At 44.4% G+C, this 70,612-nt stretch overlaps 4 protein-coding genes across 10 annotated transcripts; 2 read left to right on the top strand and 2 right to left on the bottom strand.

The window, feature by feature from the left end:
- Positions 1-10,873: 10,873 nt before the first annotated feature.
- On the top strand, positions 10,874-30,490 carry rc3h1b (ring finger and CCCH-type domains 1b). Of its 2 annotated transcripts, none has more exons than XM_056292594.1 (20): positions 10,874-10,976; positions 12,372-12,792; positions 14,741-14,861; positions 15,537-15,776; positions 15,918-16,093; positions 18,145-18,345; positions 18,606-18,738; positions 19,485-19,603; positions 21,041-21,153; positions 21,349-21,594; positions 21,874-22,094; positions 22,260-22,672; positions 22,998-23,156; positions 23,348-23,503; positions 23,950-24,172; positions 24,367-24,460; positions 25,000-25,096; positions 25,569-25,775; positions 26,079-26,182; positions 26,334-30,490. In XM_056292594.1, exons 2-20 carry the CDS (start codon positions 12,562-12,564, stop codon positions 26,488-26,490), a joined length of 3,411 nt encoding a protein of 1,136 aa, XP_056148569.1. In that variant the 5' UTR covers positions 10,874-10,976; positions 12,372-12,561; the 3' UTR covers positions 26,491-30,490. The 2 variants fall into 2 exon arrangements, with proteins under 2 accessions (XP_056148569.1, XP_056148568.1); XM_056292593.1 differs by having other exon boundaries at positions 10,884-10,995.
- A 2,035-nt stretch (positions 30,491-32,525) lies between these two features.
- On the bottom strand, positions 32,526-42,465 carry zgc:110366 (uncharacterized protein LOC550476 homolog). Of its 6 annotated transcripts, none has more exons than XR_008811322.1 (8): positions 41,933-42,464; positions 40,549-40,797; positions 40,094-40,195; positions 38,190-38,281; positions 35,611-35,793; positions 35,465-35,524; positions 33,651-33,807; positions 32,788-32,925 (listed from the first exon to the last, which is right to left on the bottom strand). XR_008811322.1 is itself a non-coding variant. In XM_056292602.1 (8 exons), the coding sequence occupies exons 1-7, from the start codon at positions 42,006-42,008 to the stop codon at positions 35,135-35,137; spliced, it is 861 nt and encodes a 286-aa protein (XP_056148577.1). In that variant the 5' UTR covers positions 42,009-42,465; the 3' UTR covers positions 32,789-32,925; positions 35,129-35,134. The 6 variants fall into 6 exon arrangements, 4 of the variants coding, with proteins under 4 accessions (XP_056148575.1, XP_056148577.1, XP_056148578.1 ...); XR_008811323.1 differs by having other exon boundaries at positions 33,651-33,804; positions 41,933-42,463; XM_056292602.1 differs by lacking the exon at positions 33,651-33,807 and adding an exon at positions 35,129-35,233 and having other exon boundaries at positions 32,789-32,925; positions 41,933-42,465.
- A 3,648-nt stretch (positions 42,466-46,113) lies between these two features.
- Positions 46,114-48,183, top strand: extl2 (exostosin-like glycosyltransferase 2). Its single transcript, XM_056292604.1, has 4 exons — positions 46,114-46,294; positions 46,445-46,515; positions 46,728-46,843; positions 47,000-48,183. The coding sequence occupies exons 1-4, from the start codon at positions 46,252-46,254 to the stop codon at positions 47,421-47,423; spliced, it is 654 nt and encodes a 217-aa protein (XP_056148579.1). The 5' UTR covers positions 46,114-46,251; the 3' UTR covers positions 47,424-48,183.
- A 7,071-nt stretch (positions 48,184-55,254) lies between these two features.
- Positions 55,255-66,179, bottom strand: parla (presenilin associated, rhomboid-like a). Its single transcript, XM_056292595.1, has 10 exons — positions 65,469-66,179; positions 63,940-64,153; positions 63,655-63,756; positions 63,398-63,530; positions 60,702-60,797; positions 59,694-59,843; positions 58,084-58,154; positions 57,868-57,969; positions 57,401-57,498; positions 55,255-56,368 (listed from the first exon to the last, which is right to left on the bottom strand). Exons 1-10 carry the CDS (start codon positions 65,546-65,548, stop codon positions 56,218-56,220), a joined length of 1,197 nt encoding a protein of 398 aa, XP_056148570.1. The 5' UTR covers positions 65,549-66,179; the 3' UTR covers positions 55,255-56,217.
- Between the last annotated feature and the right edge of the window lie 4,433 nt (positions 66,180-70,612).

The following is a 70,612-nucleotide window of genomic DNA, read 5'->3' as shown; positions in this document are numbered from 1 at the left end:
AAAGGGTAACAGGACTTTTTTTCTCTAATTACATCTGTTTCACAAGTGTCCTTTATTGTATTTTAATAAGAGATCTCGCTCCCGTTTGCATTGTTCAAAGTTACTGCATAACAATTCTGTTGTTACATATATCTGAAAGTTACTGAATACATATTCTGTTTTGTTACATATATCTGAAAGTTACTGAATACATATTCTGTTTTGTTACATATATCTGAAAGTTACTGAATACATATTCTGTGTTGTTACATATATCTGAAAGTTACTGAATACATATTCTGTTTTGTTACATATATCTGAAAGTTACTGAATACATATTCTGTGTTGTTACATATATCTGAAAGTTACTGCATAAGAATTCTGTTTTGTTACATATATCTGAAAGTTACTGAATACATATTCTGTTTTGTTACATATATCTGAAAGTTACTGAATACATATTCTGTGTTGTTACATATATCTGAAAGTTACTGAATACATATTCTGTTTTGTTACATATATCTGAAAGTTACTGCATAAGAACTCTGTTTTGTTAACTATATCTAAGTTACAACTGAAAGCTCTTATTTTTGCCCCAAAGAGTGAATAAATGCTATAATGCAATTTAAAACGCAGTTTCTACTGATTCTATCAAATTGCAACCCCCCTCCCCCAAGATCAGGTGGAGGGGTCCTCAGGGTAGATCAAAAATACGCAGGGGGTCCAGGACCCCAAAAAGGTTGAGAACCACTGGTCTATTCTATTGCCTACCAACACGGGGATCGCCTGTTTGAATCCCCATGGGAAGCCGGATGTAGGTATGTGTCCTGGTTGTTGCACTAGCGCCTCCTCCGGTCGGTCGGGGCGCCTGTCCGGGGGGAGGGGGAACTGGGGGGAATAGCGTGGTCCTTCCACGCGCTGCGTCTCCCTGGCGAAACTCCTCACTGTCAGGTGAAAAGAAGCGGCTGGCGACGCCACATGTATGGGAGGAGGCGTGTGGTAGTCTGCAGCCCTCCCCGGATCGGCAGAGGGGGTGGAGCAGCGACCAGGATGGCTCAGAAGAGTGGGGTAACTGGACAGGTACAACTGGTTAGAAAAAGCAGGGGGGGGAGGAGGAGGATGTACTGATAATACGTCATCCACAGGATGAGTAAACAGCAGCAGTTTTGAAGTAGTATTTCGTACAACGTGGCTGGTGCTGAGTGTAAGCCGGTGCTGGCGGACATGTAAGGGGGTCGGGGATGGTGGACGAGTTACAGTCCAGACTTCTTGGAAGCAGAGGGGAGAGAGTTCAGCGTCCTGACAGCCTGATGGATGAAGCCGTTACCCAGTCTGGTGGAGCAGGCTTGGAGGCTCCGGTATCTTCTCCCAGATGGCAGGAGACTGAAGAGGCTATGCGAGGGATGGGAGGGGTCGCTCGCAAGGCTGGTTGCTTCGCGGGCTAGGCAGGTGTTGTAAATATTCAGGAGGGAGGGGAGGGAGGCACCGATGATCTTCCCATCTGCGTTCATTATGTGCTGCAGGGTCTCGAGGTTGGAGGCAGTGCAGCTCCCAAACCACACAGTGATGCAGCTGGTCAGACTCAGAAAGCTCTCAACGGTGCCTCGGTAGAGGCAGCACATGAGCCCTTCTGCTCTCTTCAGCTTCCGGAGGAGGTGAAGGTGCTGTTGGGTTTTCTTGGCCAGTGATGCAGTGTTATTAGTCCAAGCGAGGTCCTCGGTGATGTACACACCTAGAAACGGAGAGAAGCTGCTGCATCCGTACGTGCCCCCATCTCTGTCGAATCAAGGCTAAAGACTTTTCTGTTTGCCACCGCCTCTTCTTAAATCAGATTTTAAGCTCTTACACTGCACTCTAACTTTTACTCTAGTGTTATACCTCAGCTTATTTTTTCACATCTTTTTAATTGTATTCAAACGTCCTTTTTATTGCCTTACGTGTTGCGAAAAGCCCTTTGAATTGCCTTGCTGCTGAAATGTGCTATACAAATAAATTTGCCTTGCCTCGTCAAAAAAAGGGAAAACGCCCCCATCACGCCAAACGACTATTCTACTTTATTTTATTCTAAACTATTCACTTTTGTTTCAGCATGGGAAGCTTTGCGACTAATTATGTGAATGCCGGAGAAAAGACATCTATTTCTAAAGCAGCAACGAGGAGTTTGGGATTTTTTTATTAACTTTGCGCGGTGCTGTTGACAAAGGCGGCAGTGTTTCGTAGGAGAACGGCTTCATTGTCACAAAGCGCTACACCCACAAGAGAGGACGGAGAGATGTGGTGGTGCTTTAAAAGAACAAGTGGTGCAAGATATACATCAGAGAGGTAATGCATCTGTAACTGTGGTTATGCATCCCATCTGTGCGCCATAAATTGTTCAGATTTCACGGGATCCCAGACGAGCATTTGGAGTCATTATATAGCAATATCTTCTCACTGATGGGCTCATTTGCCTACGTCAGTCAAATGGAGGCATTAAATTTAGACTCATAATCAGTAAAAAAGTTCCCCGTAGCAGCTTGAAACTAATTTTGCAAAGAGCACAACTCCTCCCCCACATTGCTATGGTTCTATGGCATCAAATGAAAAGGTATTGCTCTGCAACATGAAAACAGCAGGTCCTCAAGTTTTTAGACTTTCCTGTGAAGCTACTCACCCTTTCCATCTGGAGCAACATCCCAGAGTTCAGCAGATGGCAGATCAGGCAGGAGTCTGGCTTGGGAGTACCTAAGAGTGGAGGGCCTGATACAGGGCACTAGGCCGGTTTGTGTGGAGGTACCCTGGCTTAAGGCCAAAGGGTTCTCCCTTCTCGGCTCTGTGGAATCCAGGAGAGCCGAATGCTGAGAGTCCCCCTCACCTCCCACCTGATTTGAGGTCATCTGGGACTGGCCCGCTGACTGACCCGCTGCACCGCCGTACTTGGAACTCGACTTCAGGGCTGACTTTATGGGCATTGGTGGGGTTGGTGTTTCCCGGAGGTCTCCTGAGGCCTCCAGCAAATGGGGCTCCAAAGCTATGGGACTACCGGGAGCAAAGGAAACAGCTCTACTTGTGTTTACTCTGTTTCTGGGATTGGAGTTGCGTCTCTGAGCCCACGATGGACCATATGGGCCGTGACCGGATTCCAACCGGCTCTCACCTTTCCTGCTCCTTCTCCTTAGTTTCCCAAAACCCGAGGTCCTCCATCCTGTGCTGCTTTCTTTATTCTCCCCCAGCACAAAAGCCCCTGCAAAGGTGACAGTTAATGGAGCTTTAGAACGGGTGCTTACTTCTGGTTTGTTTGGAGACATCCAGCGAGGAACCACCTTTCCTCGTACGTCCTCAGGGTTGCCAGACTGCAGCTGGTCAGCAATCTGTGGTTCTGCAACAACTGATGGAGGTTCCTTGACTACGGAACCGCATGCCTCGCATTTCTTCACCACTACTATAATCTCTTTGATCACTGTTGTACATTCACCGCTGATGGCCACATCCTCATGCTTCTGTGGAGGAGGCATGGAGACACTTCTTTGAGATCTGCTTCTCTCTGAGCCACTGCTGCTAGAATCAGAACTTTTTTCAGTCTTAATCCGGGACTTTGGGGCCCCGGGTCGCCCGCGCTCCCTTAACCTGTTCAAGTATCGCGACTCGGCCTCTTTCTCCGACTCATCCTCAAAGCGGACCCGTGTGGGCGAACAGCCGTACCGTCTACCAGAACGACCTCCCTGGTCAGAAGCAGAACTGTCTCTGTCATCAGGTACGAGGAGTGGACCAGATGTAGGCGGGGCTGTCAGTTCTTCTTTTGTTTCAACTGCCACCTGCTGCAATGGTGCTGGATTGGTAGGGCCAATTTGCTGCCGCTTACTGCAAACCAAACCAGACCACAAAAAAAAAAAGAATTTCACATAACGGGTAATCAAAAAGCACTACAAAATAGGTATGCTAAGGTTCTTTGCAAGAGAAAGTGAAACTGGGGGTTGAGTTGAATATTTCAGTGACCCCGCAGGTGTTAGAACTAGTGTGTTGATAAACCACAACCAGGTCTTCAGAATACATTTATATGCATCCACTTCTCAAAGTAAGATGGTTTTGTGCTAAGAAGGCCATAATAAGACACAGCAGCAGGCACAACTACCTCTCTGTTGCAATCATGAATGTATGATCTCATCATGTGTGCGAGGGTTCTTAATGCTATCTGGTGTGGATGCTTCCTACTGCCATCACGGGGATTACGGGAATAAAATAACCGTAACAGGGAAACTGTGTGTGACGTAAATATAATTACATAAGCAAAATGACACCAAACATTTCCACGTAATATCTGTTGGCTTTTTGTAATTACAAAGAATGATAATGGCTTTGAAGCCATAACGCATTGTCAGTTATGTAACATTGGCTTTGTTAAACTAAAGACCAAGAGGAGGGGAGGGAGTGAAGAAGAAGAGGAGGGAGAAGACAGACGAACAGACAAAAGAGTGGGAGCAGAGGCTGAAATGGCATTGAAAGAGGGTTAGTTTTAACAGACTCGTTTAAATGCGGTGAAAAATGATTAAGTGGGAATACAAATTAAAAGTTTATTGCATCATTTATTAGCATGCCCATTCCTTCACACACACACATAAACATATATAGCCACAAAAGCAAATTCCTGAGCTTGCATGCCCACACATATTCACACAACACGCAACATATGCATTGCCCCAAGCTGACAGTGAAGATGGATGCAGTAATCATGGCAAAAGTAGCAGGACGTAGGTAGATAACTTGCGTATTGCATCTTTGATCAGAATGTGAGCGTCTCGGAGGGTGATCAGCTTTAATATGGTTAGAACGAGCCTTGAGTCTGGCTCGCTCGAGAACACGTTTGGCTTGCTCGTGTCTTGGGCTCAGAGGAAGCTCATCAGAGATTGAAAAAGTGGACCTGAAATGGGGGGAGAGAGAGTGAGAGAGAGTGAGAGAGAGAGAGAGAGAGAGAGAGAGAGAGAGAGAGAGAGAGAGAGAGAGAGAGAGAGAGAGAGAGAGAGAGAGATATCAGTAAGAGCGGATACATGACTGGAGAGGTTGTTGAAGGTATGGCCTGTTTGGGCGCCAAGTGAAACATTATGTTCTTTTGAGAAAAAACAGTGGTACAATTCTGATTATGTATTTCCATGTTCAATGCCTAGTTGGACATCACATGAAGTAGTTAACCATGTGGCGCTGGCTCTGCCCGGTGATATATCCAGAGACATCATATGCCCAACGGATAGACTTAGATTGAACTGAGATGTATCTTCTTAAGCCGTCTTATATAATATCAGATAGACAGACAGGGGAGTGGCACTGGTGGTGAGCAACAGAGAGGAACGTCATCCATCCACCCATCTATCCTTACGCCCAGCAGCTAAGCTGCTCTGCATTGTGCCTCGCTGACTATACTCATCTTTATCCCTCGGCCCAGTGATAAAGATAGCAAGATATAACAGTCGTGTGGATTATCCTTGTAATGGACGGGGTGTGATTCATTCTCTCCTGTGTCTCAGTAGAAGAACACACGTTTCTATTGCTTATATGTGTTGTTTTACCCCAACACTGTGGTACGGATGTGATAACATAGCTACTTTGGCCTCGAAACTCAAACAGCTGAAGCAACAGGAATCGACTCTTTCAAAGGGAGATAGAAACGGGGTGACAAGTTGGCATTTTACTTTCCCACACAAGACACGTGACGAGTTTCTCACCTTGGGCAGGGTTCCAGCTCTTGCGAAAGAATGGTTGAGTCAGAATCATTGTCTGAAAACCCAAAGGCACCTGGGAGCAATTAAAAATATGTGATGAGCAAATAGACGGACTGGTTACAGCTTGAAGGTTTCTGTGCCAGCTCAATATATTGAAATACATGAAATAATGAGAGACAATAAATAAATACTGCTTACTGTTAACGCATTTTATAAAAGCTCTGTGTTAAAACGCGATAGGATACCAGACTGTTAAAGGGAGTTTGGTTTGTCCCACCTACATGGAGTCAGAACAACTCGTAGGTACCTTTTTATGTCTGTGGGGTGTAGTTTAATATGGTACGCGGAACAGTGCGCTTAGCCTAGCTTGGTTCAACTGCTAGATAGTGTAAACCAGTGTTTCTCAACCCAGTCCTCAAGGACCCCCTATCCTGCAGATTTTCATTGTAACCCTGCATAGGCAGCCCTGCTTGTACTTACTCGACCAATCATCTCGCAGCACTTAATTACGCAAGGTGTGCACCGTCTGACAAACTTCATTGCTGATTGGTTGAATAACTACAAACAGGTACCTATGCAGGGTTGCAAAGAAAATATGCAGGATAGGGGGTCCTTGAGGACTGGGCTGAGAACCACTGGTGTAAACTACTAATAAGACACTGACCCTTTAGCCGAGCGGTTAGCGACGTCGCCTTGTGGTGCAGTACACCCCGTATCGAATCCCGCACCGGGCAAGAAAATAACCGCTTACATTGTCTCATTAGTAGTTTACACTAACGAGTAAAAGGTATAAACGATCGGCGCAGAAAGCTTGCTGTTCAAGGTACATGCAGACATAAAATAGGTATCCGTGAGGCTGTCTGACTCTTTAAAAGTAGAACATATGGTAAAAAAAAAACAACCCCAGAATCCAAACTATGCGGATAAATGTGGATACATATCATTTGTTTATTTTATCGACTATTGCCAGAAACTGAGCTCCCTCTTACCCTAAAGTACAAAATGAACATTGAGAGTGGATTGATGAAAGCTGGGCAGGATGACTAATAGAGCAAGGCCTGGGGTTATTTGGGCAAACCCCACTGCAAATACAGTAATCTGCTACAGTGTGATTTTTATGTACATGCAAGGATTAAATTGGTTCTTTCTATGATCATAAGGGTTTTCATAAATCTCCGTGATACACCCATACGTTATCCCTGACTGATCCTCAATGTCCATCAAAATCGCAGGGTTTATGCAACCAGTGTCAGGGGGGGAGGGGTGGGGGGGCTGGAGGCACTGCCATTTGATCATAGAATCTGATCATGGTGGATTTACCATGATTCACTGTTATGCCTGGAATTTACCCTCTGTATCGCATAGACTCAAAACAGATACGCTGAGCACAGATGGCATATAATTCAGGGCAACAATACGTAAACATGCGTCATTTTGTTTCTCAACATGTGTATAAAAACATGCATAGGCGTGAAGATGGAGCTACAAATGCAGAGACACTTCCCCCACCCTCAGACTAATAATAGCAACATCCTCATGCACATCTGTTCATCCGACATCTGTTCATCACAGGGAGCCAGCCAGGTTCTATACATAGTGTTATGTTTTACACCCTTTATACATAAAGGACAGACAAGCAAATGCTTGCACGAGGCAGCCATGAAGACACTGCAGCTGAAAAAATAATGTAAGCACACGTTCTCATTTTAAACTTTAACTAAAAAAAAAAAAAAAAAAGCTTTATTAGTTTCTCTGCAATGTGGGACACAGCAATTACTGAACCACTCATTTCCATTTTCTGTTCCTCCACCGATCCTGCAAACGTCTTTGCTAAGGACATGGCAGGTGATGTAAAACTAGGGCCAATACACTCCTGTTGAAAAATACATTTGCAAAGCCTTCACTGGCCTTTAGTGAGGGCCAGTCAGCTGAAAAATATTCTTTCATTATGACAGACGACACACAAACATGTATGTTTCATTATATATGTATGAAAATATGTATGTATGTATGTCTGTCTATCTATCTATCTATCTATCTATCTATCTATCTATCTATCTATCTATCTATCTATCTATCTATCTATCTATCTATCTATCTATCTATCTATCTATCTATCATTACTTAATGCCTCAGTTAAGGACACTTCATCAGTTGCTCAAAAACTGTATATGTAATACCAGCCAGCCTCCATTCATCAGCCAATTAAAAATAGTACCTCCTGTTGGAGAAACCATCTTGACTTTTTTTTTGTTGCTACCACTTGACTTGTCTGACATCAAGCCTAACTACTACCCCAACATAAAAATATCTTCACTCTTTAATTACAAGGTTCTTACACAGATCTACAAATAAAATATGATCAACTTCACCATAGAGGCCTACCTTTACAGTCCGTCCTACTTGATTCGTGTCTATAGCAAACGGAGCTATCTCCTCCACTCGGTTCCCTCTCTTCTCTGCTGTTGTGTCTTCGTCTTTCTTTTGCCCTCCCGTAGACCCTCTGCTTTACTTCTGTTTTTTCATCGGCAGAGCATGTCCCACTTTGTGAGGAAACGCTCTCCCAGCTGCCCGATCTCCACAACTCCTTGACTGGGTCACTTGCTTCTGCCTCCTTTTGCTCACACCTGTCCAAATAACAAACTAGGCTGTCCGAGTGTTTGAATTCCAAAAGGGCATCACTGCAACCCACCGTGTTGCCTCCATCACTCCTGGTCCCTCTTTCTGTCGTCTTGGGCCTTCTCCGAGGCACTGCTGCTGCTGAAAGCTGTGTGTAGTCCTTCAGAGGTAACGAGGCAGGTATGTGGTGTGGTCTCACCCCATTGAGAAGCAACGTTTCTGGGCGTGCAACTCTCCAGAATCCCTTCGGCGGTGCCCAGTGTCGGGATGATGATGAGGAAGATGTAGAGGAAGATGTGGAAGAAGAAAAGGAGGCAGAGGTGACGGGAGAGGAGGAAGGAGGCGCAGCGGGTGGAGGAGGGGATGGCTCATCCTTGCGACTACCTGAGCTGTCAGAGAGGAGGCTTTCCAGACTGGCCCCCTCCCCGAGCCCACGAGGCTGGCCGGACAGAAAACTGACCTCTGCCCCTTTCTCTGTCACTTTTCCCATTGCCGCCTGGCTTGCCTGTTCCTCCTGTGTTTCAGGCGGGGGGCTGTGGATCTCCAACCTTACCTGCAACTCCACTTCCTCCTCTTCCTCACTGCTACTTGAAGTCCTCCCAGAGCCTGATCGCCAAGAGGGGACACGCAAGGACACCTTCCCACTCACACGTGCCCTCTGTCTGGACAGGCCTTCAAATGAAATCTGCCCAGCTAGCTGATTCACTGGGACTTCCGTGTCCACCCTGTCTCTGTCTTTCTCTCTTTCTTTCTCCTTTCCTCTTTGCCTGCTCTGGGTGAGAGCCTTCACCTTAGTTTGCAGTGCATGCACAGCTGAACTTTGGGGAGGGAGCGATGAGGAGCACAGAGAGAGTGAGGGTGAAACTGGCTCAGGACTGGAGAAGAGACCCAAATTACTGGTAACCTCAGTACCCGAACTGATGGTAAGAGATTCTCCTTCGATATTATGCACCAGCTGGTCCTCCTCCATTTGCTAGTCAAGCACAGACTAATAATCTGGATGGATCCTGCATGAAAAATGAGGAGACAACGTTTACTTTCACAAACAGCAACCAATTACAGATATATGTTACTGACTACTTGTCTATTCAAAACCGTTTTCTATCTGATAGGCCTGGTGAGGAGACATCTAAAGTGGACTCAAGTCACATTGCCTTATCCCATGATTACTTCACAGTGCACAGGATAATCCTCTGAAATGAGAATCAACTGCTGCCGGCAATTGAACCGCTAGAGATGACCAACTGGAGTAAACAATATCGCATTGTTTTTGTTATGTAAAAGAACATAAACAATGTATACTGGATAAAAGTTATTGCACGGTTTAAAGTATAAATGTGTCATCAATTAAATTGGAAATAACCTTTTAAAAAAAAAGAGAAGCAGAAAAATGTATTTCATCTAGCCTCGAGAGGTTGATGTAAGTTCAACTGAAGATTTTCAGTATGAATTAGATCATTACAGCAGGCCACAGTCTAACAGTGGATGAATGGAGAAAAAAAACAATCATCTTGACTGAAACGATTATGGCAGACTGCACAATTAATGCTCAAACAATGTAGAATCAGTATAGATAGATAGATAGATAGATAGATAGATAGATAGATAGATAGATAGATAGATAGATAGATAGATAGATAGATAGATAGATAGATAGACATACACACATGCACTATTCACATACCTGAACATCCAGTATTGGTAGCATCCTCCTCTGAAACACTATTTCGTTCAGCAGCTGCATTTACTCAATTGTGTGCGGGCAGAGTCCATTAAAACCTGCAGCGCATAAATGTTGCAGCACACACACCACCCGAAATGTTTGCAGAAAATTGAGCAACTTTCACCTTTGGAAAAGCACACAAAAAGATCTGCCCCTTGTTTCCCCTGACTGTACAGCCACCAGTCCTGGAAGCCCTGCACAGCTATCAGCAGCAGCAGCAGCAGCAGCAGCAGCAGTGGTGGTGGTGGTGTCGAGCTGGCCGGCGGTCTCTCAATCGCGATTGGTCCGGTAATCCCTTCAGAATTCCGAGGGATTAGACAAAAAAAAAAAAAAAATGGAAATGCAAAAATGCGTGCTTTAACTTCGTCCTTGCCTCGCAAACTCAATGCTGACTGGAGCTGTCAGTTGCGTAAGTAAAGGCAGAGCACACACACAGCGACCGCCTCATCCCAACAACGAGCCTACTTTAAAATTTAAAAAAAACTGAGGCAAAAAAAATAAAAAATTAAAGGGTCGCGATTGCCTTCAACCCAAACGTTCCTCTTGTCCATTGAGGATGACGTATACAGCTGTGATAACGTGTAGAAAATACACCGTCGTAACGCTGAAAAACTGCCGATTGACAGGTCTCGCGAACGTAATGCGCGCGCGCGCACCCACGCACGCACGCGGACTTCTTAATTGGGGCGACGTTTTGCGCTGTGTGTGTGTGTGTGCCGTTTTATGTCGGTAGATGGCGCCATCGGGGCGACGTGCGCTTGCGCTCGCGCGCACGCGCACATACATGTACACACGCACGCACACCCACCCAGTTCGCAGAGCTAGCTGTAACCGGCTATCGATTCCGTTGACACCTCCCCAAACCTCGGCAGCGGCGAAGCTGCACAGTCGACATGGCGACCGAGAAAATATCGCATCATTTCCCGAAAGAAAGATGAAGGTCTTCCAAGTGTTTTGGATGAGTGAGTAACGCTAATAACGGTATGTTAGATGTAGTGGGCTAAAACGGCCGGTAAACGATGGGGTGGGGGGGATCGCCTCGGTCACATTATCGACGCATAATTGCGAACACGCAGGTTAGTTGGCTAACAGGCTAACGGTTAGTTGGCTAACAGGCTAGCGGTTAGCTTAGATTTGCGAGTGGTGGTACGGGGAGGAGAGCACGGGTTTGGCTCGTAGCGGGTTAGCCGTGTGTGAACGAGTACCGCACGGCAGCGAAAAGTCTCTCATCCCGCAGCTGCACCCCAAAACTTCGTCGCCGCCTTATGCCGGGCTTTTAATCACCACCGCCATTACCTAATGTTTTCATGTAAAGGGAGGGGAAAAGATGTTCTCTCCCGTTTGTTCGCTCGGCGGTCTGCTGAGTTACATAATCTCTGTTACCAGTCAAGATGGCTATGCTTCATTTCCTTGACGAAGTCTCGCCTACAAAGGGTCGTATTCTCGGTCAAGTAAACTGACTTGTCATAAAAAAAGATTGCTGTATAAAAGATTACTGTGTAACATTGGGTCAGATCCGGGTTGTGTGAAACAGCGACTGTTCCACGAACGCTACGCTGTCGAGTTAAGTTGCTAGTTAGCCACCCATAGCTTAGTCCGCTAACAGTGAGCTATACAATAATAACGTTTTTGGCTAGCGCTAGCAGTGATCGTTTTCAACGATTGATTATGCGGAAGTAAGTCAACGTTAACGGGGCCGAAGAAGCGGCGATTAGTCGCCGCTGTTCGCGTGTTAACGCGCAGATACGCCAAACGACGCGTAAAGCTGCGCATTTGCAAAATATTGCCCCAGATCGTTTAACTTAAATTGCTAGCTAACTTTAGCCGCATAACGAGTTAGCGGAGAGGTTGCAGGCTAACGCTAGCTGTTAGCCTCGCTGAGACCCTTTGTCCGTAATCGCAGCGACAACAAGCCCGTCTAAGTAGGCCACACAGCAGTTGTTTTGATCGCTCTCGGTCGGCTCCGATCACCGATTCTCACCAGTGGTATTTGCAGTATTGGGAATATTTGCTTTTTACTTACTGTCCTGCAGTTCTCGTCATCGAAAATGGCCCACTGGCCCACAGCCAAAGCCATTTTGAATTTCTATTATGCAAAGACACCCTCAAAGACTCCCATTTTTGACAACACTGTTTTTTACCTTTATACGTCGCCAGGGATTTAAATGTTCATCACATTGAATATTTTAGGTAAACGTTTGCTGTTATTATTGTCGCTGTTGGAAAATCCAGCGTTGTTTCCCTGCATGTCAAAGTGTTTACATTTTCATGCAGTATATATGGTGCCACAGTTTATGTAAAAATACACACGTTTAAACCTGTCTTAATTTGTTTTCCGTGTGTCTTTTTTTTTACAGTTTTCGTCACGTGATGTGATCCCAAATCCACAATGTGTGAGGACATTTGAGAACGATTGAGTTCGGAAGAAAATTTTCTTGATTCCAGTGGAATCTTTCATATGTATATTTTTTCCTCTGTGTGAAAGCATATATATATTTACACACAGTCCCCATACCCTTGACACATACGTCCCATCACCATTTAACCATGCCAGTTCAAGCCCCGCAGTGGACAGAGTTCCTGCTGTGCCCGATCTGCACACAGACTTTTGAAGAGACCGTTCGTCGGCCCATTAGTTTGGGCTGTGGGCATACTGTCTGCAAGATGTGCCTGAACAAGTTGCACCGCAAGGCCTGCCCCTTTGACCAGACAGCCATCAGCACAGACATTGAGCAGCTACCTGTCAACACAGCCCTGCTGCAGTTGGTGGGAGGACAGGTGAGATGTATGCATGTGTTTGTTTGTAAGAGAGATGACAGGTGATACCTATTAGGATTGAACAATACATCGTTTCAGAATCAACATCGCAGTACGTGTGTGACAGTCACACTGCAAAGGATGCAATGTAACACAAATCTGGCCCGTTAGTTATGTTAGGCTAAAGTTCTTGTTGCTTGATAGATTTAGCAAGGTCCATTTTTATGACTACTCTTAAACAAAAATATCCTTGTACATCTGACAAATAATACAGTCTGATTTAATTACTTTTTGGACAACTGCTTTATTTCCCCTCTAAAGTCACCCCAATCATTGCTAGTGATAACATTTTTGCAGATAAAGTTCCAAGTTAAAAGCTGCATATATATGGTGAAATTATGTAATTTCTTTTTATTCTTTAAGACAACACAATTTATTTGTAATACAACGCAAAAATATCAAAAATATCTTGATGTGGATTTTTTTTTTCAATATTGTTCAGGTCTAATGCCTATTTTACAGAACCTTTTTTTGCCAGTTTGGAGAATGATGCAGCTATGGATATGTTATGTATGGGAGAAATTTGAGTTTTTCCTGACAGTATGAATTTGCAGTAATTATTGTTTAGGCATTTGGTTTGAGTGCTATCCCTATTTTTGCTTTTGCCTGATGTACATAATCCTGAGGTAGCCTTTGATGACTCACACAGCAGTTGTCAGGCAGTAACTTAGCTTAGTTTAATTCTGCTGGGTGTTGGCACAATGGCACCATGGATAGTTGTGGTGCACTACATTTCTGTTCAAAAGTGTGTGTAATGGCTAACAAGGATTGGGAAGAGCCAATGGACTTTTGGCTTTGTTGGATAAGCTGCCAGACACATGCAGGCAGCAAGGTTGATGGTGGGTGGGATAACAACCTGATAAAGACATCCCCCATGTGTGATTATGGTGATGACTGTATTGTCCCTTCTCTCAACCTAGTGCCTACTATGGCTCAGAAAGATTAACAGAGTAGAATTGACAACCATATTAATCTATCTCACTGGACGTGAGAGCCATATTACTGGTATTTGCCATTGTCTGGAACCTGAGCTGTACCTGAGCAGTGCCTGTCATCGAAAGAGAAAGCTCATGTAAATTCTTGAAGATTTAGGTTGCTCTTTTTGACAATGTTTGGTGTCCTGTCAAATATATACAGGCAAATTTTGAAGACCAAAGCACTTGCTTCCAATATGTTCTACTGCTTTTTAAAGATAAAGCGTTGTTTCCTTTAATACATTTGCATTTACTCATTTACCAGCAAAATAATAGCCACACTTTATTTGTATTGAGTTAGCAATGATAATCAGTTGAAATAGTAACTTGAACTTTGTTTCTCAGGTAGTCACCACATGGACATCAGTAAAATCTAGCCCCTGGTAGTGATAGGAGGACATGGTACATTTTCCGTAATACTTGGTCTGACCACTGTGATCACTAGAGCTCCTACACCAATATCATGTGGTTGTCTGTGCAGCTGCTATGTGTGTTTCTGTTTAGCATGAGCTTGAATTTTGTATGTACATATTTCTCAAGGCTTTTCTCAGGTTTAAAAACCACTGAAATGTCACACAATAATGGAAATAATCTAAATATACAATGGTTTTCCCTGAACAAGGTCCCGTTTTTTTATTATATTTTCAGCTGTATGATTTGAGTTCATCACTGAGATTATCAAAAATAGGATACATTTTTTTATAGTAGGTGGTTTTTACCCTATCAGTACACACACTCCCTCACTGTTGCCACTCTTGCACAAGACCATCTGCTCCTGCAACTACATTGGGCAATCCTGGAAAATCTATTGTAAAAGTGTACTGCTGCAGGCAGTACAGAGCTGCTTAGGGATTAGTGGATAAAAGGGCCTCAATGATAGTCGTTGTAAATGTCCATTCCAAGTCTGTCCTAAAGCCTTTTGCCTTGTGGTCCAGGTTCCTAAGGCCCAGCCGGTTGCCTTGATTACGAGTCCAGAGGACTCGCAGCATTATGAGGAGGCCAGGCAGTGTGTGGAGGAGCTGGCCCTGTACCTCAAACCTCTTAGCAACACCAGAGGTAAACATATATAACTGTTTGTATGTACTTTGCTCTTTCTTTAATTTTTATCTATTTACACTGTGCTGCACACATCGCAAATGAGTCAGGTCACTGAGCTGACAGTTTTGTCTTGCTAAACGTTTACCCCTCTGAAGATAGTCACTCAACCTTGTTCCATATTTGACTTCATATTATCAATTATCTTTACTTTAGGGGCATCTAAGATAATTGAATGATGAGAGAGTTGATTCTTTTGGTTGATGCTTACATTTATTTTTATTTTGAGAACAAATACATAGCCATGTACCTCATCAATGAGGCAATTATTGTCATTGCTTGCAATTATTGTCATTGCTTTCAGTTTAACAGTCATTGCTTTCAGTTTAACAGTCATTGCTTTCAGTTTATCAAATCTGTCACCAAAATATCTGAAGATCGTTTTTTTTCCCCCTCTGCATTCATTTATCAAGAATCATCCGATACTCAAACAACCTGCAAAAAAAAAAAAAAAATGCCCCCACTCCCACCATTAGAAAAGTTAAAGATGAAAATCTCACCATTCTTCCGTGGCCACCCATAACAAAGCAGTATTGAGCATTCGACTTAAAATGTAAAATGAAAGTCTGAAGAATATTTGCCTTCCTATGTATGTTTACTGGTTCACTAAAACTCTCCAATGTCCACTGTCACCAGGTGTCGGTCTAAGCAGCACAGCACAGAGCGTCCTGAGTAGACCCATGCAGAGGAAGCTGGTGACCTTGGTCCACTGCCAACTGGTTGAGGAGGAGGGCCGTGTTAGAGCCATGAGAGCGGCCCGTTCTTTGGGGGAACGCACTGTCACTGAGCTCATCCTACAGCACCAGAACCCACAGCAACTTTCCTCTAATCTGTGGGCTGCTGTCCGTGCACGAGGCTGCCAGTTTCTTGGTCCAGGTACCCAGCTCTCCATTAGCTGTTGAGGATAGGCAATTTTGAAGCGTTCCACACCACAGCTGCTTAGAAAATTACATTTGCTGTTTTTGTTAAATGAATACTCGCCCAGAATTTTTTTGTGTGTGTGTATTTCTCTCACAGCCATGCAGGAAGAGGCCTTGAAATTGGTTCTTCTTGCTCTGGAGGATGGCTCAGCCCTGTCCAGGAAGGTTTTGGTTCTCTTTGTGGTCCAAAGGCTGGAGCCACGCTTTCCACAAGCCTCAAAGACTAGCATTGGCCATGTGGTGCAGCTCCTATACAGGGCCTCTTGCTTCAAGGTAGGTCTCTGGCTAAATCAAGCAATACACATTTTTATCAGGTCACATATTACAACTGTACTTCAGTGCCTAGTCCCTCACTGTTGGTTTTGACACTTTATATTTTGAGATATTTCAAGTCTATATACTCTACCGGTCAAAAGTTTTAGAACACCCCCATTTTCCCAGTTTTTATTGATAGCAGTTCAAGTGCAGTGAATAACCTGAAAAAGGTACACGATAAACTACCAGAGTTTAAAAAAAAATAAGTTTAGGTTACCGTTTTCCATCCATCCATTATCCAAACCGCTTATCCTGCTCTCAGGGTTGCGGGGATGCTGGAGCCTATCCCAGCAGTCATTGGGCGGCAGGCAGGGAGACACCCTGGACAAGCCGCCAGGCCATCACAGGGCCTTTAGGTTACCAAAAACTGAAAAATAATGTACATTTCAGATTTATAAAAAAAAACGCCTTTTCAGGGAACAAGTAATAGGATAACAGTATACAGCTGTTCTGCAGCAATGGAAGTAAATTAAGCCTTGAATGTTGACGCAAACAACTCCGACATGTGTCCCAACCTTTGTTGATTATTTACAAACCTTCTTTCTGTATAAAACCAGTGTTTGAACAGGCTGTCACTACACCCTCTGAAGCATTATTTGGACAATATTGCACTGCAGGAAGTAGCATATTGCAATCATAATGGCAAGAAAAACACAGCTAAGGAAGACACTTAGACCATTCTAACCTGTAAGTGTAGGACTTTTCTTAAGAGAAATTGCAAAGAAAACAAGGTGTTGGTGAGTACAGCTTCCTACACCCTCAAAAGGCACTTGGAAGCTGGAGGAAACTCTTGACAGGAAGAGGTCTCGCAGACCGAAAACCACAACAGAATCAGAAGACTAGTTTCCGAGAGTCAACAGCTTGCGTGATAGGCAACTCACAGGACAACAGCTTCAAGCACTGCTTAACACTGGTTGAAGTTAGCAAGTCGCAGTTTCAGCTGTGAAGAGAAGACTTCAAGCTGCAGGTGTGACAGGTTGAGTGGCAGTAAAAAAGCCATTGCTAGGATGACAAAAGAAGAAAAAGAGGCTTGCCTGGGCCATGAAGCACCAGCAGTGGACTACTGAAGACTGGAAGATGGTCTTACGGACCGGAGAATCAAAATTTGAAATCTTCGGCTCATCATGCAAGGCTTTTGTATACCATCGAGTAGGCGAAAGGATGGTTCCTCGGTGTGTGACACCAACTGTCAAACATTGAGGAGAAAGTGTGATGGTCTGGGGCTCTTGCTGGATTCAGAGTCGGCAACATGCGCAAAGTGACTAGCACTCTGAAGTAAGGCGCTACCACAGCATTTTGCTACCACAGCAAGATAATGCCCCAAAACATACCTCTGGGCTATGTCAGAACTACCTTAAAAGAAAAGAACAAGACAGTAAGCTTCAAATCATAGAATGGCCAGCACAGTTTCCAGACTTAAACTCCATCTAGCTGGTTTGGGATGAACTGGACAGAAGGGTGAAAGCAAAGAAACCTACAAGTGCAACACATTTGTAGGATCTTTTGCAACAGTGTTGGGGGGAAAAAAATCCGAGCAATATTTGATTTCCATTGTAGAAAGAATGCCACGTGTGTGTTCGGCTGTTATGTCTGCAAAAGGTTACTACTTTGATGAGTCAAAATTTTTGATTAAATTTTGTTAGAACGTTTCCATGATGTCTTTTTCTTATCTCCAATTTTTTATTTGTTTTATGCTTTAATTTCAGAATACACTTGAGACATTAAGCTGCGTAAATTTAAATAAAACTGAGAAAAATGGAGGTGTTCTAAAACTTTTTTGACTGGTAGTGTATATATAATTTTTGAATATCCAGCCTTGATATGAGTATAAAATTAAGTGGTATTATTCTCCTATGGAGATCCTGAATTGCCCAGTCGTCATTAAAAAAGTTCTGAAGCTCCTAAAGATAGTTATAAAACCCTCTCTCTTTGGGTAGCAAATTGCCGGAACCAAATGCACACAAACACAGTCAAACTTCCTCTTTCCTCCTTCCTCCCCGGTTGCTTAGGTGACCAAACGTGACGAAGATTCATCCCTAATGCAGTTGAAAGAGGAATTCCGTACCTACGAGGCCCTGCGACGCGAGCATGACTCTCAGATAGTTCAGATTGCCATGGAGGGAGGACTGCGTATTGCTCCAGACCAGTGGTCTTCTCTGCTCTATGGAGATCAGTCTCACAAGTCACACATGCAGTCTATCATAGATAAGGTTGGTATACATTTGTTTTTCCTCCCATTCAAATCCTTTTTAACATACCTAAATATTTCATTTTTCTTCATCTCTTTAAGTCTATGCAAAAAACAAAGCCTCCTTGTCATTAGAAAATCTAATTTCAGTGTTAGAAAGCATAACTGTAAAACATTGTATTGCACTTGATTCAAAATCAAGAGAAATAAACAGAAGCAAGGGTAGTCAGAAGAAGTGTGGCAAAAGCAAAGAATAACTCTGCTTCCCTGCTTTTGCTGTAGCTCCAGACCCCGGCCTCTTTTGCTCAGAGCGTCCAGGAACTCACCATCGCACTCCAGAGGACAGGAGACCCAGCCAACCTTAATAGACTGCGACCCCATCTGGAGCTACTGGCTAACATTGACCCCAGCCCTGGTGAGAAGCTTGCTATTCCTGGCCTTCCTCGGTGTATCAGTTTCCTATAATGCATGTTATGTAGTGGTGGGTTTCACCAGAATCTTAACTTGAGACGTCTAGATTGCACTAATCTCTTAACCTATTTCAATTTACTTTTCATTACATCTTGTCCTATCAAAAGAAATGCCTTAAAAACTGGTAGTGATGATACCATGGTAAGAGCTTATTCACCCAGTGAGAATCAGCCATTGCACTCTGTTTATGCGTACTCCCACCATTTCCAAATGAAAGAATCTCAACTGTGTAATTTCCGGTGGAGAAGTTGGAGACAGCTGAGAGACATAAAAGTAAGGGGACTGTTCTTCAGCTAGATGGCCACGGGCTCAAGATCTCAGCTAACAGCAAGCTTCAGCCCTGTTTAAGTGCCCTGGGGTGCTGTTCTCTACCTGAATCTGCATGCTGTGGTAGGAGACAATTGGAGAAGAAAAAAAAATCTTGTGATCGTCAAAGGAGTGTTTAAGAAAAAGTAGAAATGGTTGGCCTTGAAAACAAGATGAGCCAAACAAATTTTAATTTGATGGAAAGAGTTTTGAGATACTAGAGATGTTCTTTATTTGTCAAGTTAGAGGCTCTGATTTCCTCAAGTTGAGCTCTGGCAAGGTCAGTGAAGTATCTGCATTTTCCCTAGGTTATAAAAACATACTAAGTTGAATGTTTACCTAAATTGCCTATTTTTCTCATTCCCAATTATTTCTTTTTAACAGATGCTCCCCCTCCTACATGGGAGCAGCTAGAGAAGGGATTGGTTGCTGTGAAGACAGTGGTACACGGTCTGGTGGATTTCATCCAAAACCACAGCAAGAAAGGAGCTGACCCACAGCAGGTCTGTTTAGCTGCCTGGCCAAACAAAAGCTAGTGTTAATTCAGTTAATCCCTGACTTTTTTCTTCCAAACAGAAGTATTAAATTTTGCCTTGAAATGCTTTCTAACCTGTACACTAACAAATAGAATTTAACCATAAGCGTTCCTTAGTTTTTCTACAGTCTTAAGACATTTTGAACTGAGAGTAGCCCTGGGAAATATGCTCTTCAACTTGGACAGTTGTCTTGTAGATCAGTGCCAAATTTAATGTAATGTAAACCTCAGATAACTGATCGTGATTGTTGTAATGAACAGTAAAATTAGCTAAATTATGTTTGATGGATTGTAGTTATTGCTTTTTTGATAGGTGCAAATGAAATTATTTTACTGTATGACTGCCAGGTTATATATAGAAAGGATGTTTGGGTGTGTGTGCAAACTAAGCATATTTTCTTTGCGCTAAGCTATGGCGGTTATCTAACTTAAGTTTTATGAGGTTACTGTACAAGACAATTATGAAAATTACCTGTTCATTAAAATTCAAAACTCAAGAGCAGTTTCAGATACTTGAACTGGAAGACCTTATGTACAAACCAAGATGATAACGCAGGGCTCCAGGTGGTTGCACGTGCAACCAAAAATCTGTCAGATGCGACTGAACATTTTCATTGGTCGCACCAGTGCACCTGAAATTTAGCAGGTATTTGCAGTTTTTTACCCCCCACCTGCATTCTGCGAAGACATCCTACTGCATCCTGCTATCCTACTATCCAATGAGGCAGAGTAGGGCGGATCTTCGCAGAATGCGGTGGGGGGGGGGGGGTAATGCGTATGAATGAGACCGCGCCCTATACTCCTCCTCGAGCGACATCACAACCTTAAAACATGCGTGTAATTCAAAATGAAGAGAACTATTGATTATTTTTTTGTCAAGAAAAATGCTGCGGTGCCTGTTACACCTGTCCCTGGCCCTGAAAGGCCCAGCCCAGACCCGACATCATTGGCGGAGGTAACCATACCATAAAAATGAGTTACTGCGGTGCCAAAAGGTGCGGTGAAAAATTTGGGTGCACCTAAATGAAAAAATTCAGTGCATTAGTGCAACCAATGTAAAAAGTTAGTCTGGAGCCCTGATGATAGCTCCCATACAAGTTTGTGATTATAATTTTTATTTGGGGAGTTGGATGTATCTTTTTTTTTCATATTAATGCTGCTCGTGTAAAATACTCTGCTGAAATGACCATGAATTTTAATATTTCAGAACCCTTGGTACCACAGATACTGTAAAATCTAAATAGTTTCACCGTCTTTGTCATTTTGTCTTATTACATAACTGTTCTTTGTCATTGACCCAAATGCGCTCCATACGTTTTTTTTTTTAGAAACTACTCAAATGTCACTTGGAAAAAAAATAGCCTCTCTTGTTCCCTTACTCCTCTCCTCCAATGTCTCTCTTTAGCCTCCTCAGCACAGTAAATACAAGACGTACATGTGTCGTGACATGAAGCAGAAGGGAGGCTGTCCTCGCGGAGCCAGCTGTACCTTTGCTCACTCTCAGGAAGAACTGGAGAAGTGAGTCACAGTTGCCAATATAAACATTGTTTACGTCCCATCTATTTAAATTTCCCCTTATCACAATAGTAAAGATAATGCAAAATGTGCAAACGTTACACACAGACGGATTATATGATTTAATCATAGTTTTGTATTCTTGTGTATGGTCGAAATTAAGGCGTCTCTGTTGGGTAACCTTTGTGTATTCCCCAGGTATCGTAAAATGAATAAGCGTCTGGCTGCTCGCCTTCCTGGTTCAGGAGGCCTCATGCCTGATGAGGGCCTTCCCATGGATACAGGGGTGACCCGTAAGCCCTCACCTCTCACAAACGGCAGTGGTGCGCCGTCTCTTCCCCAGCTCATTGCCCGTGGAACAGATACAGGAGCATATGATCTGCTACGTAAGCCTATCAAGTTGGATGGAGGGAGTTCCAGCACCTCAGGATCACCCCCTGACTCGTGAGTCTGTACCCTTTAATGCCATGCCTGGCTGGCTTTAGAAGTGGTATTTTATTTATTTTGTTTTATTTGGCGTTTGGTAACCCTTGCTGCTGACTTTGTTACAATGGTAGGAAAGCTAAAAAGGACAAATATGAGTACCAAGTTGTTCAGTACCAAAATGATCTGGACTGGTTCTCTTTCCAGCTAATACTGATCTGTTGTATCTGCATTTATTTGTCGGCCTTTTTTGTTACCTATCTGTCTGTAAATCTAATCTCATTCAATCTATTCATGTAGTCTGGATTCAGTGCCCAAACCTGGCATGCCCATGCCAACCCACGCCATGGGCCACTCCAGGTTGCCAACAGACCACCTTTCTGGTATGAAGCAGATGCCCATGGTACCCAGAGGTTCACCAATGTACCCTCAGCAGCAGCAGCAGCTACCTGAGATGTACTACTCTGACACCCGCCCGCCACCCTCAGCTTCACAATATGAGCACTCACAGTACCCCACAGGTAAGGATTGACTGGAGCAGATAGGTTTTCTCTATCCTTGTTTTAGACAAACTTAATTGTGTTTTACATCAAACATATATGTGGACTCACAACATTTATTATTTTCTACTTAATAGAAAAAAGGTGATGGTTTGGTATTAATTAGACTGTCTCTTTGTTTCAAAGGTTACCCTTACCAACAACCACCGCAGTATTCTCGGGGCTACATCCGTAACCCTCCACCCCCAAGTGAGCCAGCAGGACCCCCTTACCAAGACCCCTACCCTGGCTATGGTCCTCCAGATCGCTCCTACCAAGCCCCACACTCTGGCCCTCCCTTTTCATATCCTCCTCCTCAACATTATGACACCCGAGGCCGCCATGGCCCCTACCATGGCCCACCTCCTCCCCCCCAGCCATACCCCTCACAGAGGGATGACCTAGTCAGGATGAGCCCAGCGCCCTTGGATGGGCCTCCTCCATCAGCAGGGCAGGGTGGCTCACTCTACCACCCTGAGCCTACTGCGCGGGACAGGTACCCTCCAGAGGGCTACTACCCAGCTGGTGCCCAACCTCCACCTATGAGGGCTTATGCCAGAGTGAGTTTGGTGTAGTTTTCCTCTCCCTGTTCACTGGTTGTCCCTAACAGTCGACTAGTGGTGTAGTAATCAATAATAACTTATTGCCGCTCCACTCCATCATAATTCTCCAAAGGCCTTAGTTGGAGGTGAACAACAGTCAACATAATCAAATTTTAAAGTCTGAATCATAAAAGATAGGATCTTGGGAAATCTTCTTGATTAAATAGGCAAATAATTTAATGTTAGATGCATAGATGATAAAGAGGTGACTCTCAACCATTGAACATGCAGAATAGAATACATAGGTGAGACGAATTTAATTTTGTGTATGTGTGTGGGTTAGGAGCCACCGTATGGTCGTTCTCAGCCCAGCCTGGACTACTTGCACCGTCGCCGGCAGGAGCTGATCTCCCAGCTAGAGGAGAGGAAAGTCATATCACCACCACCCTTCGCCGCCTCCCCCACCCTCTCTCACCCCTTCCCCAGCGACTACCCTCCAGAGGTTAGCACTACCTGGACTAATGGAAATTTGTCTAAGGCTGATCCAAATTGTGCCTGAGGCTTTATGTGAAAAATGGGATATTTTCATTGTCAGGACTTTTAATAAAAGTTCAGCAGCTGAAAAGAAGCCTTTGCTTGGCATCCATGGATTAGTGAAAATGGTTTCTGTTTGTGTATATTCTGTTTCCACAGTATGGTGAAGAGAGCTCCAAAGCCTTTGGGAAGTGCAGGGAGCCTGACTATGCAGGGCAGTACTCCCCTTGGTCTTGCGACACCATTGGCTCCTACATTGGCACCAAGGATGCCAAACCCAAAGACGTCATGGCTCCTGGTACCATGGAGATGATGGTGAGTTTAGCCGGAGTGCTCTGAACAGACACTGATACACATGTTCTCTTTAACTGCAGTGTTTCAGGTGTGATAAGTGAAGAGGAAGCCATTTAAATTCTGCTCTCAACCCCCAAATATCATGTCTCCTACTAGTGTTAACTCAATTGAGTCCACAATTGCTACTTCAGTGCACATAAGTTATATTGTTCAACTTCCCTATACTGAAGGTAAACAATTGTCACGATCCGGGTGATATTGATAAACAATTAAAACATTAACTGGGTCTCATACCTCATAGGGATTTAAGTCCAGCTGTTATTGTCCTCTCTTTTTAGTTAGTTTCTCAATTTAGCTGGTACTATTATTTTACTGAATCTCTCTCTCGCTCTCTCTCTCTCTCTCTCTCTCTCTCTCTCTCTCTCTCTCTCTCTCTCTCTCTCTCTCTCTCTCTCTCTCTCTCTCAGAATGTGGAGGCTAAGGGTCTGAGGGAGCCTTCTCTGGAAGCCCCTCGGAGGGGTGCAGAAGTAAAGGATGACGACCCCATTATCCCATTTGGCCCCCAGCCCACTGTTTCACGCTTTGGTGCAATCTCCCGCACCTCTAAAACAGGCTACCAGACCACTGGCCCTGTCCAGGCCATGGCCTCCACGCCACAGAACCCAACTTCTAAACACTTGGCCATGGCTGGTAAGAAACACACGTGGAAGAGCCTGCCATTTTGCACATTTCATTCACCTATCTACAGTAAATTTGCAGGCAGTGTTCATAATTTTCTCCTGACATTTAGCATTTTCTTACCTGGCTGAATAACAGTGTTCCTTGGCCAATCACAAGTTCATCATGGAACCTTTTGTAACACTACTTTGCCTCTTCATTCATAGCGGAATACTCGTATGGAAACCACGGGGGGTGGGGTGGGGGCTCTTACCCCTCCCACCAGGCTTGCTCCTCCTCTCAGGGACATTTCAGTGAGCGGTGAGAGCTTTGTGTATTTTGCCTAGTACTATTTTTATTCAATAATTTTATGATATTGTCTCATTGATAAGGCTTTGAGTGGACTTGTGTATGGTTTTAATATCAGAGGTAAACATTTCATGTTGCACTCTTAAGCTGGCAACATAAAAGCGATTTGTGCTGTTATGCTAGATAGCGCCATAGTAAGACACAGCCTAGGAGACACAGGTTTGTTGATTTATCATATCAGAAGTGTGCAGTGATGAGCCGAGTCACTTGTTGGGTTAGTTGGCTAAAGACAAGTCATCCCTACTGAAGAGCCACTCCAGGTTTATCATATATGAGTGAGCCTCATACAGCATCAAGGTGGAAATGTTGAGCAGTGCTAAGGTAGTGCTGCCTTGTAAGTTGGGTGTCACTACTCTCTCCATTGGCAAAACAACATCTTGGCCTGGTGCAAAGTGCTTTTGCCTGTGATCATGTGTTGCCTGCTTTAGTGAAAAATTAGGATAGTTTGAGCAGTTTGATCAGTTTCTCATGAAGTGCCCATCTCTCATCAGCCTGCCCATGGCAGCCCCAGACAGAGAGCAGTTGAAGATCGAGCTGCAACAGGTCAACCAACAGATAAACCAACAAACCCAGATGCACAACATGGAGGTTTGAATGCTCTCTTACCTAACCAAGCTTGAAAACAAATTTGATTTCCATGTCTTAAAGGGGAATTAATCAAGTCCCTTGAAAAGACTTGCTAAACCGTTGGTGAGTTACTAAACTGACCTCCGGTGTATATGACAGTACATATATTCTATACTTGTAGACCCACTGTCACTTCCCATTTGATATTTTTTGCAGTGAAAAACAATCATAGGTCAGTAATGTGTTGGCTATGACATAAAGACTATCAGAAATGGGTGCAGAAGTACTATCATCATCATCACTGACTAAAACCTTCAAATTAATTATATAATTAAAGGATTTTTAAATTGTAAAATGTATGAGCCCGGACCAGCTTAATCCAGTTAGGTTGCACAACATTGTTTTTTTTTTGTTATGTCCACATTGATTTACATCATCCTTTCCTTCCTGTACTCGTCCTCCCCTTTCTTGTTCTCCTTTCTCCCCTCGTCAGGCTGCCAGTAACTCTCTGCTGCTCCAAAGGGAGGCCAGTGCATTAGCTGGCCAACCTGTCCAGTCTAGCCAGACGGCAGCGCAGCAGCAGCAGCCTAAGTGGCCAGCAGGGGGCGCAAGCACGACGGCGATCTCTAGCGAACAGCTCAGCCTTGAGCTCCACCACGTGGAGAGAGAGATTGGCCTGAGGACCCGTGAGATGGCCATGGTGAGGCAGAGTGCTTAGTGGGTTCTGATGGGCATTGTGAGAGGTGGTAAAATAAAAAAAGCTATTGTTTACGAGAGAAGCATTAGCTTGTATGGTGATTCCATGAAATTCCCTGTTTGTAGAGACAGTGTGTAATGGCGCCATACATCACAGTTATACTCTTTACACAGTGACTGAAGCCTGAATGTATGAATATTAGAAAATCAGGAGTCCTGACATGGATAAGCAGTCGGGTCAAATGACTATATAAAATTCATGATAATTAAAGATTTGCATTAAGTGAGTTGTTGATTACTTTAACAGGAGAGCCAGGCAGCCCATGAAGTTCAGCAGTACAAGATGAAGGCTGCAGAGAATGGACAACCGGAGCACAAGACCCAGCTGGAGGAGATCTCGCTGGCTCTTGGGTGGGTGCGCGCGCGCACACATACACACACGCACACACACACACAGAATCACGTATCTGAACAGTTAAAACACATTCCTTTTCATACATCTGTGCAAAGTGTTCTCATGCTCACTACCCCCCTCATTTCTTTCCTCCCGTTGTCTCTTCAGCGAGGTTTCCAATGGCTCCAGTGGTCTGCAGGAAAGCGGGGTGGGCGGATCCATGCTGTCACTTACCAATAAGACATCTTCCCTGAGCCTCTGTTCTGATCCAGGAACCGGGAGTTCAGAGATGCAGAAGAATGGTGTGGTCCATTCCTGCTCGTAGTGTGCACATACATACACACACACACACACACACACACATACACACACAAACAAACGCTCGAATGAAAAGCATGCACAGGCACACATACACATTTTATTTAGAAGATGAGCAGTATCTGCCGTGATATGAATTTTCTTTCTTTTTGTTCTGTGAATGAGCTTTTTTAAAATGACTTTCATTGCCTGGAAACCAGGGCATTTGATAACATTTCTCATTTTTGCTTTTTCTCGTTTTCTCGTTTGTTGTTGTTTTCTTTGTTTTTGTTTGTTTTTTCTTACTGGGACTACAGGTTAACAAGGCTCACAAAAAATGTATCGGTAAAGCAAATGGTGGTGGTGATGATAGTAACAGTGATGCAACTTAATTCAAGACGGCTAGACTCACTTCTGCTGCATAAATACCGTAGAAATGTAAAGTAGCGGCTACCCCCTCCCCCCCCACACACACACACACACACAAGAGCAGTTCTTTTTGTCTGACAGCATGAGTATGCAGATCTATATGCACCTTTAGGAACTGTTACATATTTCGTGTTTGCGTTCGATGCCAGCCTGATGACATGCGAAGACGTTTCGAGACAAGTCGTATTTGACGGAGCATAGACATTATTTTGCTGGTTACTCAGGAACTCTCACCCCCCGAATCGTAGATGGTGGTTGGCCAGATGACGACGCTCCGGGGAGGAGGAAACTTTGATTTTCCTACCGATGTTCAGCCTCGGTTCAAATGCATATCGGCAAGTTGTTCATAAGTCACATTAAGACCACATGCACTTCCTTCGCCGTGAGAAGTATTTTATTAGTGCATTTTATGAATATATCATATGTCTGTTTCATACTTGAAAAAGCAGTATATTATATATTTAACCGAAGCATTCTGTTTTAAAGATTGCAAAAAGTGAGTCTTTTTGATAATGAGCTTTGCTTGTGTTTTCTATCAGGGAACCTACTGTTTGCTTCTCTCAGTTGTGGTGTGACTTTTAATGTCTTCTGCCTGTGCTATGACAGGGCTGTCATTTGGTCTCGGTTTTTCCCGCTGTGCACTCCTTCACAGTGCCATTGACGCTATGAAAAAGCATGCATGTCAACACGAAACGCGCCTGCGGGACATCCGAGAGGGTACATTTTGTTTTTTTCACATCAGTAGACTGGTGAACCTCCACCCTCTTCATAAATTTGACTATCTACTGTTTGGTGGAAGGAGCGAGTCCCCTCCTCCCCTGTCGCATCTGGTCACACTAAAGGCCTCCCCATTGGGATTATCTCGTCATTTTTCTCCTTAACTTCTATGAAGTTGCATTCCCTTGTGTTGTTGTTCTTGTTTTTTTTTCTCTCTCTCTCTCTTCCATGCTTTATGTTGTCACGATCCAGGGGGTGTGACTCACCTGAAATTATCTGTGCACACCAAAACCTTGACACCTAGCGTGAATATTACATATTTAGTAGGAGAGACCTTACTCGTCAAGCATTTAAATAGCTTATCACAAAAAAAACAAAACATGAAGTACTTTAAAAAGGCATCGCGTTATGGCATGTTAGCTGCAAGATGAATTCATGGTAGTTGTCTTGGTTATGATCTCGCCATAATGGATGTTCTCTGGCGAGATTGGACAAGTTCATCTATTTAAGCACTGAGTCTATTTAAGCCTCTGGAGTTAGTAGTTGACAAGTTTTCAGTTTACTTTCTCACAATGTTTTGATTCACGACTTGCTGTTATCATCACCACCAGCTGGATTATTTCTCTTGCTCTTTGACCACCGCGTGCATTGTTTGTTGCTACTGCTCGGTTAGCAGCTCTCTGCCTTTTGTAAACCGTCGACATGATTGGCAACATTTAATAGAGCTGGGCTGAGACGCAAAGAGTGAGTCCTCTTGCTCAAACGGTTAAGGGACATGGATAGAGGTGACACTGGTGACGCTAGTCATTTTGGTGCGACGTTCGGTCTTCGTTCGGCTCAGACAAGGTGTGTGAAAGAACTGACAAAATTCTGTTGGACAGATCCACAAGTACCAGTAAGTCAGCTGGACGAAGACTTGTGGATTCGGTAAGCATCCGTGAGCATATGTCTGAAGTCCCATTCGGTCATTTTGACCAGGCATCGCTTCTTCCCGATTTGTCAGAGCCTTGGAAAATGAATGTTTTGGGGTTTCCACTTGTTCTCGTATTTCAGCCACACTTCGAGCCCCTTGAGGCTGCTCCTCGCTACATTTATTGTTTAGGTACACAACTCACTTATACATGAGTATGTATACATACATTAATATACTAAAGCACTATTAACGTGCCACCTCTTATTCTACTCGCTCAGCATTTATATTAAATGATCTCTATTTAGAATCAGCCATTTTTTTTTCTGTCCACTGGTTGCCAACACAGACTTTATCCTTTCCCAGACGAAGGACTTCTCTGTGTGCATTGATGTGTTCTCACTTAATCTTTTTGTGTTCAAACAAAGAAAATGTTTTCGACTATGCTTCCGAAGAAGATAAATTTCTGTAACTTTGGAAAATTTATGATTTTTTTTTTGTGTGTGTGTGATTGTATTGTAGAATATGTACCCTGACCGTGGCTTCTTTTTTTTTCCCCCCTCAAAGTGTGCTGTACTGGGTGATGGTGTCGAGGTCTTAGCTAAGTGCAGGTGGATTCTCCGCCCTCCCGCCCCCTCAAGAGGCAATTCCTTAAGTCTCTAATGAAAGGTTGGCCTTATTTCCTTTGTGAAGTCTCCTCTCTTCCCAAAAAGAGCAGGCGATGATTCCCGACAAATCGATTAACACTTAATTGGCATGATTCGGAGTCGAACAGACTCTGAGACAATACCTACCCCCCCCCCCCCCCGTGAAAAACTGCCCCTAAAAATCACTTTGTTCATGCAACGATGCCAAATCCCAAGATTGGAAAGCAAGACTTTGTTTGAGGAAAGGTTATTGTTGGGGTTCGTAGTTTATATTTGGCGATGTCTTTTGTCTGCGGTAGCCGGGTGGAATCACCGACCTCCGAGTCTTAGTGAGCGCCGTTCCTTTTACCTCACTTGGTTTCATTCTTACTCTGTCTACAGCAAGACGTTCGCACACAGACTATTGTTGTTATGTTTTTTTTTCATTTAGGCGTAGTCACAGGACATTGGCCTACCTGTCAGATTCTGCTCTGGGACCGGTAGTAATTGACCCAAAAGAAATACGTGGCGAGCTCATCAAAAAGACGGGCCGGGTTTTCGACCGTACATCCACAACATTTGATGGTGTTAAGCATCGTATTGTCTCTCACTGTAGAAATAGCTCGACCCGCGTCACACCCCCGATCTTACCAAAAGGGTCCCTGTAGCCACACACACAACACACACACACACACACAGACACACATACACAGACACATTTTCAAAGGCTTGTGGCGCAGCAGAATTGACACATGGCAAGTGTATGGAATGGTTTTCTATTTAGTAAATAGCGATGATGTTCATTTCAATTTCCTGTTGTTTTTTTTTTTTTTCTTCTTCTTTGTTTCTGAGTGAAACTGCCGCCTACCCCTTCTTTACATAGCCGATTAACCCCTCCACTCCTTTGACCACTGAACTCTGTTAGTGCTGTTTGAGACTCACATCTTATTCCCTGACTTTCCGGGGAAATACGCAAATGGCTTTTTTTATATTACTCCCGTGTAAAATATCTCTTAAATTAAGGTACAGGTTTGATTTCAGCAAGAAAAAAAAAAGTTTTTTATATGTATATTATACTCCATTAAGGAATGACTAGAATTACCTTCCTACAATGTGGATGTAGCCATTATTACGCCATTTTGACTTTGTAAGAGAATTCACTGTGTGAAAATTGGTTTGCATTTTTGTATAATACAATCTGCTTTTTTGTTTGATACAAGAGGGAGGTCAAACTGGAAGTTTGAAGAGGGGGAAAAAAAGAACCTGTGAATTTGCGAAAACTAAATTGTAAGTTATGTGCAACAGTGATTCTGAGCTAAGGGGGAAGGATTAAATGATATTGCTAACTCTTCAATTCTGTGTCGTTGTTTTGTCTTAAGTTCATCCACCGAGTGTTAACAATTACCACGTCCGATGAGTTACCATGGCAACGAGCAATAACATCAAAACTTTTTTCAGGGGGGGGGGGTCTCCCTTTTTCCGCCCCAATTGTACCCGGCCAATTACCCCACTCTTCCGACCCGTCCCAGTCGCTGCTCCGCCCCATCTGCCGATCCGGGGAGGGCTGCAGACCACCACACGCCTCCTCCCATACATGTGGAGTCACCAGCTGCTTCTTTTCACCTGACAGTGAGGAGTTTCACCAGGGGGACGTAGCGCATGGGAGGATCACACTATCCCACCCCCCAGTTCCCCCCATCCCCCTGAACAGGAACCCAAACCGACCAGAGGAGGCGCTAGTGCAGCGACCAGGCTTCCCACCCGCAGACACGGCCAATTGTGTCTGTAGGGACGCCCGACCAAGCCGGAGGTAACGGGGATTCGATCCGGCGATCCCCGTGTTGATAAGCAACGGAATAGACCGCCACGCCACGTCACTTCATAATCGACCCCAGATTTCATGATATTGATTTCAAGGGTCCGAGTAGTGATTGCTCTCGTGCAGCGCTGCTGAATGTGACAAGAAAAACGGACACGTGTTTTCATTGTGGTATTCATTTGAGGAGGTTTTTAATTTTAGAGGGTATTTAAAAAAACATATTTTGTAGTTGGAGCAAAGCAAAGAAAAAAAGCACAGATCTGTGTCTTGCCTCTCCTTGGGACCAGTATTAATACACCCTGTTTACCCTGGGAAGCGAGATCTGTTAGAGCCCCAGTCTCGAACCAGCGATGTCTCACGCTCGAACCAGCGACGTCTCACGCTCGAACCAGCGACGTCTCACGCTCGAACCAGCGATGTCTCACGCTCGAACCAGCGACGTCTCACGTCGTCTGCCGTCCTGTGTTACCAGCTTGGGTCTGAGTGTCCCCACTTCGCGCTGGGGTTTTGTTGGCGCACCCTAATGACGTGAGCACGGTTCGCCCTGTCATAATTGGGTGGACGCTGGTGCACGTACAGGTCTGTTGTGAGACTTCTTTCCATGCCCGCGAGTTCCCGGCAGGTCTCTTCCGAAACCGAGGCGCGAATCTCGGCGCCCCGGCGCCGACGCAGCGGTATGTCGGCGACTCGCCGTGCGCCGCCGAAGCGGGCGGAGGTGTGCGTCGGAGCCTTGCCCCGGTGACGCGCTGTGACTGACAGCCCCGCCCGCCGGCGGCGTTGTGCGTTCGCGCGCAATCTTCGCCACTTTGGCTGGCGGAGGCGCGCACCCAAACAGCTGCGCCCCCCCACGCACGCACGCACGCGCAGGAGTTACGAACGCTTGTAAGTGGACCACACGTCACGTCTGTCATGCTGCGGCCTGAAACCTCCCCGCCCCGCCGTCGATCTAATCAGCTTATAAACAGCGGCCAGCGGCCTGCATTTTAGACCATCCATCCATCCGTTATCCCTACCACTGATCCGGCTCTCAGGGGGGCTGGCTGGAGCCTATCCCAGCAGTCACTGCGCGGCAGGCGGGGAGACACCCTGGTCACAGGCCGCCAGACCGTCTCACTCACACACACACACACACACACACACACACACACACACACACACACACGCACACACACGCACGCACGCACACACACACACGCACGCGTTCATAACTAGGTGCAATTCAGTACGGCCGAGTCACCTGACCTGCATGTCTTTGGACTGTGGGAGGAAACCGGAGCCCCCGGGGGAAACCCACGCAGACACGGGGAGAACATGCAAACTCCACACAGAGGACGACCCGGGACGACCCCCAAGGGTGGACTACTCCGGGCCTCGAACCCAGGACCACCTTGCTGTGGGGCGACCGCGCTGACCACTGCGCCACGGCGCCGTCGCGTTTTCGAATGTTAAATAGAATTCTCTATTTTTCCCCAAGTACAGAAATTATAGTGCACTTACTTTTTTGAGAGAGAGACAGAGAGAGAGTGTGAGAGAGAGACAGAGAGAGAGAGCCAATGAATGAAATAATGTGGGGCGTTAGTTTATTGGCCAGTGATGCGGTTGTGGTTATTGCACTCTGAAATAACGGCAAGATTCGGCTTAAAAATCAAATAAATCAAAATGTAAAAAAAAAAAAGTTGTTTGATAAGACGGTTTTGCAACGACAACATATTTGCAGATTGTATCCTGATGTTTCTGGCTGATAATTTATTGAAATAATTCATATTTTCCAGGTGAACAATGGGAAGATTTGATTGGTTAATGCAGCATCAGCCCCGCCCACACCTGCTGGTCATGGCGATTCCTCCCCGTTCCCAGATCTGCCGTTGTTGCGCAGATCCTTCTTGTTCTTTGTTGTTGTCGTCGTACGGCAAAGGTGGCAGATGCGTACAGATGTGTACGGCCCCCGTATGTAAAATGGAGCTGTAGGTAGATAAAGGTCTCAGTCACATTTGAGTAAAACAATCCTATTTCTATAAACGTCATAGGATCTTTTTTTTAAAGATATTTCATTTTCACGGATCCCTTGCAATTACACCACGGACCACTAGGGGTCCGCGGACCCCCGGTTGAGAAACACTGGTTTAGGTAGATAAAGGTCTCAGTCACATTTGAGTAAAACAATCCTATTTCTATAAACGTCATAGGATCTTTTTTTAAAGATATTTCATTTTCACGGACCCCTTGCAATTACACCACGGACCACTAGGGGTCCGCGGACCCCCCGGTTGAGAAACACTGGTTTAGGCAGATAAAGGTCTCAGTCACATTTGAGTAAAACAATCCTATTTCTATAAACGTCATAGGATCTTTGTTTTTAAAGATATTTCATTTTCACGGACCCCTTGCAATTACACCACGGACCACTAGGGGTCCGCGGACCCCCCCGGTTGAGAAACACTAGAGGAGCAGCCGAAGGATCAGAGACGGTGCCGCTTGCAAGACGCTTTATTGCTGCCAACAGAAGTTCATCTGGGACACGTGCTATCAGGTGACACCCGGAAATACCGACGTCACAACGTAATTCACAACAGCAGCACGTCCATCCAAGTCTCATCCCACTTTATCTCCACTAGGTGGCTCACTTTACTGACAAGGCACCTCGCGGTAGCGGCAACAAACCCACTGCTACGAGCGACTCGACTTACGTCCCTCTTGCGCCCCCTGGCCGGGGGCACCGCGTCCGGAGCGTGGGTGGAGTCATCCTTTCCACAGCGGCTGGCTGAGATGGACTAGCTTCACGTCACAGTGAAGTTCCCCGATGGCGTCCACGTCCTCTCGACACAGAGTGAAACCGAACACCTGCTGAAACGCGAAGCCGGTGAGCAAATCGCTGGTTCGAATCCCGAAGGTCAGACGGCGGACGGCGGTAAGTCGAGAAAATCGCCACGTGACTGTGGTCAGGATGGAGAGGGAACGGAGAAGGAAACGACTCATGCGCGGTGTTGGCCACACGTTTTTCTTCATGCAAACATTTAAAGCTACAATCCTGACGATTTGCATGCTAATAGAAGTCCTACTTCCGGTCACTGGCTTTCTAGATAGCTGCTAACCCCACGAATATATCTGAGTGCTATTCGCTGATGCTCTTTGCAGTAGTAACTGCGGGGCAGGTCTTCCCCCAAGAAATAAAAAATATGGCACATTGGAGCATTTTATGTCTCGACGCATGCTCAGTAATCCAGGTAATGACGTCACAGACAGCTGAATCAGTTCATCTGGACACAACGTTTAAACAATCCAACTGTCTGTGATATGGAACGCTATGTTCCCACCGTAGCAGCCGGAAGAGGAAGAGGAAGATGAGGCAGGCAGTGGTGAGTATGAAGAAGGAAAGCTGCAGCTAACAAGCTGATATGGCAGACTAAGCTAATAGCAGGCCTTTACCAACAGATGCTGCCACATCAATAGCTTCAGATGAGTTTTTTTTGGGGGGGGGGCGGGGTTACACAAAACCGCTGTTAACTCTTTCATTTTAAAAGGATGTCAATTTTTTTTGGGACCCCCCCCCCCTTCTCCCCAATTGTACCCGTCCAATTACCCCACTCCTCCGAGCCGTCCCGGTCGCTGCTCCACCCCCTCTGCCGATCCGGGGAGGGCTGCAGACTACCACATGCCTCCTCCCATACATGTGGAGTCGCCAGCCGCTGCTTTTCACCTGACAGTGAGGAGTTTCGCCAGGGGGACGTAGCGCGTGGGAGGATCACGCTGTTCCCCCCAGTACCCACCCCACCCCGAACAGGTGCCCCGACTGACCAGAGGAGGCGCTAGTGCAGTGACCAGGACACATACCCACATCCGGCTTCCCACCCGCAGACACGGCCAATTGTGTCTGTAGGGACGCCCGACCGAGCCGGAGGCAACACGGGGATTCGAACCGGGATCCCCGTGTTGGTAGGCGACGGAATAGACCGCTATGCTACCCGGATGCTCCAGATGTCTAAGATTTAGACTGATCAAACACTAACGCGGTTACCAGTGTGACCTAACGCGTCTAAATTAAACTCAGGATTGTAGCCTTAAGTGAAGAGACAGCTGTGTTCACACACTGCAAGGTTTGCAATGAGATAGGCACGCATTAGTCACAATGCTAGACAAGAATATAATGTCTCGTGTTATTCCACACCTTGTGTCACTCCACATGGGTCGGGTCCCAGCTAACATGTCTCCCTCGCACATGCAACTTGCCCAAAGCGGCAATGTCCACCTCCTCCAGCTTAAACTCAAACACCTAGCAGTGGAAGGAGGAGGAGGAGGAGGGGGAAAGTCAGGGGTTGGAACAGTAAAATGAAACTGACGGTAATAGTTGCCAATTAGAGAAAGTCCAACTGGAATGTGTGACGATCAACACTTTTATTCACTTTCTACATCTTCACATTTTATTCCTAGGTGCGGGTGGGGTTAATGCGTAAACATGCTCAATTTGTTTAATGCGGGGGAGGAGGGGGGGGTTTCAACTCACTTGACAGTTTTCCTGCACCCTCTCTTTTTTAGTTGTCTTGGGGATTGTGACAACGCCGTTCTGAGAGGAACAAAACAACCACGTGTTAACAGAAATGCAAACGATCATTTACAGCTTGTGAATATTGTGAACGTGGCGAGTCGTACCTGTACGCTCCAGCGGATGCAGATTTGTGCAGGTGTGCGGCCGTACTTTTGCGCAAGCTGGAGAACAGTGGGGTGGCTGAGGACTTGACCCTTGGCCAAGGGGCTGTACCCTTCAAACACGATGCCCTCCTGGCGGCAGTACTCCATCAGCTCACTGGGTTGCTGGAACGGATGGTACTCCACCTAAAAGGTGACAATAGCAGTCCGGGTTACGAAAGTGTACGGTGGTGTTTGATGCTTCAGCTCAACACACGCTCAAATCTTCCCACATTTTCTGTTACCGAAGTACGGGAGCTGTAATACAGGACTGTTACCGAAGTACTGGAGCTGTAATACAGGACTGTTACCGAAGTACTGGAACTGTAATACAGGACTGTTACCGAAGTACTGGAACTGTAATACAGGACTGTTACCGAAGTACTGGAGCTGTAATACAGGACTGTTACCGAAGTACTGGAACTGTAATACAGGACTGTTACCGAAGTACTGGAGCTGTAATACAGGACTGTTACCGAAGTACTGGAGCTGTAATACAGGACTGTTACCGAAGTACTGGAGCTGTAATACAGGACTGTTACCGAAGTACGGGAGCTGTAATACAGGACTGCTACCGAAGTACTGGAGCTGTAATACAGGACTGTTACCGAAGTACTGGAGCTGTAATACAGGACTGTTACCGAAGTACGGGAGCTGTAATACAGGACTGTTACCGAAGTACGGGAGCTGTAATACAGGACTGTTACCCAAGTACTGGAGCTGTAATACAGGACTGTTACCGAAGTACGGGAGCTGTAATACAGGACTGTTACCGAAGTACGGGAGCTGTAATACAGGACTGTTACCGAAGTACGGGAGCTGTAATACAGGACTGTTACCGAAGTACTGGAGCTGTAATACAGGACTGTTACCGAAGTACGGGAGCTGTAATACAGGACTGTTACCGAAGTACGGGAGCTGTAATACAGGACTGTTACCGAAGTACTGGAGCTGTAATACAGGACTGTTACCGAAGTACGGGAGCTGTAATACAGGACTGTTACCGAAGTACGGGAGCTGTAATACAGGACTGTTACCGAAGTACTGGAGCTGTAATACAGGACTGTTACCGAAGTACGGGAGCTGTAATACAGGACTGTTACCGAAGTACGGGAGCTGTAATACAGGACTGTTACCGAAGTACTGGAGCTGTAATACAGGACTGTTACCGAAGTACTGGAGCTGTAATACAGGACTGTTACCGAAGTACTGGAGCTGTAATACAGGACTGTTACCGAAGTACGGGAGCTGTAATACAGGACTGTTACCGAAGTACTGGAGCTGTAATACAGGACTGTTACCGAAGTACTGGAGCTGTAATACAGGACTGTTACCGAAGTACTGGAGCTGTAATACAGGACTGTTACAAACACTGATTTAAATTCTCAATTCAACGGAAGTCAAGAAATAGCCACAGTAAGTATATGTAAGATTGCTCCCTTTAAAGGAATTTGTATTTAAATATTCTTACACATTTGTTTTACAATTCACCATATCTTGTTTGACATATTATTATTACTTTTTATTTATTTCTGAATTTTTCTCCCTTTTTCTCCTCAGTTGTATCCAGCCAATTACCTCAATCTTCCGAGCCATCCCAGTTGCTGCCCCACCCCCTCTGCCGATCCGGGGAGGGCTGCAGACTACCACATGCCTCCTCCCATACATGTGGAGTCACCAGCCGCTTCTTTTCACCTGACGGTGAGGAGTTTCGCCAGGGGGACGTAGCGCGTGGGAGGATCACGCTATTCCCCCCAGTTCCCCCTCACCCCGAACAGGCACCTCGACTGACCAGAGGAGGCGCTTGTGCAGCGACCAGGACACATACCCACATCCAGCTTCCCACCCGCAGACACGGCCAGTTGCGTCTGTAGGGACGCCCGACCAGGCCGGAGGCAACACGGGGATTCGAACCGGGATCCCCGTGTTGGTAGGCGACGGAATAAACCACTACACTACCTGGCCGCCCCTTGTTTGACATATTATACATACAGATGAAACTAGCTCATCGCCTCATTCATTACCTATGACCACCAACAACTAGATTTGGTCATGAGGCCCAATTGCATATCCATAGCCTGAAAATGAGATTTTTTTTGGGGGGGGGGGTGTTAACTTATAACCCATGATTCCAAGTATTACAGCAATAGCAGCATGGTGACGCAAATGACACTGTAAATTATGCTGTGAGAGAAGCCAAGAAGTAATTATGGAAAAATGCATTAACTTGCACTTCGGCAGGAAATGAGGTGCTGTATTATTTTGTGAAGAGTTTTTTTGTGATAACAGATGTTCAGTAACCGTGCTTGAATGTCAACTTTAATGAAATCCACTTTCCATTCACAGTGAGGTTAATAGTGTTCTAATTTTTTCCTCAGTCACGAGATTAGCCGAAATAATTAGATTGACAGATGTGACGCTGCATTAGCTGTACTACTTTTCCACGAGTTCGTGTATTGTGTTATTGCAACAGAAATGTTGCCGTGTTTGAAAAGCCAATTATGGTCCGAGAGGCATAAATATAAGCTTATTAGTAAACTCACTTGATTAACATGTGGCACAATGCTACAGTCTTCCTTTAACCCCTGCAGATGGTGGACCATAAAGTTGCTCACCCCAATAGCGCGGCACACTCCTATAGAGACAGAGAGAGAAAGCAGGAGGGACGATGTGCGTGAAACACAAGCTAAACCGACTATAATCACCATGTTATTTAATATCACATCCACCCACTTCCCTTTCTGACCACTTCCTAGAAATTAAATCCTGGTTTTCATACCACTTCCTCAAACTTAACAGTGATAAAACCGAGGTTCTCCTAGTAGGAACTAAATCTACTTTGGCTAAACCTGATAGTTTTTCTCGGACTTGACAACTCTACAGTTCCTCCATCGCCTCAGGTTAAGAGTCTGGGTGTCATCCTGGACAGCATATCATCTTTTGAAGCTCACATCAACAATGTTACTCGGTCTGCACACTCCCATCTACGCAATATTACATACTCATTCACACCCTGATTACATCCCGTACTGTCTGCTGCAATCCTCTCCTCCTTGGTCCTCCCCTCAAGCGTCTTCATAAACTTCAGTTGGCCCAGAATTCAGCTGCCCGTATCATTACCAGAACTCCTTCCATAGATCACATCACTCCTGTTCTTCAGCAACTCCATTGGCTCCCTGTTAAATACCGTATTGACTTCAAGATCCTGCTCCGCACTTTTAAGGCCCTTAATAACCTAGCTCCTTCTGAACTAGTTCATATCCACACGCCCTCCCGTACTCTCAGATTCTCTTCTGCTCTCCAGCTCACTACACCACTGGCCCGCTTGACTACCACGGGGACTAGAGCCTTCAGTCGTTCTGCCCCCCGCCTACGGGACTCTCTCCCACAAGACATTCACAACACAGACTCTCTTTCAACCTTCAGATTCCGTCTCAAAACGCACCTTTTCAAACTGGCACATTCCGTCTGATCCACGCTTCATCGAGTTTTGTGCCGATGATGATTTTATACTTATCTGTTGTGTTAACTTTTTATCGTCTACCCTGCTTTGTTTTGATTTTATGCTGTCTGATACAGTGCTGCTTGTTTTTTTACTGTCTTCTGTAAGGTGTCCTTGAGCGCTCTGAAAGGCGCCCACAAATAAAATGTGTTATTATGCATCCATACATCCATTATCCAAACCGCTTATCCTGCTCTCAAGGTCACGGGATGCTGGAGCCTATCCCAGTAGTCATAGGGCGGCAGGCGGGGGGACACCCTGGACAGGCCGCCAGACCATCACAGGGCCGACACACACACACACACACACACACCCACACAGTCACACCTAGGGACAATTTAGTATGGCCGAGTCACCTGACATACATGTCTTTGGATATGTATGTCTACATGTCCTTGCAGAAATACATGGCTTTGGACAAGACAAGACATGTTTATTATTATTATTACTCCTTTCTACATGTCCATGTAGACCTACATGTCTTTGGACAAGACATGTATCATCATTATTATTATTATTATTATTATTATTACTCCTCTAATGTTGTTTTTCCTCTGATACAGCTTTAAGAATGACCAATCAATCAATCAAGTTGCGTTTTTTATAGCGCTTTTCTAGCTGCAACAGACACTCAAATGCTTAAAGGGGGATGGGAAGAATGCAATGAGAGTGGAACAAAAAGTTGCTTGTCAATGATGTTTAAAGGCCTGGGGACCTGTTGTGGCCCACAAAAGTCTCCTCTCGCCTTTAGGGAGCAGACAAGTGGTTTCCTTTGCGGCCCTCAAGTACATGTTTTCCAGAGGTAAATTTTCCAAGTATGACTTAAACCAATTAAGTTTGAGGTGGTTGTGATTTAAAGATCAGTCAGAAGGTTTTGTGTCTCGTGAAATCCAACCAATTCAATTTGCTTTTGCATGAAAATACACATTTTGTATTGTTCCTTACCCTCTTTATAGAGCTCCTCAAGTGCTCTCCAGGTCTCTGCTCTCACCTCTCTATTAGAGCGACCAGGCTGCATGCAGTCTGGCCAGTGCATCAGGTACAGGTCTGAAAATCAGGTACGTTTATTAAATTAGTGGTGAAGAGAAAGCAGGAAGAAAACAGTGGGTGTATAAAGGGATGCCAAATAGGACAAAAATGGTAATAGTGATGGGAAGGTAGAATTTGGTGGAAGGTTCTGCACTGCTGATCACGATGCACAAGATATTTGTAACGGGATTTACTTTAACTGGTCTTTTTCAGATGAAAAAGAGACTCATGTTGCATTCAGTCTCATCTCAACCCAACCACGGTATTCTGTCCCCATATGAGAGCGCGGGGGTTGTCAAAAAATATGGAAAAAAAGTTGACGATGATAGTAAGGAAGTCTTAGTCTAGCTCAACCTTATCTAAAGTCATACCGAGATACTCCACGCCCATCCGGGAGCAGGATTCGAGGCAGGCCTTCTTTGCCGACTCATGTCCATAGTCCCCTGGCCAGAGTTTACTGGTGAGCCACAGCTCACTTCGGGGTACAGTACTTTCTTTGATGGCTTGTGCCAGTTTTGTCTCACAGCCATATCGCTTTGCCGTGTCAATGTGGCGCACACCGCAGTCACGCAGTGCATGCACAATGGCATCGTGAGAGTATCCCCCCGTGTGTGACGTGCCTTAGGAGAAAGAAGACGGACAAAAACTCACGTCAGTCAGAAATAAAAGTTACTGATGCTTCTCTCAATTCTGAAAGGTTACCAGACGCCAGATACAACTTTTTACACTGCACAGCTATCTTCACCGAAGGAGGTCTGCTGACCCTGCCCGTTCCACATAAGCTTTTGAAGTTTTCATGCTTTACATGGGACATTTCTTTACATGGAGACCAACCCCTTTTTTTTTATTTTGAAGGCAACATTAATTAGTGATAGTGAGTAATAATGTAATACAGGGGTCATTTTGACAATTGTTACCAACCATCCTTTTGTACTTACTATATTACTCTCATTAGTTTTGTATCACTGGCCGATCCACATTGTCTAAAACTATTGTCTCATGTGTGACTCTATGTATAGAGCAGGCTCTTTTGGCTTCAGCATGCCTTGCGGAGCTTTATGGAGGGATGAATTTGGTGCAGGCCTACTGTACGTGCGAAGAACAGAACTGCATTCTTTAGGTTTGATAAACCCTCGTTTGATTGACTATTCCATCGCACGGGGCTTTATATGAAGGGCATATACAGTGGCGCCCCCAAGGGATACTATCCCTAGCCCCCCCCCCGCTGCCCCCCCCAGCCACGAGTCGCATATGCAGAATATGCTTCTGATTATGCAGAATATGCTTCTATCTGATATTTTGCATTAGGTGCTGTTCATTTAAAATCAATAACGTATATTTTTCTTAACTCTCATATTGACAGTTTTCAACCAGCCTATACAGTATACTGACAACAGCAGCATAGAATTCCCGAAATTCAGTCATGGCTTTTGGTTTTGGTGTGCCACCCCAAGATTTTCAGTGGCCCCCATTTGCCCCCCCCCCTATGAAAAATTTCTGGGGGCGCCACTGGGCATACACAACCCTCGCTTTACTTGCATTTGAGTGTCATCCAATCAAAGAAAAACACTTCCGCTCTGTCGAGATCTGTTGCGCAATACACAGATTTAAGATGGCAACGAGTCTGGGACGCAATCCATCTGGATTTGGGAAGTCTGCTGAAGAGAAACTGAGCTTGGCATGCATTTCTTGTTGTATGTCCGTGCCGGTTGAGGTTAGTAGTGTTGGTTTGAAAACACACAAAAAACCCCCCACCTAATCCAAGAATGGGAATGTGCAGGCCGTTGGAAAGTGGGACGGTCGGACAACTCGAGGCGGACGCGGAACACATCTTCTCTGGTCACGTGCGCCGCACAGCGACGCGACTTCACGTTATGTGGATCCCGAGACGGCGCCACCACATCGGATTCCGCGAATGACGTTTCGGTATGTCCGAAGACCACCTCGCTACCTCCACGAATAATAATAAAGTAAAAATGAAATTAAAAAAAAAAGAAGATAGAAACACCCCCGCGACCCTGAGAGCAGGATACGCGGTTCACATTAATGGACGGACGGATAAAAACACGCTACGATCGCGTTGCGATTTGCGTTCTGCTTGCTCATTGGCTCGGTAAATTACGCCACTTCCGCTTCCTTTCGCGCAACCGCGTTTGCAGGGATGCTAAAAACGCGAGATTAGACGCCAGCAGAAAACCAAACCGGGGAAACGTGACGACGACGTTGACGGAGGCCGGCAGAGAAAATATGGAGTCCCGTCTTGCCCACACACTAAACCAGTGTTTCTCAACCGGTGGGGTCCGCGGACCCCTAGTGGTCCGTGGTGTAATTGCAAGGGGTCCGTGAAAATAAAATATCTTTAAAAAAAAGATCCTATGACATTTATAGAAATAGGATTATTTTACTCAAATGTGACTGAGACCTTTATCTACCTAAACTGTAAAGGGTAACAGGACTTTTTTCTCTAATTACATCTGTTTCACAAGTGTAATTTATTGTATTTTAATAAGAGACTTGGCTCCCGTTTGCATTGTTAAAAGTTACTGCATAAAAATTCTGTTGTTACATATATCTGAAAGTTACTGAATACATATTCTGTTTTGTTACATATATCTGAAAGTTACTGAATACATATTCTGTTTTGTTACATATATCTGAAAGTTACTGAATACATATTCTGTGTTGTTACATACACTACCGTTCAAAAGTTTGGGATCACCCAAACAATTTTGTGTTTTCCATGAAAAGTCACACTTATTCACCACCATATGTTGTGAAATGAATAGAAAATAGAGTCAAGACATTGACAAGGTTAGAAATAATGATTTGTATTTGAAATAAGATTTTTTTTACATCAAACTTTGCTTTCGTCAAAGAATCCTCCATTTGCAGCAATTACAGCATTGCAGACCTTTGGCATTCTAGCTGTTAATTTGTTGAGGTAATCTGGAGAAATTGCACCCCACGCTTCCAGAAGCAGCTCCCACAAGTTGGATTGGTTGGATGGGCACTTCTTTGAGGAGATTGAGTTTCTGGAGCATCACATTTGTGGGGTCAATTAAACGCTCAAAATGGCCAGAAAAAGAGAACTTTCATCTGAAACTCGACAGTCTATTCTTGTTCTTAGAAATGAAGGCTATTCCATGCGAGAAATTGCTAAGAAATTGAAGATTTCCTACACCGGTGTGTACTACTCCCTTCAGAGGACAGCACAAACAGGCTCTAACAGGTACTATTTAATGAAGATGCCAGTTGGGGACCTGTGAGGCGTCTGTTTCTCAAACTAGAGACTCTAATGTACTTATCTTCTTGCTCAGTTGTGCAACGCGGCCTCCCACTTCTTTTTCTACTCTGGTTAGAGCCTGTTTGTGCTGTCCTCTGAAGGGAGTAGTACACACCGGTGTAGGAAATCTTCAATTTCTTAGCAATTTCTCGCATGGAATAGCCTTCATTTCTAAGAACAAGAATAGACTGTCGAGTTTCAGATGAAAGTTCTCTTTTTCTGGCCATTTTGAGCGTTTAATTGACCCCACAAATGTGATGCTCCAGAAACTCAATCTGCTCAAAGAAGTGCCCATCCAACCAATCCAACTTGTGGGAGCTGCTTCTGGAAGCGTGGGGTGCAATTTCTCCAGATTACCTCAACAAATTAACAGCTAGAATGCCAAAGGTCTGCAATGCTGTAATTGCTGCAAATGGAGGATTCTTTGACGAAAGCAAAGTTTGATGTAAAAAAAATCTTATTTCAAATACAAATCATTATTTCTAACCTTGTCAATGTCTTGACTCTATTTTCTATTCATTTCACAACATATGGTGGTGAATAAGTGTGACTTTTCATGGAAAACACAAAATTGTTTGGGTGATCCCAAACTTTTGAACGGTAGTGTATATCTGAAAGTTACTGAATACATATTCTGTTGTTACATATATCTGAAAGTTACTGAATACATATTCTGTTTTGTTACATATATCTGAAAGTTACTGAATACATATTCTGTTTTGTTACATATATCTGAAAGTTACTGAATACATATTCTGTTTCGTTACATATATCTGAAAGTTACTGAATACATATTCTGTTTCGTTACATATATCTGAAAGTTACTGCATAAGAATTCTGTTTTGTTAACTATATCTAAGTTACAACTGAAAGCTCTTATTTTTGCCCCAAAGAGTGAATAAATGCTACAATGCAATTTAAAATCCAGTTTCTACTGTTTCTATCAAATTGCAACCCCCCTCCCCCAAGATCAGGTGGAGGGGTCCTCAGGGTAGATCAAAAATACGCAGGGGGTCCAGGACCCCAAAAAGGTTGAGAACCACTGCACTAAACAACCGTGGAGTAGGTTGTCCCGTTTGATTATTGATCATATTTACCCTCATTTCACCCTGAGATGGAAAACTGTATCGTTTGGATATACTGAATTTGATAGGAACCTCGATTCTCGGTATTATTTAATCAATTTGCTAATTATCTTAACATTTTATATTCACAGATCTAAATTCTCTAGCAAGAAACCCAATTTTCCCGAGCCGTCTGCGTATATCAAACAATATATGTCATCAATATCTGATAGTGAAAATAAAAAAGCTGTAAAAACACATAAGCACTTTATGATATACAAAATATTTAGTTAAGTGTGTAATTTATTTGTTTTACTTTATACACCCCCCTGGCGTATTTATGTTAATGTTTATGATAACATATGTGTTAATGTTGTATACATTTAATAATGTGACTATTGTTGATTGACATTGCTGTATACTATTTTTGTTCACTTTTTGTTAATAAAGTTCTTTAAAAAAAAAATGGAGTCCCTTCTACGTACGGAGGTAGGCTGGCAGCGCGTCACGTATCTTCCCTGTGATGCTCTCTGGTGTCAGGCAGCATGGCGGGCGGCGTAAATGAGCGGACCTGCTTGCCGCTCCGGACAGCATGAGGACAAGATGAGGTGCGTTGCGTTGCGTTGCGTTGTGGCTGCGCGTTGAGTAACAGCTGGAAGTCACGCGCAGTGCTGTTTCAGTAGATAGATGACTCGGGCATCTGCGCATTTTCCTTAAAGTTGTGAGGATGTTTTATGTCCATGGTAAAATCTTGAAGTATATACTGGGGGGGGGGGGGTCATTTGACTTTGGACTAAAAGTGACGACGTAATAATTCGGAGGTTAATTTAGTTGTGGAATTTGAAAACGTGGCACTTTATTGCAGAGGGGGGAGGGGTCAGTTAATTAGTACAGTTAGCGCTCATATGTTCCTATGTATTGGGCACGCAATGCCCCTTTGGTTTCAGATTCGAACGTGCTAAAGTAACGAAACAAAATGCACAGGCGGGAATACAAGAACGAATGGAAATAATAGTGAACATTTTCTTGCAAACTGTGCAACAACAGAATAGATGAACAAAGAGGTGGACTGGAATAACATGCATCTATTCTTGCTTTATATTCCCAAATCCCTTTTTTGCAAACTCTGTAACAACACACGTAATAACTGGACCATGTTCGAAAAGGGCGTAGGATGAAGTCATGACTTGCTGCTTTATGTATGTATGCATGTATGTGCACAGATATTCAGAGTTACTGACAACCAAAGACACATTTCCATGTTTAAAGCGTACTTGGTCTTCAAAGCCTGATTCTGATCCAGGTCACTGTCCCTTAACAGAATCCCCCGTGGCTGGATGGGTCTGCGGCGGACCTACTTGCTTTGGCCTTTACTGCTGCTCCTCCTGGTTGGTGCGGCCTTGACGGCTCTGTTGCCCGAGGATCGAGGCGGAGCGAGCATCGTGGGAGTGCTTGGCAGAGCAACGTCTAACAGGGACGACCCCTCACCCAGCCGTAGGGATGATGGAGCAGAGGGTGACGGGGGGGAGAGATTTACTATAGTCATCCAAACGTATAATCGTACAGACATTCTGCTTAAACTCCTGAACCATTACCAAGCAGTGCCTCGTGTCCAGCGGATCATCATAGTCTGGAACAATGTTGGGGAGCAAACACCCCAAAAACTATGGAACTCCCTTGGCCCACATCCGGTTCCTGTGGTCTTTAAGGAGCAGAGTGTCAATCGAATGCGCAATAGACTGCAGCCATTCCCAGAGATTGATACAGATGGTCAGTACGTCCACCACGATGCTATGTTGTGCGTGTATGCGTGTTTTGTGCGCCGGCATGAATTCCCTCTGTTTTCTGTTTTATCTTTCTCGACCTGTTTTTCCATGGGTTTTATTTCTGGTAAGAGTTTGTCCTTGTTATGATTCTTAGCTGTATTGATGCTGGACGATGACACTCTGGCCAGTGTTCCTGACATCAGTTTCGCTTTCTCTGTTTGGAAGGTAATTGTGCCCTTCAAAGATATCGCAGTTGAGACTTGTTATCGTCCCATACATCTTAATGTCGTCGATTTATAACGAGACAGCACATTTTAAGAACACATTATTTAGCTTTATATTGTACCCGACAGCTTCATATATAGACTCACTGGCGTAAGCTGATGCACCGGTTGCTTGTTTGTTGTTGTTAAGTTATTTTGTCTCTCATTCCGCAGCAATTTCCAGATCAGATTGTTGGGTTTGTCCCCAGGAAACATGTCGCCACGGCAGCAAAGGTGTACAGCTATGGCAGCTTTGAGCTACAGGATCCAGAAATGGGTGGTGGTGACAAGTAGGTCATCATTCTACTTAAGTATAACAAAGCATCTTTAGGCAATGTCTTCCTGTGTAGATTTTGTGTCAGTATGCCCCTAGTCTTGTTTTTGGTTAATCCTTAAATATTGTCCCATAGCTTCTGTACTTATGTGTAAATATCCACCTATCTCAGGTACTCCATGGTGCTGATCGGTGCTGCCTTTTTCCACCGTCGCTACCTGCAGCTCTTCCAGGACCAACCGGGAGCAGTGCACACGCTGGTGGATGAAACCCAGAATTGTGATGATATCGCCATGAACTTTGCCGTAGCTTTATATTTGGGGCAGCAGTCCAGGTTGTCCAGCACTTCCAGGTCAAAGAGCAGCACCAACAGACCCTCAGGGGTCTTTGTCAGGCCTGTTGACCTTCGAAACCTGGAGAAAGATGCCAGCAGTGGATACCTCGGTATGTGGCATCGACCTGAGCACCTGCTTCAGAGATCTTACTGCCTGAACAGGCTGGTACAAATTTATGGCACCATGCCACTCAGCTTTTCCAACTTGATGCTCTGCCAGTTTGGCTTCCCTAGCTATGCCAACCATAAGAGCAGGGGCTAAGAAGCAGTCCGTTCTGGATGGTAAGACGCTGAATGGAAAGATGGCAGACTCAAGTAGTATTTGGGTAGGTCTGTAATATTTGGCTTATATCACATCAGAGGTCTGTGTTGACTGATGTAGAGGTTTACAGTCAAAAAGACAATATACTATATCATGCCTATCTTGTTGATGTAGGATGCAATCTTTCTCCTTTTTTTTCCCTCCAGTTGTACCTCATAGTATATCAGCTAGTCTCACCAGTACATCAGTGGGACAATATGGGAAACGTCGACCTTTTGAACCAAAGCAAGGATGGTACAAACTCTTCCACAAATGACTAACTATGCATATTGTCAACCTGAAAAGACATCTTGTGTTTGACAAAAGATCTTTTTGTTGTCACCGAAGCAGCTTTTCCATTTCTAATACATCTTAAACCAGCAGACGTCAGTCTTACTATATATGTCTTGATGCATGCTCAATAATCCGGGCAAGAAAATCACAGAAAGTTGAATCAGCTCACCTGGACACAACGTTTTATCGAGAGAGAAACGTTTCACCGCTCGTCTAAGTGACTTCTTCAGTCTCGGCTGACTGCAGGTATGCCCGCCCTTATAAACAATACAGTGGCGTAACGACTGAAAACGACCGGTTTCGTGTGCAAAATTGCCGTGAGCAGAGTTTCAGTGGCAATGTGCACTGTTCACAGAGGATTTGGGAATGGTTGCAATCACAGCACTGCAAGATGGTTTAAAAATGATTAAAATAAATACCTCATTGTACCAGAAGCAAGGCGATGCAGCAATGCAAACGTGTGGGTTTTTTTATTTATTTATTGCACATTAAACTAATCAAATGAATTGCTGAATATGGAGCTACCAGGGAAGAGGAGAGGAGGAAGGCCAAAGAGGAGGTTTATGGATGTGGTGAGGGAAGATATGCAGGTGGCTGGTGTGACAGAGGAAGACGCAGAAGACAGGAAGAAATGGAAACGGATGATCCGCTGTGGCGCCCCCTAACGGGAGCAGCCGAAAGTAGTAGTAGTAGTAAACTAATCAAATGAATGTGTATCAATGATCCTGTAGTTGAAACGATCCAGTTAATTCAGTACCAGTTAAAGCATCTGCCACTTAACTTACCTGTAGTAAATGGAGCGTTGTGGCAAGAATGCCTCTAGATGGCAATAGAGAGCCGGTTAAACCAGTGCCGTGTATCGCGAGAACCTGGCCGACCTTTGATCGTTGCAACACGCGCTGTGATTGGCCGAGAGCCTGTCACGTGCTCGACAGGCGCCATGTTGTCTACCAACGTCTGGCTCTGCCTTCGCGACGTTTCAGTGATTTTTTCCCCCCGCGTTTTCGGCCCATTTCTCGCCGATTTGTTGCGGCTGATGGAGGAACAGTGTGTTGTGCGGCTCGGGGCTGTTCCGTTCGAGGCCGTGTGATGCGTCGATTTCCACAAGATGCACAAAGGAGGGCAGTTTGGACCGTGAAGAGTCGCAGGCTGGGCTGCCCCCCCCCTCAGCTTATTCCTACTTGTGCTCGGTGGGTTCATTTCAGTGTTTACGATTTTTCGATAAACTAACTTCCCTAAAGCAGTCTGGGAGTCTGCAAGGTACTGATGTGTGGAAATCAGTTGTGTAAACTACTAATAAGACACGTTAGCCCCTAGCTAACGGGTCTGACCCTTTAGCCGAGCGGCTAGTGATGTCGACTTCTGGTGCGGTACACCCCGTATCGAATCCCGCACCGGGCAAGAACATAACCGGTTACAGTTGTGTATAGCATATCCAAGCCATGTATAACCGTTGACAGAAATCAGGCAAATGTAAACAGTATCAGATTGTCATATGGGATGGATCGAGTGACAGGCCTGATCCTGAGCCGAGGCCCGGGTGGGAGCCCCTCTGGATCCGCGCATGTTATAGGTGTAACCGGTTATTTTCTTGCCCGGTGCGGGATTCGATACGGGGTGTACTGCACCACAAGGCGACGTCACTAACCGCTCGGCTAAAGGGTCAGACCCGTTAGCTAGGGGCTAACGTGTCTTATTAGTAGTTTACATAGGTATATCTGGTATATCACCAGTACCGTCCAGGTCACTCACGCTGACTTCGACTTCAGTCACAACATTCGAAATTCTTGGCTAGCTAGCTGCCACTGTCCCGAGAAGACTGAGCCAAACTCTACCCACGTAATGGCGGCGGCGGCAGCTATGGTAGGGACGCTCACTCCATTTGATAGACATAGACAGACTTGGGAGGAGTATTGCGAAGTGTTGGATCATTTTTTCGAGGCAAATGAGACAACAGAGGCGGGAAAGAAACGGGCAATATTGTCGAGTTCAGTGGGCAGCCAGAATCACAGTCTAAGGAGTTTTTCCCAGGTAAATCGTCTTCCTTTCAGTGTTTCTTTTAGCCCAGCTATCTTTCAGCGACTGGTGGAGAGTCTGGTGGTAGGAATTACAAACGTGGCCCTTTAAGTTGATGACAAGCCCCTTGAGACAAATTTATAATTTGTGATATTGGGCTGTACGAATAAAATTGACTTGACTTGACATCTTGGTGACAGGACGGAGCGATCAGGAGCACTCGGCAACCCTGAACGAGGTCCTGGCGTGGCTGCAGGAAGGGGGTCTTCAGCTAAAGCTCAATCAGTGTGCCTTCATTAAGTGGGAAGCAGAGTTCTTAGGTCATAAGAATGGATGCCTCAGGACTTCACCCTCTACCACACAAGGTAATGGCAATGCAGAATGCAACAGCATCTACTAATGTCACAGAACTGAGAGTGTACTTAGGCTTGCTCAACTACTGAAATAGGTTCCTGCCAAATATGTCAACATTGTTGGCCCCATTGCACAAACTGTTTGAGAAAAGATACCCAGTGGAAATGGGAGAGTGAGAGGGAAATGACTTTTGAGGAGTCTAAGCGGCTCATGCAATCTTTGGAAGTATTGGTGGATTATGACAGCCAGAAAAACTTAATCTTGTCCTGTAATGCGTTGCCCTACAGAGTGGGGACAGTGTTGTCGCATCGCATGCCGGCAAGAGACCATTAAGGCAAGAGACAATTAAGCTTCATGTTACCTACACTGACGTCGGCTAAATCAAATTACTCACAACTTGACAAGGAGGGCCTGGCTGTGATGTTCAGAATACAGCGCTTCCATAAGTATTTGTACAGTAGGAAGTTTGTTTGCACAGACCACAAACCTCTACTGTCTCTCTTCAATGAGCTGAAAGCAGTGCCTCAAATATCCAAAGGAATTGAATCAAGTGCAACTGGACTTGATTCAATTCCTTTGGATAACCATGACCTGGATGAATGAGAACATTCACAGACAGCGCCTCAAATGGCGTTCCCACATGTCCAGAAATAGGTGGTAACCTTGGGAGCATACGAGTATGTAATTTACAAGCCAGGGAAACATGGCAACGCAGATGCCATGAGTCGACTCCCACTGCCTCAGCAGCCCACAAAGGCAGAGCAAGAGGATTGAGTACTGATGATGGAGGATGTAACCCTCGTGTTGGCAGCCGAAATAAGCAGATGGACAGGTAAAGACCCTGTGTTGTCCCAAGTTAGACAGTTTGTCCAACATGGCTGGCCACAACACTCAGACTCAGTATTCCTGCCTTATGCTGTGAGAAATACCGAGTTAAGTGTGCAGGATAGGTGTATATTGTGGGGGTCATGTGTGATTGTATCTCAGCCAGGGCGTAAAGCATTGGTACACCAATTACATCATGGTCACACTGGCATCTCCAAGATGAAAGCATTGGCACGAAGCTACTGTTGGTGGCATAAGTTAGATTGCAGCACTGAAGCACTGGTGAAAGGATGTAGCACATGTCAAAAACATCTAAAGGTGTCAGTACCTGCTCCGCTCCACCCCTGGGAGTGGCCAAGTAAAGCTTGGCAGAGATTGCATATTGATTGTGTCTTCATGCATGCTCAATAATCAGGTAAGAAAATCAAAGAAAGTTGAATCAGTTCATCTTGATACAATGTGTTTAGGAATTGGGTGTAATTACAGCACTGTAAGATGGTGACAGATTTACTCTTAGCCCCCCCACATTCAGGGATGGTTGTTCCCTCTTCACATAGAGGGCCTCCTTGACTCCCTGTTTAAACCAGCGTTCCTCCCTATCAAGGATGTGCACATCCTCATCCTTGGAAAAAGTGGCCACTGGCCTGTAGATGGGTGTAGACTGCGGAGTCCTGGCCTGACGAGGTAGCTCTTCTGATTTGCGCCATCCTCTTGGCCAGCGTCTGGTTTCCCTGATGTACAAGTCACGGCAATTCTTGCAACACTTAACAGCATACACTATAGTGCTCTGTTTGTGCTGGGGGACGTGTCAGGCCAGGACTCCACAGGAGTCAAAGAGGCCATATATTGAAGAGGGAGCGACCATCTCTGAACCGGGGAGGGGTGTCCTAAGAGTACATCTGTCGCCATCTTACAATGCTGTGGTTACAACCATTCCCCAATCCTCTGTGAATAGTACACATTGCCATTGTAGCCACGGCCAGATAAATAAATGGCCAAATAAAGAAAACCCACTTGACTAGTTAATGGTCACTGTAATTTGTATGTGAAACCGATTGTTGTTTTCGGTTGTTATGCCACTGTATTGTTTAAGGGTGGGGATATCTGCAGTAAGTTGAGACTGAAGAGGTCACTTAGATTAGTGATGAAATGTTTCTGTCAATAAATCTTGTGTCCAGATGAACTGATTCAACTTTCTTTGGTCATATTGATTATGCTGGACCTTTTATGGGTCACGTTTTTGATCTTGATTGATGCCTATTCCAAGTGGATGGATGTTTACCCAGTAACCTCAGCCATCACAATTGACTGTTTGCAGAAGATTTTTTGCAGTCAAGGATTAGCCAAGATGATTGTGTCTGATAATGGCTCACGTTTTGTGAGTGCAGAATTTGAAGAATTCATGCGGAAAAATGGCATTGAACACATTACATCATATTTTCCGTTTCTGGTGTGGGAAGATGGCGGCACGAATTCATGTTTGTAGCGGCCTCACCCAGTACTGGTGTGGGAAGATAGCGGCGCGGACTTACATTTGCGGCGGCCTGACCCAGTACTGTCCATGCAGTGTGTTTGTCCACGTCTGCGTCTTTGTTTTGTTGTTTGATGGCTGGGAGTGCTGGCGCTGGATCGGCTGGGAGAGCTTGGTCTGCTGCACCCTGTGAGCCCAGGGACCACAACCCTGACCGGAGCTGCGCCTGAAGGCGGTCTAACAGGACGCGGAAGTGGGGCAGCCTAAGCTAACTGCTAGCCCATGCAGACCGGCAGTTCTGATAACACCGAGGGCAGTCTGGCAGTGGCCTTACCTAGCGTTGACTGTGTTTTAATGTTGTTGTGTTTGGCTGGGAGAGCTGGCGTTGGGTCAGCTGGGGGAGCCTGGTCTGCTGTATCTGGTGGGCCCAGGGACCATGGCCCTGCTGGAACTGCGCCCGAAGAGGAAACACCAAGGGCGGTCTGACAGGATGGGGGAGCGGGGCAGGCTAAGCTAACTGCTAGCCCATGCAGACTGGCAGTTCCAACAGTCATCCTGGCTGGTGTTCATTCTCTGGACAATGGAATTTTTGGACTGTGTTGTTAACGGTTTGTGTTTTTTTTTTTTTTTTGCTTTATTCTCTCTATTTATGTATGTTTTTGGTGGTGGTGTTTTTGGGAAATTTGGGATGTGTTTTTGTCTTCTGTGTCGCACTGCTATGGGCTGGGGGAAATGGAATTTCGTTTCTTTTGTGTATGCAAGTACACAAAAGAAATGACAATAAATTATTCCTGATCACCTCGGCTCCATATCATGCTTCCTCAAACAGCTGCACCGAGAGAGCAGTCCAAACATTCAAGTCAATGATTTGGAGAGGGGTGCCTCACCACTAAAGTGTTGTTTAGTGCTGTTTAACTACCACGTTACCCCACGGCCCACCACGGGGTTGTCTCCTGCTGAAATGTTGCAAGGTAGAAGGTGAAGGTCCAAGTTCACCTAGCCCTCCAAATAAGGATCGAACCAAACTAGAGCATCCAAAAGAAACATCATGACAAGCAAGTATCAGGGCGAAGTTTCCAGGAGGGAGATGCAGTGATCACAAGAAACTTCAGTCACGGGCCTAAGTGGATCCCTGGTTTTATTACCAAAGTCACAGGACCAGTTTCCTACAAGGTCATGTTAGGGGATGGTAACATCATAAGCAGACATGTAGACCAGATCTTGGCGAGACCAGATGACAAGGACTCATTGGAACCTAGGATCACTGAACCACCAATAGTGCCTATGGAACCGTTCATACGACACTATTGCAGTGTCCGCAGTATGACTCCAATGATGATGTTATTTCAGTTTGCCATTACTTTTGTGACAACTGTGTGTGTGCGTGTGTTTATAGCAGTTTTTGTGCATGAATGTGTGTACATGTGCAAATATTTGTATAATCTCTTTGCAAAATTGCCCAGACTCAGCTCTCAATATGACCAATTTTGCATTTATTATGCGCAATTATACAAAAATTTCTTTCAGAAATGTTAATTAGAAATGACTGAGATGAGGCCTAGTGATTGAAGTCCCTCTACCTCTTGATGTTGCTTAACAAACACCTAATGAATAAACACATGAAAACGCGAACACTTGGCTCGTGCAGTGGTTTAATTAGTAAGCAGGATGAATAAATTAATTTAAAAAGATGTCTTTACAGTATTTTGGATCATCCGTTTGTCAGCCATGCTTGTATGTCTAATAACTTGCCAAATTAAATTCTTCTTTAAAGAAGAATACACAAATAAATTAATAGCTGTGGCGTTAGCCAACTACATCCTAAAACCACAAGCAAGAAGCTCAGTATCTGATGCTCCTGGTGTCTGTTGAGGGTCAGAAAAATGAAATGAAAGACCATTTCCAGGAACATCAGTTATGTCCCATAATTTAATTTGTCAGGAATGCCTTCTTATTCCTCCCATGTCAGCAGTATCTCCTGTTCTTGCCTGACAAATATTTTTGAAGTCAGCGGTGGCTAATCATGTGACATGGAGAGCCACGTGTATGCAGGTTTTCATTCCAACCCGACTCCACACCAGGGGCCTCATGTAGCAATCATTACTATGGGCAAATTAGTGCGGACACACCCATGGGATTTTTTAGCCCTGAAGTTTGTCTCAGAGACCAGTGTAGAACCTGGGTAACCCCTGAATTTAGACACCAACTGGCTAACACTGATGTCTTTGCAGGCCTGGGTGATTGCTTGTTGCAAGAGGTAGACAGTAGATGTTAGGAGGAAAGAATTACAAATAACCACCATGCTTTGCTGCTGACTGTCAGACAAACTTGACGGCTAAAAAATTCCATGGGTGTGTACGCACAAATTTGCCCATAGTAACGATTAATACATGAGGGCGATTTCACTGGTACATTCTTCCTCTTTGGTTGAAGGGTTGCTGATCAGTCAAATCAGTGTGGAGTCCGGCTGGAATGAAAACCTGCATACACATGGCTCTCCATGGCACATGGTTAGCCACCCGTTATAAGTGAACTCTATATGCAGAGGCATCCCACTTCCAAGACACTAGTGTCACGTGTTTGAATCGATATAAGATCCGCAATTATACTCGCTTGCAGCTTTCTTGAGACAGCGGGTATCAAAATTTTCAGTGACAAACAGTCTTCAAATTGGGGAAAGGTGTTGCAACAGTGTTTTCGGGAGAAACATTTGTTTTACCCAAACACTATATTACATCAATTTGCAAAGAGACGAGTATTCCAGCCTTTTCATACTAATATTCACAGTAGGTATTGCATTTGAAAACTAGACATCTTTGCTGTTTAGTTTGATGAATTTCACCCATCATTTCCCTTTCCATGTTGCAGGACAGTTGCGAGGAAGAGCATGAACATTGCAAGAACTTTGCAGATAAGTGGAGGAGTTGCATACAAAGCGGACGGTTTGAGATTTCAAAGGAATACCTGTCTTAAAATCATTACCTTCAGTTTAAGGCCTAAAAGTAAGTCAAAAAGAATAAGATGTTATTTTACTGCACTATTAGTAGGCTGATACATAAAGGTTCTGGGTATTTTGTTTTTGTTTGATTAGAATGGGCTTCATGGTGATGCTGCACTTTGTTGCAGTGAGGTATGTGGGGGGGGGGGGAGCATAAAAAAATGAGAAGTGCGTAATGAGTTTATTTTAAGTGTTCCCAGGACATTTCCCACAAAAGAGGGAAGTTTAGTTTTCCAGGTCAGAAAACACGTAGGAGGTATTTGTCATTCTTCGCTACACATCTTCGCTCGCACAAACTACAACATGACAACAACCTCACCTTTATGCAAGATCTGAATTTGTTACATCATGGCATAAAGGCTACTATCAGTTTCAACATATGATAAGGCCTGTTTAATTTATTGTTTATTTAACACTCATTTTTCCTTTCCATAGTGGAGAAATATACAAAAAAATCCCAATTATTAAATCCTATTTTAGATATAAAGTAAAAGTATCTTGCATAACTATTAATACATTTCAATAGTAGAATTCTGCAGTTAAAGACCACCGCGTTTAATCAACAATTCAATATGAATGCCTTATCAGACACCGATGCACCACCTTTCGGCAGGTGACAATGCGGAAAATTGCTGAGAATGCAGCTCGTAGGATATTAACTGGGGTATGGCATCAAATCACCGTCTGGATTATACCACCGTGTATGAAGGCCGAACCATCTGGCGAATTAGCGGGTCTGTTTGTACCGCGATGTCTTATTTTCTATTCCTGTGGTTGGAGGGAGGGCCAGCTAAGCCTTACAGTGGTCCAGCCCCTCCAGCGCCACCAATCCCTGGTCCTCCTCCAGGCCTGCCCCCACCAGCACCTCCGGAGCGTATGTTATGCCACAGCTTCACCAGAGGCTCCCTCTTTCTCCAAATCAGTTTGTGACCGTATGCTACATACCATCTGCAGAGAGACATCAGAAGGACAGGACAAATGGACAGAGACATCAGTAGGAAGTGAGCCTCCCTAACAACAGTTCAATTCTATGACATACATTTCTAGGGCTGTTGAAGATGCATGATTTTTTAATTTACATTAAGCTGCCATAAAACAATCACTAATTCCTTGTTATTTCCTTTGACCACAGAACCATCCAACATTTGCGCTTACATTGGAAATTCTTTCGCTGAATTGTTTCAGTATTTTCTTTTAATTTATGGCAGAAGAATTGTCTCTCGAATTCAATTGTCACAAATAATCCATCGCTGGGGCGGCACGGTGGCGCAGTGGTTAGCACAGTCACCTCACAGCAAGAAGGTTCTGGGTTCGAGCCCTGGGATAGTCCAACCTGAGGGGAGGTCCTCTGTGTGGAGTTTGCATGTTCTCCCCGTGTCTGCGTGGGTTTCCTCCAGGGGCTCTGGTTTCCTCCCACAGTCCGAAGACATCTAGGTCAGGTGAATCGGCCATACTAAATTGCTCCTAGGTATGAATGTGTGTGTGTGTGTGTGTGTGTGCGCGTGTGTGTGGGCCCTGTGATGGCCTGGTGGCCTGTCCGGGTGTCTCCCTGCCTGCTGCCCAATAACTACTGGGATAGGCTCCAGCATCCCTGCGACCCTGAGAGCAGGATAAGCGGTTCGGATATTGGATGGATCCTTCATTGCAAGTTATGATTTTATACAGTTATCTTTGGTGGCATGCATGAGCTGCTAAAGGTTGATATCTCCCTGTTGTGAATTACATTTTCAACAGCTATGTACATTATTCAGATGACTACGTAAGTGACTAGTGTGTAAGGAGAAAAGGAGGCTGACATTTATTTGCTTAAATATAAATCACCTCAGTCAGATATCTGCGTCTGTCTCTGTCTGTCCTTGACTTGCTTTCCTCATTTACAACTTTTAAAATAAATACTGTACATACATTAAAAGGCAAAAGGTAGCTCTCCTTGATGTGATGGCTTTTTTTAAGTGTTGAATATGGACACTGGCCCCTTACATTCCAAAGAGTGCTCCGCCAAGGTGGGCTGCATGATCCAACAGCCGCCATCCTAATACGAGTCCCATTGTATCTACGGCAATAAGAGCTTTCAAAGCCTAAAGAAAGACCGGTACAAGAAAATTTTAAGTTTGATTAAATACTACACAATGCATGGTATTTTGCATCTCTCTACTGTGCTTTCATACATACATTCATACTTACACATTCACTCACACAAAACTGGCCACTATCTTACACTTGCATGTGTTGCCTGCAGTGAAAACAAACCGCATGAGGATGTTAATGCCCCCTGAAGTCTATGTGTGGCATTACAGCTAACATACGAGTATGATACATCAAGAGTTGTTATCCCACAAGGCCACTTCATACCATTCACGAAGCACACGCACAAAATGGGCACACATACGTACGTGTCACTAACACCACATCGAACATAAACACAAACATCAAGTCTCTTAGCTTACATTTCCTGCAGTGAAAGTGACCATCGGGAGGAGGATAATGCCCAGTTTTGCCTCCGGCACCTTCGTACAAACCGCTGCGAGGACTGTCATGACGGCACCTGACTGTAAAGGCCACAAAGGAATGGACATGAAATTATTCTTTTTATTTTTCCTTAAATCACTGAGCTTTGTTTTTAATGAATTATACTGTGAAGAGATATCAGCAAGGACACTTACCGCCCCTAATGATGGATAAATACGTCCAGTGGCAGTTTTACACATGTAGCTAACCATGGTGGAGATCACACCTGAAAAATACACACAGGCAGAGATTAAGAAATGACAGTTAACCCACATCTGCCGCCATCAATCTCTGCACCTCTACTAACAGGACTCTCTTTGTCCTGTATTTTACATTATAAAAAAAAAAAAACTCAACATTTGAAGGTTTGGTTTCATGTTCCAAGAATTGTTTCCACATATATAAAGTGTTAATTTGTGTGCAGAAATTTGTTTCATATCAGAGTATTATGACCATTTCTTCTTTGCCGGGATAATCGTACACCTGACAGTTGTGGCATTTCAAAATGCTGATTAATCAACATAAACAGGGAAATATGAGATCAATCTATAATATGATGTTTTCTCGCACCAACATAACGGCCCAGATCCCTCAGGTCTTGGGATCTAATCTAGTTGGCATGTTGATCGCAGGCCTGTTCACCTGAAAGGCTGCCAGAATAGTGATTCAACTGAATGTTAATTTCCTTCGATGGTGTTTTAAGCCCCCAACGTACTCTTCAAGGCAGCGCTGCATGGAAGGCACTCCCCGCCCCCAACAGTTTCATCCAATCACAGCACTGGTTAGGGTTAGGGTTAGCACCAGTGCTGTGATTGGCTGAAACTGGGGAGTGCCTTCCATGCGGCGCTGCCTTGAAGAGTACGTTGGGGGCTTAAAACACCATCGATCGTTCATTTCTCCAACAAACAACGCTTCAGTCCATATTTCAGGGGAGTTGGCAGTTCATGTGACCAACCCCCAAGTTGCAGTTGGACTGTAACCAAATCGGCCAAGAACTGATGGATCAACTTCCTCAGCTGCAAGTGTAGCTGCGATCATCCATCCACACAGCTGATGAATTCTTTCAGTTTGCAGAACTAAAGAATTTGAGCTTAAACTGTCAGAAACTGCCATGAGGAAGCTCATCTGCATGCTAAAGTCCTCAGTGTGGCCTTTAAATTCAGAGGTGTGAAAACATTTCTGCTTTCACAAACACAACAAGCCCTGTGCATTATAAAGCTTAGAGCAGATTCTGAAGAACATCTTTTGGGCAAATCTTACATTTGAACCCAGGCCAAGACCTGTGTTGCGTGGTGTTCCGCATCACTCTCGCCTATCCTGTCTTAATATAGCAAAACAAAAAAGCCCAAAAAATAATTTGTAGGATTCAGTTTATCCATCTCTCATTTTCCTCAACCCCAGAAGCTACTCTTTTAAAATCGGTTCAATCTGCTACTGCAACAGTTGTAAAACTCCTTTTTCACCCACTTTCTCCTCTTCCACCGGCATCATTCCAAATCACAGCCACTTTCATTTTAGTGCACTCAACTTCCAGCTTTATCCTTTCCAACTAGTTCATACTGCAAAAAATGAGTAAAAGACAGTATAAAGAGGTTTATGGGAGTTGTTACATTGATGTAAGCAGAGTCTGTTACATTCGTATGTTGAATGGGCTACCATTTTCCCCTTTTAAGCTCAAAAAAGTCAAATAAACCGACTTCCTCTACTCATTCAGTCAATCCCTCAAGCTGCTGCTTTTGTTGTTGGTTCTTCCACTGCTAAATACCTGCAGAAAGGTAGACGGCGAGAAACTGCTCCCTGCCCAGGAGAGATACGATGCTGGAGGAGAACGTCCACAGGACATACATGTTGGCCACCATGTGGATTATGGAGTAGTGGCTAAAGGAGGACAAGACCATGGGAAGGCACTGTATTTCTGATGTGAGAAAAAAACAACAGATATACGAAATTTACAACACACAGAAGAACAAAATATTCATGATGCAAGTTATTGTTGTGCTTGTATGGCAGGTATTAAGTATTTAATAAAAGAAAATTCAATTTTTTTACAACCTGGGTCCTATTTTAATAGTTTTTGCTATCATGCATATCGGTTATTATATTACCTTACTCACGGGCTTCTTTCTGGAGATCTTGGACACGGGACCACAGCTGGACAACTGAAAACGAGTCTATAAACCTGTCCCTTAAACAACAACAACAAAACCCTGTGATGCCTCAGCTGGACTGTGTACATAATGTCCCGTCATCGATGACTTCTCAGTTGTGCTGGCAGGGTAGTTTATCGATCTATACATACCAGCCCATACTTTGGTGAGTATGGGCTGGTCATTCCTGCAAGCTGAACCAGGAAGTAACTAAGCAATGCAATATATCACTGACAATACTGGACAGTTTGAATTTTAACTTGCACTTTTTTGTTTTCACTTTCAAATACATGATTTAGATAATTGGGATTAAATTGGACTTTCTGAAACACGTTTGATGCTGAGGTTCCTGTACCCCATAAGATGCCATTGTAAAGCTGAGTCCTGTGGCGGTCTCGTATCCAAAATCTCAACAATGAAGCCAGTGAGCAAAATGGTATAACCGATATGCACAATGGTCAAAACTATGGAAATAAGACTCAATACAACGGATTCATCCTTTAAATAAACTACATGGATTTAAAAACCGTTTAAGCTTAAATAAAATGTATGGGGACTTCATAATCACTTATGAACTTTAGGAGAGCTCCTCTATCTGTAATATTGGATGAGAAGGCTTAACTTACTGGAGGCAGGGTTGGAGGTGAAGTATTTGATCATGGATCTTTGCATAGAGGGGATCCGCCAACAGCACAGCACTATGGCATTTATTGCAATAATACCTGGGCAATAAGTTAAAAAAAATCAATGAATACAGAGATTAATCAGAGTGACATTTAAAGCAAGGGCACAGTTAATAGTTATTACAACTGGAAATGACTGTCTGATAAGAGTGAAAAACGAGTGAAAGAGAATGATCACATATAACAGACTTGTACTGTCTCATAATTTACTTGACTCACTGGATTATTTTACGCCTTATTTGTTGAGCACTTGCCCTACCATTGAGTGTTTCTTTTAACAAAGTTATATATATATATATATATATATATATATATATATATATATATATATATATATATATATATATAGAAAATCCAGTGAGTCAAGTAAATGTTTTATGAGACAGTACAAAGTGTTTCATGCCATAAGCAATCATCATCTGTCAATAAAGCTACTCGAGGGATGTGCATGACGAGGCAGTAAATGGTATGTCCTTTTCTCGAGTAGTTTTACTGACAGCTGATGATTGCTTATGGCATGAAACAGGCTTGTACTGTCTCATAAAACATTTAATTGACTCACTGGATTATATATATATATATATATATATACATACATACATACATACATACATACATACATATTAAGATAGATGTGGGAAAAAAATTAAGCTTCCACCCCCCCCCACATCTATCTTAATAGTCCGCTCCTCATTTGTTGAGCAGTTTTATCTACACCATTGATGTTTTCTGAGAAAAAAACGCTCGCGTCAAGGTGTTATAAGTGCTCAACTAATGAGCGGAATATCAACACAGATACAGGACTCATCATTAGCAGCTGATGAGTGTGCGATGCACGAAACAGGCCTGTACTGCAATGTATTAAAACTTTTTTTCCTGTATCTGTGTTGATATATGTATATATATATATATATATATATATATATATATATATATATATATATATATACACTACCGTTCAAAAGTTTGGGATCACATTGAAATGTCCATATTTTTGAAGGAAAAGCACTGTACTTTTCAATGAAGATAACTTTAAACTAGTCTTAACTTTAAAGAAATACACTCTATACATTGCTAATGTGGTAAATGACTATTCTAGCTGCAAATGTCTGGTTTTTGGTGCAATATCTACATAGGTGTATAGAGGCCCATTTCAAGCAACTATCACTCCAGTGTTCTAATGGTACAATGTGTTTGCTCATTGGCTCAGAAGGCTAATTGATGATTAGAAAACCCTTGTGCAATCATGTTCACACATCTGAAAACAGTTTAGCTCGTTACAGAAGCTACAAAACTGACCTTCCTTTGAGCAGATTGAGTTTCTGGAGCATCACATTTGTGGGGTCAATTAAACGCTCAAAATGGCCAGAAAAAGAGAACTTTCATCTGAAACTCGACAGTCTATTCTTGTTCTTAGAAATGAAGGCTATTCCATGCGAGAAATTGCTAAGAAATTGAAGATTTCCTACACTGGTGTGTACTACTCCCTTCAGAGGACAGCACAAACAGGCTCTAACCAGAGTAGAAAAAGAAGTGGGAGGCCGCGTTGCACAACTGAGCAAGAAGATAAGTACATTAGAGTCTCTAGTTTGAGAAACAGACGCCTCACAGGTCCCCAACTGGCATCTTCATTAAATAGTACCCGCAAAACACCAGTGTCAACATCTACAGTGAAGAGGCGGCTGCGGGATTCTGGGCTTCAGGGCAGAGTGGCAAAGAAAAAGCCATATCTGAGACTGACCAATAAAAGAAAAAGATTAAGATGGGCAAAAGAACACAGACATTGGACAGAGGAAGACTGGAAAAAAGTGTTGTGGACGGATGAATCCAAGTTTGAGGTGTTTGGATCACAAAGAAGAACGTTTGTGAGACGCAGAACAAATGAAAAGATGCTGGAAGAATGCCTGACGCCATCTGTTAAGCATGGTGGAGGTAATGTGATGGTCTGGGGTTGCTTTGGTGCTGGTAAGGTGGGAGATTTGTACAGGGTAAAAGGGATTCTGAATAAGGAAGGCTATCACTCCATTTTGCAACGCCATGCCATACCCAGTGGACGGCGCTTGATTGGAGCCAATTTCATCCTACAACAGGACAATGACCCTAAACACACCTCCAAATTGTGCAAGAACTATTTAGAGCAGAAGCAGGCAGCTGGTATTCTATCGGTAATGGAGTGGCCAGCGCAGTCACCATATCTGAACCCCATTGAGCTGTTGTGGGAGCAGCTTGACCGTATGGTACGCAAGAAGTGCCCATCCAACCAATCCAACTTGTGGGAGCTGCTTCTGGAAGCGTGGGGTGCAATTTCTCCAGATTACCTCAACAAATTAACAGCTAGAATGCCAAAGGTCTGCAATGCTGTAATTGCTGCAAATGGAGGATTCTTTAACGAAAGCAAAGTTTGATGTAAAAAAAATCTTATTTCAAATACAAATCATTATTTCTAACCTTGTCAATGTCTTGACTCTATTTTCTATTCATTTCACAACATATGGTGGTGAATAAGTGTGACTTTTCATGGAAAACACAAAATTGTTTGGGTGATCCCAAACTTTTGAACGGTAGTGTATATATATGTAAAGATAATTTTTGTACTGTGTGACTTTGTTGTAAGTGTATGCTTGTAAGTAATGAGTTACCAGTCACAGTCTTTTGTCCCTCAGTGAGATTGCCCCAGAAGTCATCCACCGTGGACATCAGGAGGATAAGCTGTTTCTGGAAGTCTGTCAGTTGGTTCCACCAGTTGTGCCAGTAAGCCATATTCTGGGACCCCTGAAGGTCATGTATTAACAATAGTTTTAATTATTAATTATAATTGTTATATCTGAATGACAGCAGTTAAGATAGCTGTGTAAACTGTAGAGGGAGATGGGTTGGGGATGTCATTCAATCTAACCTGTAATGGGTCTTCTGATTCAGCCTCCTTTGCCATCTGAACTCTTGACTTCAGCGACTCATACTGCAAGATGGCCGCCGCACCAAAGGAGCAGCCTGTAAACTGACATGGAGTCAGATGACACCAAACACCAGTCTACATCTCGCTGTCCTATGTCATTTTAGCGAGTATAGCATCTCTTGTACTTCAACATTAACAGTAAAAGTAACATCTGGCCATCATACATTTCTACAGAATAGAAAGACTTGGGAGAGTTAATCTCACATATTAGCAGAAAGGACCTACCCCTATAGTAAACATCAGTGGTTTGAAAAGCTTGGGTCTGGGGACTTTGGGAGGCTGGGAAGGCCCCGTTGAGGGATTAGTGACCTTGTGTGGCACACCATTATTGACGTCACTGGACGGAGGGTCAGTGTCTCGTGTGAAATTGTCTCTCTTTGCCTCTGGCCTTTTGGTTTCACGACGGAAAGCACGTCTCTGCTGGTTGCATGGATTAAGTCTGTAAACACACAAGTGGAGAGAGGAGGGCATTTTGTTACTGGCTTAATGTCCCCTCCATTACCAATTAACCAATCGAATGAGCAGAGATGCCCCCAGCCAATTATGACAGCTATATTAAGTTTATGTTTCCTACATTTAATTTAAAACATGCCCAGCAGATAAATACCCCCCCCTAAATCCAGCCATCTCGTTACATGACAGCCTTTCATAAAATAAGCAATTGTTTAGTTACTATTGTAACCTATTTTTCTGGACTTAGCCTGTTAGTGATTTTAAGTTCCTGTTATAAGCTGTTGCCACTGTATATGCCTTGAGCTCTTATTTTGAAGGCTGAAGAGAGAGCGGAAGTGCTGTACGCAGTGTGGTTGCTGTGGAGTTCTGTTGGGGGAAGAATCCAAATACGGAGGTTCCACTTTCGCACGAGGAGCACTTTATTTGCGTACAGCACTTCTGCTCTGTCTTCAGCCTTCAAAATGAGAGCCTGTTAGTGATTTTTAAGTTCCTGTTATAAGCTGTTGCCACAGTATATACCTTTAGCTCTTATTTTGAAGGCTGGAGAGAGCGGAAGTGCTGTACGCAGTGTTGTTGCTGTGGCGTTCTGTTGGGGGAAGAATCCAAATAAAGTGGTCCTCGTGCGAAAGTGGACCACTTTATTTGCGCACAGCACTTCCGCTGAAGAGAGAGCGGAAGTGCTGTACGCAGTGTGGTTGCTGTGGCGTTCTGTTGGGGGAAGAATCCAAATAAAGTGGAACCTCTATTTGCACACAGCACTTCCGCTCTCTCTCCAGCCTTCAAAATAAGAGCTCAAGGCATATACTGTGGCAGCAGCTTATAACAGGAACTTAAAATCACTAACAGGCTAAGTCCAGAAAAATAGGTTACACTATTGTAAACTACTAATAAGACACGTTAGCCACTAGCTAACGGGTCTGACCCTTTAGCCGAGCGGTTAGTGACGTCGCCTTGTGGTGCAGCGCACCCCCCCCCCCGTATCGAATCCCGCACCGGGCAAGAAAATAACCGGTCACACCAAGTTCATTACATTGCGTAATGATTTCAAACGCCCTTGGAGCCGCGTGCATCGCCTGTAAAATCCTCGGCTCTTCCACGTTTGCATTACGTCACATGTCGCCGCGCAGCTCGGAGAACAGCGCAATAGTTTGCTAGTATCGTCCACCAGCGGGCGGGCTACGCGCAATGACGGACAGCCCAGCGAGGTGACGGCCGGGCTGCGACTAGAAGACACAAGTAGTGTCATTCTTACGCGCCACGATCGCTAAACGGCAACGTGTGGCGCAGGCGTTAATATTTACCTGGCGCTCCGACAAACTGTGCTGGCGGATCTGATCACTTCTGTTTTGGTCCAGTGAACAATACGTCGCATCCACGGCATGTTTCCACCTGGGGCTGGCTGAAGCCCGTCCCCACAGCGGGAATATTCCCTGACGGGAAGGAAAACGGGGATGTTATTGAACGTGAGGAAACGAGGAAAACCATAACGCTACGCCGCACCGTTTGGAGTAAACATTGTGAGACGTCTGACGTTTGTGTCTGACCGTTGGAAGTCTGGAAAACAAAATGTGCCGGATCAAAATAACCGACCCTCGGCGCAGCGCATGCGTACAAAGGCGACGCCGTCTACGCCAGTGTTTCTCAACCCGGTGGGGTCCGCGGACCCCTAGCGGTCGGTGGTGTAATTGCAAGGGGTCCGTGAAAATGAAATATCTTTAAAAAAAAAAGATCCTGTGACATTTATAGAAATAGGATTGTTTTACTCAAATGTGACTGAGACCTTTATCTGCCTAAACTATAAAGGGTAACAGGACTTTTTTCTCTAATTACATCTGTTTCACAAGTGTAATTTATTGTATTTTAATAAGAGATCTCGCTCCCGTTTGCATTGTTAAAAGTTACAGAATACATATTCTGTTTTGTTACATATATCTGAAAGTTACTGCATAAGAATTCTGTTTTGTTAACTATATCTAAGTTACAACTGAAAGCTCTTATTTTTGCCCCAAAGAGTGAATAAATGCTATAATGCGATTTAAAATGCAGTTTCTACTGTTTCTACAAATTGCAACCCCCCCTCCCCCAAGATCAGGTGGAGGGGTCCTCAGGGTAGATCAAAAATACGCAGGGGGTCCAGGACCCCAAAAAGGTTGAGAACCACTGGTCTACGCAACGAAACGCCCCAGTGCTCTAACGGCCACCGTACTTTTTAACCTATGGACGTTGTTGCGATGCCGCCACCTAGTGGGCTTAATTTGCCCCTAGCGGAACCGAGGATTGTCTGAAATGATAATAATAATAAATTTGTACAGCACCTTTCATACATAAAATGCAGCTCAGAGTGCTTTACATTATAAACAAGGGAAACAATAAAACTCAACAGCAATACAGATAAAATAAGTTAGAAGTAATAAAACACGGATCTAGGCAAAAAACATAAAACAAGATAAAAAAGAGTAAAAGAAATAAAATGGAATTAATTAAAAGCAAGAGCATGAAAATGGGTCTTGAGCCGATTCTTAAAACTATCTGCGGACGTCGCTTCTCGTATCTGTAACTTTTCTGCCCCGTTTAATTCGATGAAAACAGACCGTATGATTACGGGTTGCCGTTTGCTCCAAAAAGAAAATAATCACAGCCCACTGCAATGAAATTTGAAGAAGAAAAAAACACACACACACACACACACAAATCTACTTTGCACTTATCTTACATCAAAGTCTCATCACCTTAACTTCCTTTTTTTTTTGTTGCGTCACCTTAACGTCCTTTAAAGCAGCCAAGTTTCTGTGACTGCGTCACCGTGTCCGTGAGCAACATTCCAACCAATCTCATAAACGTCTTGCACGATCCAATCAAATCACACCCCTCCCTACTGTTTTTCCTGCCTTTCCTTTGATATCCTGTTTTAGTTGGAAACCACATCACACTACAGAGGCAAATGAAGGCTGTTTCGCGCTGACTTTAAACATTGGAGCGTAATTGTACAGTAGCTTACTAATTCACACGCCATCATCAAGCATTGTCTCGGTGTCTCTTGACATTAAAATTTTACACATGTACCATCTGGATCGGCGGCCCTCTGAAACGGCGGTGTTACGATGATCTTGCTGTTGAATGTAGAACTACATCTTTTTCAAAAAGGCCTTTTTTTTTTTTTGTTGCTCCCCCATTGTGGCAGATCAAAATTGCAACGGATCAGCATGTGGCTGAACAAAGAAAGAAAGAATGAAAGACAGACAGACAGACAGACAGACAGACAGACAGACAGTCAGATAGAAAGACACAAAGAGAGAGAAGGGGGGCAGGGGGGAAGTGTTGTAGAGGCCTCTGGGACTGGCTATGCTATATTGATGACACTAGACTTCATTATTGGCATCTGGACAAGTTCCAGATTTCTTCTCAGACTTGCCAGTAACCCCAAAAATAGGTGAAGAGGGTAGAATGTACACTGGGGTAGCTGCACTGCAGTGTCTGCAGAGGAAATACATCTCATCACCATTGCAATGTGCACTTAGCATGGCTTTAGCCTGAAAATAATTTTAGCCATAGACTAGATACCACAGCCATGGGCAATATTCCACAAGCCTGCTGTAACCACTGAAAATGAGGTTTAGGAGTAGCTATGAAGAATGAATGAATATATTAATGCTAATGTGAGTGGAATATTCACTGACTGTGATGCTAAAGCACAATCCTACTGGTTAAAGGGGGGGGGATCAAATGATGTAAGCAACGCATACGGGAGTACTGTAAAAGCATCAGGGCAGAGATACAGTGCACAAGCGAAAGGAGAGTAGTATGCCTTTGCCAGTGTATGAACCCCAAGGACACACTGCCAAGTTAGGCAGTATCCTGTGGGTGTGGGTCTAGGACAGAGGGAAGGGAGGGCATGGAGATGTGGGAGGTGGAGAGGGAAGTAGGGAAAGGGGAGGAGAAATAACAAGAGTCTTAACAGGAGCGAGGCAAGGACAAAAAGAGGTAGTGAGTCCAGAAAGAAGAATAAGAGGAGGGTGAGTGAGACAGAGAAAAAAAAACGAGAGAACAGTATCATAAATATTGGGAGTTGTCCCAGGAGTGAACTTAGGTAAAGGCTGTTAGTAGTGTGGCCTTGGTTGTTTAAGGGCCATTACCAATGCGTGGATGTGGTCGGTTCAACACTGCAGCCCTGCTTTGCAACAACAGTAAACACAATGCTCACATGCATACAGATGGACACAGGCACGCACACACACACAATCAGAGAAACACATACACACTCAGATGCTCATGCACACACAACCATCTCTTTTTTTCTGTGTAACAGTGAGATCTGTAGAGGACTTTAGGTTTCTCTCTGATCAATACAGTGCGTTTTTCTCTGCCGAGGTGTCCTCTTTCAGGTCCTCTCATCGATCTGCCATGAACCGACGCCAGCCAACATTCACTTCTGTCTCAATGGGGCGTCGGGGCCTTGGTCATGTGACAGGAAGTGCAATGTGCGCCTCTTGAGATGGGAACAACAACTCGTCATTCATGCAGGACATCCTTTCATCTCATGGCACATTCAAGTGGATGGACGCAGGTTGACACGATGAAGCGGCTCGGAATGTTCCGTCCGTAAACCAGAATGCTCCGTTGAGCATAATTTGGCCTTGAAGCTTCGATTTCAGTCCAGAGGCTGGAAACATCTTATACCAGGAGCCCAGTCTTTTTATACCATCATAGGAAACTCTAGCTGTTATCATACCGTCCCATCAGAATGCTGACTGAGAGCTTTCTAAGGCAATGATCAATGGGCCAGTTAGATAATACCTCACTGTTACTTGTTTTCTGCCTTTCTTCCAACACGCCTGAATATAATTTTCGACCCATGGACACACTGTGAGAATGAGTGGGGTTATTTTTGTCCATTTGCTGATTTACAGTGTCTTAAAGAACTGGACACCGGAAATGGTTCCAGACGATTCCTCATGGACGAAACAATGTATGCTGACATTCACTCAAGGAGAATCATGTCCAAAGTGGGCCTCCTGCTGGTTTTGTTTGCCTCTGTCCATTCGGAGTCGGTTATGGACCAGCAGCTGTTGTGAGCAAATAAAGTGCCACCCGGTCTCAACCACAATTCAGACCATGTCCGGTGCTTTCTTCTCTCCACACAATAACCCACTATACACAAAGAAACAATGCAGAGGCTAATGGGTCAGACCCTTTAGTTGACTGGTTAGTGCAGTCGCCCATGGTCCGGGCTACCTGGGTTTGGTTCCCGGCTGCAGCAGCTGCTGGCTAGCTGTCCCCTCGAATTCGCTACATTGGCGACTGGCGGCGCGCATTCACATTTGCAGCGGCCTCACCCAGTACGGGTGTAGGAAGATGGCGGTGCAAATTCACGTTTGCTGTGGCCTCACCCAGTACCATCCATGCAGTGTCTTTGTCCACATCTGCGTCTTAAGTTTGTGTCTTCATTGGATGGCTGGGAGAGCTGGCGCTGGATCGGCTGGGAGAGCTTGGTCTGTTGCGTCCTGTGGGCCCAGGGACCACGGCCCTGCCTGGAGCTGTGCCCGAAGAGGTAACACCGAGGGCGGTCTGACAGGACACAGAAGCAGGGCAGGCTAAGCTAACTGCTAGCCCATGCAGACCGGCAGTTCCAGTAACACTGAAGGCGGTCTGGCGGTGGCCTCGCCTAACATTGACTGTGTTTTTAGTGTCGTTGTGTGAGTACTGGGAGGTGAGCTGAAGGTGTCTGGCTGGAAGAGCTGGCGTTGGATGGGCTGAGGAAGCTTGGTCTGTTGCGTCCGATGGGCCCAAAGACCACAGCCCTGCTCAGAGCTGCACACGAAGAGGAAAAACCAAGGGCATTCTGACAGGACACAGAAGCGGGGCAGGCTAAGCTAACTGCTAGCCCATGCAGACCGGCAGTTCCGACAGTCATCCTGGCTGGCGTTCATTATTTTGGACAGTGATTTTTTTCTTTAGTTTGGATACATGTGTTCTTGAGTTCTTGTAGTTTTTGGATGTGCTTTTGTCTTTGTGTTGCACTGCTGTGGGGAACGATATTTCGTTTCATTTCACATACGCAAGTATGTGAAATAAAATCACAAATAAAGTGTTCCTGATTCCTGAAATACCACAAGCTAGGGTGCACACACACCATGTCAGCGGTCAACTCGCACAGCACTGATAAAGTGTACAAATAACAAAAAATCACTGGCAACCCAGATTGTTATGATATGAGACCTTTCTGCACTGTGGATTGTTTGTTTGTGCACCAGTTTAAAACAGTTTTCACAACATGGTCTTATAAACGGTAAAGCTAAAATATGATAAAAAAAATGAAGGGACACTTGAATGCATGTAAGCACATGTAAGACGTGTGTTGTACCTTGTGTTCCCTTGCACATATATATCCATTGGCCATAGAAATGGCTGAATACAATTTGGTTACACGGCACAAACAAGATCCTCA

Source organism: Lampris incognitus, chromosome 14 (genome assembly GCF_029633865.1).
Source record: "Lampris incognitus isolate fLamInc1 chromosome 14, fLamInc1.hap2, whole genome shotgun sequence".
NCBI classification, from domain to species: Eukaryota; Metazoa; Chordata; class Actinopteri; order Lampriformes; family Lampridae; genus Lampris; species Lampris incognitus.
This window is presented reverse-complemented; position numbering and strand designations above follow the sequence as displayed.

Excerpts from the sequence above, each read along its gene's own strand:
- parla (XM_056292595.1), bottom strand. The coding sequence starts at position 65,548 with ATGCCGTGGATGCGACGTATTGTTCACTGGACCAAAACAGAAGTGATC. Across the intron at positions 63,757-63,939 it reads CACTGATGTTTACTATAGGG|TTTACAGGCTGCTCCTTTGG; the intron begins GTAGGTCCTTTC and ends ACTCCATGTCAG. Across the intron at positions 63,531-63,654 it reads AATCAGAAGACCCATTACAG|GGGTCCCAGAATATGGCTTA; the intron begins GTTAGATTGAAT and ends CATGACCTTCAG.
- rc3h1b (XM_056292594.1), top strand. The coding sequence starts at position 12,562 with ATGCCAGTTCAAGCCCCGCAGTGGACAGAGTTCCTGCTGTGCCCGATC. Across the intron at positions 21,154-21,348 it reads TCTCAGGAAGAACTGGAGAA|GTATCGTAAAATGAATAAGC; the intron begins GTGAGTCACAGT and ends TGTATTCCCCAG. Across the intron at positions 26,183-26,333 it reads GAGATCTCGCTGGCTCTTGG|CGAGGTTTCCAATGGCTCCA; the intron begins GTGGGTGCGCGC and ends TTGTCTCTTCAG.
- extl2 (XM_056292604.1), top strand. The coding sequence starts at position 46,252 with ATGCGCAATAGACTGCAGCCATTCCCAGAGATTGATACAGATG. Across the intron at positions 46,295-46,444 it reads CCCAGAGATTGATACAGATG|CTGTATTGATGCTGGACGAT; the intron begins GTCAGTACGTCC and ends TATGATTCTTAG. Across the intron at positions 46,844-46,999 it reads GAAATGGGTGGTGGTGACAA|GTACTCCATGGTGCTGATCG; the intron begins GTAGGTCATCAT and ends CACCTATCTCAG.
- zgc:110366 (XM_056292600.1), bottom strand. The coding sequence starts at position 42,008 with ATGTGTTCCGCGTCCGCCTCGAGTTGTCCGACCGTCCCACTTTCCAAC. Across the intron at positions 40,798-41,932 it reads CATTCCCATTCTTGGATTAG|GCACGTCACACACGGGGGGA; the intron begins GTGGGGGGTTTT and ends CTTTCTCCTAAG. Across the intron at positions 35,525-35,610 it reads GCATCCGCTGGAGCGTACAG|AACGGCGTTGTCACAATCCC; the intron begins GTACGACTCGCC and ends TGTTCCTCTCAG.